The 70,101-nt window shown below is 49.8% G+C and overlaps 2 protein-coding genes across 3 annotated transcripts in view; one reads left to right on the top strand and one right to left on the bottom strand.

The window, feature by feature from the left end:
* The window catches only part of MAFK (MAF bZIP transcription factor K), a 16,423-nt gene extending 548 nt beyond the window's left edge, over positions 1-15,875 (top strand). Inside the window, exons 1-3 of one of the 2 annotated variants that reach the window (XM_060260733.1) lie at positions 2,238-2,309; positions 9,526-9,605; positions 15,025-15,875. In XM_060260733.1, the coding sequence (XP_060116716.1) occupies positions 9,570-9,605; positions 15,025-15,459 (471 nt within the window). In that variant the 5' untranslated portion in view covers positions 2,238-2,309; positions 9,526-9,569 and the 3' untranslated portion in view covers positions 15,460-15,875. Of the gene's footprint in view, positions 1-2,237; positions 2,310-9,525; positions 9,606-15,024 lie in introns of those variants that run through there. The other variant, XM_060260732.1, reaches the window with a different exon arrangement.
* A 17,370-nt stretch (positions 15,876-33,245) lies between these two features.
* On the bottom strand, positions 33,246-62,123 carry TMEM184A (transmembrane protein 184A). The gene is made up of 8 exons (XM_060260569.1): positions 61,866-62,123; positions 50,370-50,535; positions 49,272-49,362; positions 44,933-45,008; positions 43,488-43,579; positions 42,015-42,184; positions 35,102-35,299; positions 33,246-33,503 (listed from the first exon to the last, which is right to left on the bottom strand). Exons 1-8 carry the CDS (start codon positions 62,121-62,123, stop codon positions 33,253-33,255), a joined length of 1,302 nt encoding a protein of 433 aa, XP_060116552.1. The 3' UTR covers positions 33,246-33,252.
* Between the last annotated feature and the right edge of the window lie 7,978 nt (positions 62,124-70,101).

Raw genomic sequence — 70,101 nt, 5'->3', positions numbered from 1 at the left:
CTAGAGGACAAAAATAAACACTTCCCTGCTTTCCTACAACTCCGCCTGTTCTCTGGAACCCCCCTGTGCACCCCTCCCCGGCAACCTGTCTTTCTCGTTACCTATAGGTTTACCTATTCTATCAAGTCTTGGGCACATAGTTCTTCTTTGCCCCAGGGGTTGCATCTTGCAACCAAGTCTAGGTACGGCGTGGCCGCGTTTCTTGTCATTCCGTTTCCCCAGAACTCAGGTTGTAGATTTGGGGTGGGGAGAAGAGGTAGGGACCAATGTTCCCTCGAAGCTGCAGCTTAGAGGCAGTGTTTCCTCTAAGATTTTTAGCCTCCAGCTCACACGTTTATGTCTTAGCTCAGGATGGATGACCCCAGAGCACAACAATGTATGCAGGAGCTCACCATTTTCATGCCAGTAGCTCACAAAGTAGAATTTTTGCCCACAGGACTCTGCAGCTTAGAGAGAACATTGCTTAGAGGGAATACTGGTAGGGACACTCCATGGAGGTACCATGTGTGTTGATGGTTATGCTAGAACTGAACCCCTATTGCATTTTATCCTGGGTAGAATATGTGGAGCGATCTCTTGGACTGTCTGGTCCTTTCTGACCTACAACTTAACCATGTGGAGGGGGAGGTTTGCGGGGGAGGGATTATTTTGCTTCCTGTGTGTTGGATAATATTCTTGCACTGGCCTCGCAAAAGCTCACACTGGAATAAACGCTGTTCAGTCTTTAAGGCGCAATTGGACTGCTGTATCATTTGCAGGCAGACTTTTTCTGATGCAGGCTGCGTTCCAGCTCTTCTCGTGGTTTTCTCCCATCATGTTCCTCCGCTCTGGTTCTCCCTGAAACAAGCAGAGAGAGTCAAGTGCAGGATCCCGCCTGAGGCTGAGCGGCGGTTCAGAAGTCACTCGGAACTTTAAAACACACGAGAAAAGTTTTTCAGAGGAAGAAAAATGTGGCCAGAGTTCATAGCGGAGAAAGGAGGAAGTTGGACTTAATTTTTTTTTTTTTTAAAAAGAGGGGCAGGCTTTCTTAAAGGAAACCTCGCTCCAATTCCAAACTGTACCCCATTCCTTCATCTGAAGAAGTATGCATGCATACGAAAGCTTACATTCTGAATAACTTTGTTGGTCTTAAAGGTGATACTTGACTCCTACTTTGTTCTATTGCTTCAAACCAGGGGTGGCCAAACTGAGGTTCAGGATGGCTCTTTTACATATATTGTGTGGCTCTCAAAGCTCCCACTGCTCCGTCAGCTGGCTTGGAAAAGGCATTTGTCTCTTTAAATCAGTGGCTTGGAGAATGCATTTAAAGTTAAAGTTTCTTTCTTTTGGATCTCCCATCCCTACCCATCCCCCATCTATTTGCCTTCCTTCCTTGTGGCTCAAATATTTGACGTTCGTGACTTGCGGCTCTCGAACGTCTGAAGTTTATTCTACGTGGCTCTTACGTCAAGCGACTTTGGCCACCCCTGCTTCAGACCAAGACGGCTGCCCACCTGGATCTGTCTAATTCCAAACGCGCAAGGAGCCACTGATGGAAATGTACTCTGCACCTGCTCAGAGGCACCATTCTGTACTGATATGTTCCATATTTGTTTCTTTAAAGAAGTGGCAAGGACGTACATGGGTGGAGTGGACAGGGCTGAATAGGTATGACTTGATCTGAAGGGGAGAGGAACGCCCTGCTTTCTCACTTTCGATTCTGTGCCTACCTCAGTGGACCAGGTGGCCGCAAGTCGAGTAGGAAAAGCAGCTGAAGCTGAGCCAGACATCCCCCCCTCACACACACATTTTTTGCACCTTCGTCTCTCTTTCGACACCCTCTTGTGTCTCCCTTCCCCTTGGGACAATGGCCCGAAATGAATGAGTTTGTTTACCCTCCGTCCTCCTCCGTGTCTTTGCACAGAGATGACCCCCTCAAGACATCCTTCGCTTTTGGGCTTCTCTTGTTTCCATGGCTACCGTCTGGGGTTGGCTACTTTCCCAAGGTCACCATGGCAACTATCGGGAAGGAATCATGCTTGGGATGCTTTGCCTCATTTTCTCTCTCTCTCTCTCTGGTTTTCCCCCCTTTTTCATGAATGATTAGAATGTGTGATATGATGTAGACAAGTTCTTTTCGGAATGGGGCGGGGGCCGAAGAAGGTGGGAAGGAGCGCTCCGTCCAGACGGTCTCCCCTTCCCATCCCGCCCTGTCCCCGCGCGCTGCTTTCTCACCCCCCAAAAACAACTGTCCTTCATCTGCCAGCCCCAGCTGGTGTGGCTTTGGGTGCTGCTGTGATGTCACCGCTGCATTGCCCTCTTCTCCCGAGGTAGGTAGGCACGCCGGCGCGACGGCAGCAGGCGCTCCGGCGGTGTCGCCCCGCGATGCAGGTGGAAAGGCTGTGGCGTGAGGTCTAGACAGGCAGAGACCGTCTCTTCTGCACCGATCGGGAAGGGAGGGGGATTGTAGTTTCCAGGAGCAGTACCCGAGGCGAGAGCGAAGGGGTCCAAGTCTCGGTCAGTGGAAAAAGAGAGGGAGGAAAAAAAGAAAAGGCAGTTTTCTTTGGTTGTGAGCCCCCCACCCCTGCATGGCTGGGAAGAGCAGCGAAGCCCTTTCCACAGCCTTAGGGGGTGAGAAAACCGTGCCCAGCGAGAGAGCGTTTTCCATGTGTGTATAAATACGTGTGCGGTGTTTTCTCCTGCAACCTGTTTGTCATTGTTTTGGTTGTCTCGTGAGTCTTTTTCTGTGCATGTGTCTATGGCTGCCTCCTTTAAAAGGAATTGTTGCTTTTCTGAGGCTGGGGGTGGGGGGTGGGATGCACAGGTTGGGGGGATCAGGGTGGTTCAGCAGGAGCTCTTGATGGTTCACAGTCTCCGCAGGGTCAGTGGTGAAGGAGAGGGGGTGACCATCGAGGGCCCATTTTTCACGACCTTGGTATAGAGGTCTAAAATTAAAAGTTTTCCGTGGGTTTGTTTGTAAAGAACACCTCGTTCCCCGATTCTGCAACCGGGGAAATCCTGTTTTCTGTCGCTGGAATCAGTCAGTGTGAAAAATTCCACTTTGTGGGTTTCTGACCAAACAAGTGGCTACTTGTAAACGCAATCTCTGTTGCTGTTAACTTGGGATATAGCTAGGGAAAGGAAGGTCAGGGGTTCTCTTGGTTTCTGTTCTAATCGAACATTCTGGACAAACGGAGCCCGGGAAGGCAGGCAGAAGAAACAAGGAGCTCTCCTCAATTCAGAAATCCCTCTTCTTAAGCTAGGGTTTGGGGGTGGGGGGGTGTTAGGGAGTGGGGCAGATTACCATCCAGAAATTTTTAAGGCCAAGGGAGAAGTGTTCTGTCTAGGGTTGCTAGCACGATTTATCTTTGTGGCCTGGATTCTTCTTCCGCTTACAATCTTATTTAAATATTACTGTGTTTACCTGTTTATACCCTGCTTGTCTTTTCCCCAGTGGGGGAACTCAAAGCAGCTTACAACATCGTTCTGCCCTTTCCCCCTTGCCACTGGCAGCCCTGTAAGGTAGGTTTGAGCCGAGAGAGACTGGGCCAAGGTCACCCAGTGAGCTTCCGTGGCCGACTGAGGATTTGAACCCGGGTCTCCCTTATCCTAGTCCACTGCATTTGACTGACTTGGTAGGACTGCAGTGGGGGAGATGGGAGAAAAGTCTCCCCAAACCAAGTTAGGGACATTAATAGGAAAACCAGCGCAAAAACAGGCATCTGGATGCCGACTGCTGCATATTCTCATTTGCCCTTCTTCACCCCAATTTCTTACTTAATCTGCCTCGTGCTGGCGGTGTGCTGGGCTCCCTCGTGTGTTCTGGCTTGTTTCGGCTGCTGGCTGTTGCAACGGTGAGCTTCCCTTTCCCGGTGCTTGCTTTTCAGGAGCCGTGGCAGAGCCTGGAATTCTTTTCCAGGCCGGCCACTAAAAAAAACATCCTTCTCAAGTGTTTCAGGCTCTGGGGGAACAGCCCCTGCTTTGCGTGTTATTACAACAAAAGCAAAAAAGGGATATATTCTTGGCACTTCTGTGTAAGGCAAGAGGGTCCGTCCCGTCACCTGCTGCCCTTTTAAAAGCTAGAGATGCTAGGAACTGAACCTGAGACCTTCTGCGTGCCGGGCAGATGTTCTACCCCTCAGTCACAGCCTGTTCCCAAGACTTCTTGACATTCTGCTGCAGCTGTCAGGATTATGTTGTTTCCAGGCTGCTTACAACTAGGCAGCTTTTCGCTATGAAGGGACACCTGTGGATTCCCCCGGAAAGTTTCCTGGGGGCCTTTTCGCCCCAATCCCATCTTAGAACTGTTTGAACAGGTCTCATCAAACAGGTCTCAACCTTCCTTGGCATGCAGAAGGTCCCAGGTTCAATCCCCAGCATCTCCAGTTAAATCTGGTAGCAGGTGATGTGAAGGAGCATCTCCAGTTAAATCTGGATGCCCCAAAATGTGTGTTACAGTGGTGGTTGTGTGCAGGGGTAGTTTTGTAGAAAAATAAGCGGTGGAGCTCATCCAGGGATTGTTATGCAGCTGCACCTGCTACTCAATGGGCGAGGTGGGGAGGAGGAGGAGGGGGAACCCTCAGGAAGGTTCAGGAGCCTCACTCTTGTGCGCGCCTGCTGACTTCAAGGCCTGGTTGTGTGAGTCGTTAAGGATGGGGCGGGGGAATGCCCCCCTCCAGTCACACAAGGGCTATAGTGCCTTCCCTGGGAATGCCTCTTGTTGCTTTGATTCTTACTGGGGGGGGGGAGTTATTTTTCAAGAAGGTATAGCAGTGATTGCCATTGAGGCTCATATTCCCAAACTACAGGGTGGTGAGTGTGGAATATTTACTTGGAGGGGTAGGGGCGGTGGAAAGACTACGGGGTTGGCTCTCCCCTGCTTGGCCTGTGGCCTGATAAGTCAAGCGGTGCTTCAATACTTCTGTGAAGGTATCATCTGTTTGCTTCATTTGCATCCCACCCTTCTTAGGGAAAGGCAGTGGCTCAGTGAAAAAGCCTCTGCTTGGCATGCAGAAGGTCCCAGGTTCAATCCCCAGCATCTCCAGTTAAATCAAATAGCAGGTGATGTGAAGGAGCGTCTGCCCTGCATGCAGAAGGTCCCAGGTTCGATCCCCAGCATCTCCAGGTAAATTTGGTAGCAGGTGATGTGAAGGAGCATCCGCTTGGCATGCAGAAGGTCCCAGGTTCAATCCCCAGCATCTCCAGTTAAATCTGGTAGCAGGTGATGTGAAGGAGCGTCTCATGCAGAAGGTCCCAGGTTCGATCCCCAACATCTTCAGTTAAATCTGGTAGCAGGTGATGTGAAGAAAGTGTCTGCTTGGCATGCAGAAGGTCCCAGGTTCAATCCCCAGCATCTCCAGTTAAATCTGGTAGCAGGTGATGTGAAGGAGCATCCGCTTGGCATACAGAAGGTCCCAGGTTCAATCCCCAGCATCTCCAGTTAAATCTGGTAGCAGGTGATGTGAAGGTGTGTCTGCTTGGCATGCAGAAGGTCCCAGGTTCAATCCCCAGCATTTCCAGGTAAATCTGGTAGCAGGTGATGTGAAGGTGCGTCTGCTTGACATGCAGAAGGTCCCAGGTTCAATCCCCAGCATCTCCAGTTAAATCTGGTAGCAGGTGATGTGAAGGAGCATCCGCTTGGCATGCAGAAGGTCCCAGGTTCAATCCCCAGCATCTCCAGGTAAATCTGGTAGCAGGTGATGTGAAGGAGCGTCTGCTTGGCATGCAGAAGGTCCCAGGTTCGATCCCCAGCATCTCCAGTTAAATCTGGTAGCAGGTGATGTGAAGGAGTGTCTGCTTGGCATGCAGAAGGTCCCAGGTTTGACCCCCAGCATCTCCAGTTATATCTGGTAGCAGGTGATGTGAAGGAGCATCCGCTTGGCATACAGAAGGTCCCAGGTTCAATCCCCATCATCTCCAGTTAAATCTGGTAGCAGATGATGTGAAGGTGTGTCTGCTTGGCATGCAGAAGGTCCCAGGTTCGATCTCCAGTTATATCTGGTAGCAGGTGATGTGAAGGAGCATCTGCTTGGCATGCAGAAGGTCCCAGGTTCAATCCCCAGCACCTCCAGTAAAATCTGGTATCAGGTGATGTGAAGGAGTGTCTGCTTGGCATGCAGAAGGTCCCAGGTTCGATCCCCAGCATCTCCAGTTAAATCTGGTAGCAGGTGATGTGAAGGAGCATCTGCTTGACATGCAGAAGGTCCCAGGTTCAATCCCCATCATCTCCAGTTAAATCTGGTAGCAGATGATGTGAAGGTGTGTCTGCTTGGCATGCAGAAGGTCCCAGGTTCGATCTCCAGTTATATCTGGTAGCAGGTGATGTGAAGGAGCATCTGCTTGGCATGCAGAAGGTCTCAGGTTCAGTCCCCAGCATCTCCAGTAAAATCCGGTAGCAGGTGATGTGAAGGAGCATCCTCTTGGCATGCAGAAGGTCTCAGGTTCAGTCCCCAGCATCTCCAGTAAAATCTGGTAGCAGGTGATGTGAAGGACGACTAGCTGAAACCCAGGCAGCCTCTGCCCATCAGAGTAGATGAGACCTGACCTCGATAGACCAATCATCTGACTCATTAGAAGGCAGTGAGAAAGGATCTGTGGCTCAGTGGGAGAGCATCTGTTGGCATGCAGAGGGTCCCGGGTTTGATCCTCAGCATCTCCAGTTAAAAGGAACAGGTAGGATGTCATGTGAAAGACCTCTGCCTGAGACCCTGAAGAGCGGCTGCCAGTCTGAGCAGACAATACCGAGCTTGATGGACCAAGGGTCTGATTCAGTAGAAAGCACCATATAAGTATGTTCTTCCAAGAGGCTGAAGAGCTTCTTGGACCCCCCCACCCAATTTTTATTCCAGCAATAAGACTTTTAAGGGCTGGTTTGGCTAAGATGGAGACTGGTCCAAACTCAGGACAGCATCTGGGTTTTGGTCACCATGACATAGTGTTGGATTGGAGGGCCACTGGCTTGATCTAAGGAGAGCCAGTTTGGTGTAGTGGTTAAGTGTGCGGACTCTTATCTGGGAGAACCGGGTTTGATTCCCCACTCCTCCACTTGCACCTGCTGGAATGGCCTTGGGTCAGCCATAGTGGTTAAGTGAGCAGACTCTTATGTGGGAGAACCGGGTTTGATTCCCCATTCCTCCACTGCTGGCATGGCCTTGGGTCAGCCATAGTGGTTAAGTGAGCAGACTCTTATGTAGGAGAACCGGTTTTGATTCTCCACTCCTCCACTTGCACCTGCTGGAATGGCCTTGGGTCAGCCATAGCTATCGCAGGAGTTGTCCTCGAAGGGGCAGCTTCTGTGAGAGCCCCTGAGCCCCACCCACCTCACATGGTGTCTGTTGTGGGGGAAGAAGATAAAGGAGATCGTGAGCCGCTCTGCGTCTCTGATTCAGGGAGAAGGGCGGGGAATAAATCTGCAGTTCTTCTTCTTCTTCTTCTAATATGGCTTCTCTTACGTTCTCCCTCTCTCAACAAAAGTCTTGACACCCCACTCCCACATCTGTATTGCCCCACCGAATGAGCTTGAATTGGCCCTGAAGACTGGCATGCACTTGGAAGGGTGAAGGAGGAATTCTGCGGGTTTAAGAACTGGCCTGTTAAGGCAGCGGTTGCTGAACTGTCCGTGGGCCAGGATTCGGGAGTGTGTCATACTTCTCTTGCTGGCGGGTTATGAGGACAGGAAGGGGAGGAGGACAAACAGGGTGAACAAGGAGAGGAGGGTAGGGGCAGCAGAGGCTTAGGTTTGCCTCTTCAGGATGTTTGAAATACTCTGGGGTACTGCCTGTTGCTTAGGAGCGAAGTCTGTTTAGTAATCCTAAACATGCCCAAAGCCAGGGTTTTTCCAGTCGGGGGGCATTGGGGAAATGGGTGGGGACTGGGGAACATGTGGGGGGGCCCACATGTTCCCCAGAGAGCACTTTGATCAAGTTCTCAAAATCTTTTGGCTGGCCCTGGGCTAAAAGAGGGTAGGCTTAATTCCACCAGAGCAAGGGCCTTCTTGGTGGCAGGCCCAACTATCTGGAATTCCCTCCCAGAAGCCATCGGGGCCCTGCGAGACTTATCGCAGTTCCGCAGGGCCTGCAAGACTGAATTGTTTCAGGTGGCATATTTCAACGGGAGAGGGCTGCCACCTCGCTTGGATCTAGCTCGCATTAGTACCGTCTGCCTAGGATCTGACCACTTTGGGGAAAGGAAAATACTAGGATCTTGCCTGAATAGATGAAGTTGCACCGTTGTGATTTTATCTGATTGTTTTACTGTTTTAACATTGTTATCTTATGTTGTAAGCTGCCTTGAGTCTTCGTAGAATGAGCAGGATATAAATCTAACATAATAAATAATAATAATAAATAAATAATGTCCCCTCCCCCCCCCCCCAGCTCCTCCGCAGGGCTTCCTCTGGCCTCATTGCCATTTCTTTTCCCTCTAAAGACTTACTTTTTCTCCCCTCTTATCAATTTCCTGGGCTTTTAAAGGGCCAAGGAGATGGGTCTTCATTCTTTTGCAGCCGGCTTTAAAACCGGCTGTGAGAAGCAAGAAGACTGTCAAGCAAGCGGATCTCAAAGTAACCAGTCCTTGATTTGAAACAAAGTATAGGTTTATTGATAATCCATGTGCTTCTATTGAGCCAAGAATTGGAACTGATACAGAGTAATAGCAGAGTGTATACTTAAGGATGGCACATCAAAGGTTCTATCAACAAAGCTACAATTACTAAACAGTCCTGTATTCACGTGTGAAAGTTCACACAGTATTTTCTTTATCTCCCTGCGGTTATACTTCGTGGGTCCAGGCTTGGCATGGGAAAATGTCCCTGGAGGCTTTATCTTCAAAGAGCGAATACCTGTATTTGTTAGTAAAAGCGAGAGAGGCGCAGGGGGGGAGGCGCCAGCTAACTTTTCTACTTTGATGTGCCTTAGCTTTGTTTCGTGGTTAGTAACAGGTACAGTATAGCAGTTATATTCTGATAAACATAGACAGTTGTAGCAAAATGAAACATTGCTCGACAAAGACAGTGCTGCAGCCGCCTCTCACCCTCCCGTCCTACTCAGCCGGGTCGTGGACCCTTAGTTGGGGGAGGGGCTTGAGTGGAAGTCGGGGCGAAGACCCCAAGGCCCCCCTGTAGCTATGGGCCTGAGTGCAAGATGTAAACTTGTTCCTTGTTAAAATGATATACATTTGATATTGGGGAGGGGGAAAAGTAGCTTTTCCAGCGGCTGCTGAAGAGGTGCAATAAATTTAGAAGGGGGCATGGAAAGACTAGGCTCTCCCCTGCTTGGCTTGTAGCCTAAGAAGTCAAGTGGTGTTTTCAATCTGTGAAGGTATCATCAGTTTGTTCCTCCTTAGGAAGTTTGAGAACCACAACTTTCAGGAGTGTGAACATAGCCGGATTGGGGGGAAGGTTCTGACATCCGACTAGGATTGGTTTGGAATGTCTGAGGTCTGTGTTGTCTTGAGTTGGCGGTTGTGGGGGGGGGGGGACTGGAATTTGGTTTCCAAACCTGTGCAAAGTTTCAACATGCCCCCCCTTTTCTTTTTCTCCCCTTCCAGTTGCTATTTCTGAGCACTTCTGTCCAGGAGACTGCGCCCAGGTTATGACGGCTAATCCCAAACCGAACAAAACATTAAAGGTAAGAGGAGAAGAGTTCTGTCTGGTTTAATAAAAAAATCTAGGTGGATTTGAAGCAATCAGCCCTAGGTTGCCAGCCTCCAGGTGAGAGCGTTGGACTCCCCAGAAGAACCTACTTTTGCCGCAATCTGAACTGTTGTACAACATTGATCCGTCCATTAAGAGACTTGAATGCGGGTGTGGTCTGTGTGTATTTTCTGATTAATTTCACTTGATGCTATTTATTCTTGTGTATTTATAAAGCACTTAACGTTATTTGTTTAATATTTTTGAGGCTGGTTTTTCGCGGAGGTTTTTTACCTATCTCCTGCTCCAGTTTTCCGCGATTCTCTGTTGGTTAGCCAGCTTTCAGGTGAGGCCTGGAGGTCTCCCAGTTTTACAACTGATCTCCAGCTGGCAGAGAACAGGTCCCCTGGAGAAAATGGCTGCTCGGAAGGGTGGACTCCATGGCACTGGGCCATGCTGAGGCCCCATTCCTCCCCCCACCCTCTCCCGTCTCCACCCCCAAAGTCTCCAGGCATTTTCCAAAACAGACCTGGCAACCCTAAGCCTGGATAGCTAAAAAAAAATCCCTCCATGTTAAGAAGCAGTACACCTCTGAGAATCAGACGCTCTGCTGAAGTTTTCAGAGACTCCTGGTTAGCTGGCTTTGATAACCATTGGGGCTTAATAAAGCATGAGGGCAGGGCTGTAGCCAGGATTTCATGTTTGGTGAGGCCCACAGCAGGATTCGCTATGGGGGCGGAGCACCTGGTGTTGTGGTACTGGGCTCTTGGCACTGTAAGCTGCCTTGAGTTCCACAAGCTAACCTCCCTTTGCCTGGGCAGTCACAGGAGCTCCGCTCCCCAACCCCTTTCTTATGTGCCCCTCTCTCAGAGAGACAGAGACCCCTTATACCAAATTTGGGAGCTCGGAAGCCGACTGCAGGAAGGCTCTCCCCCCCTCCCTTTGACCTGCACGCTTTGTTAGGGAAGGGGAGAGAAGACAGCAAAAAGGGGAAGGCTTTGAGGAAGTGTTTTGAGCAGCGCAGCAGAGACCTGCAGCAGTGGTACTGCTTCTTCGGAGTGGCGGTGAGCAAAGGGGACAGATCGGACGCCCTCCAATGGAGAGGCCATACAGTTGGAAGGGGGGGGGTTTGAAAGGATGGGCTTTCCCCGCCCGGGCCCCACTGTAGCTACGGGCCTGCATGGGGGTCTCCTGCTCTGATGTCATAAATCGACGGTGCAGCCTCATTTGGCGTACTGTGTACAATTCTGGTCACCGCAGCTCAAAAAAGATGCTATAGCATTGGGAAAAGTGCAGAAAAGGGCGACTAGAATGATTAAAATGTTGGAACAGTTTCCCTATGAAGAAAGGTTAAAACGCTTGGGGCTCTTTAGCTGGGAGAAACGTCGACTGCGGGGCGACATGATAGAGGTTTACAAGATTATGCACGGGACAGAGAAGGTAGAGAAAGGACTTTTCTCCCTTTCTCACAATGCAAGAACTCATGAGCACTCAGTGAGATTGCTGAGCAGTCAGGTTAGAATGGATAAAAGGAAGTACTTCTTCACTCAAAGGGTGATTAACACGTGGAATTCACTGCCACAGGAAGTGGTGGCAGCTACAAGCATAGACAGTTTCAAGAGGGAATTGGATAAACATCTGGAGCAGTGGTCCATCAGTGGCTACTAGCCACAGCGTATTGTCTGGGGCAGCGATGTTCTGTATTCTTGGTGCTTGGGGGGGGGGTACAGTTGGAGGGCTTCTAGTCCCACTGATGGACCTCCTGATAGTGCTTGGTTTTTTTGGCCACTGCGTGACACAGAGTGTTGGACTAGACGGGCCATTGGCCTGATCTCAACATGGTTTCTCTTGTGCGCTTATGTTTTTATGTCAGTTATTTTAGCTGATGAGTTTCTAAATTAGCCTTCTCACAGGCTCTCGTTGAGATTTATTTATTTACTTCAGCAAGTTTCTGAGGTTAGCCATATTGTTCTGCAGCAGAACAGCTCGATTCAAGCGCTGTAGCACCGTGGAGACCAACAAGATTTTCAGCGCATGAGCTTTTGAGAGTCAACATCCCCTTTTTTCCCGATACCAAGGGAGCTTTGACTCTCAAAAGCTCATCTACAGAAAATTGTGTTGGTCTCCACGGTGTTACAGCACTTGAATCTTAAAATATATATATCCTGCATCCCACCCCACCCCACCCCAATCAACAGGATTCAGAGTAGCTTACATCAGTTTAAAAATGAGTAAATTTTACGTTGGAAGGAGAAGGCAATGATGAGCAAGCCCCACCTTCACTCGTGGGCTACCAAAGGCACAACAAAACTAATGTAGGATCAAGGACTTCATCACATCTTCTGGAAGCTGTTCCACTGCCCACTGCCAGATTATCTCACCTGGCTTCACTGAATTATCTCACTGGCTTCAAGAGGGCATTGGATAAGCATATGGAGCAGAGGTCCATCAGTGGCTATTAGCCACAGGGTATTGATGGAACTCTCTGTCTAGGGCAGTGATGCCCTGTATCGGGGTGGCCAAACTTTCTTAACGTAAGAGCCACATAGAATAAACATCAGATGTTTGAGAGCCGCAAGACATGAATAGCAGATGTTTGAGAGCCGCAAGACATGAATAGCAGATGTTTGAGAGCCGCAAGACATGAATAGCAGATGTTTGAGAGCTGCAAGATGGATGGAAGGAAAGAAGGAAGAGGGAGGGAGGGAGGTGGAAAAAAGCAACTTTAAATGCATTTTCCAAGCCACTGTCTGGCTTGGCTTGGAGAAGTGGTTCAAACAGAGAAATACCTTCTTCAGGTTGGGTGGTGGGGGCCTCGAGAGCCACACAATATGTGTGAAAGAGCCACATGTGGCTCCCGAGCCACAGTTTGGCCATCCCTGCTCTGTATTCTTGGTGCTTGGGCGGGGGGCAACAGTGGGAGGGGTTCTAGTGTCCTGGCCCCACTGATGGACCTCCTGGTGGCACCTGGTTTTTTTTGGCCATTGTGTGACACAGAGTGTTGGACTGGATGGGCCATTGGCTTGATCCAACATGGCTTCTCTTACGTTCTTCTGTTTGGGGCAGTGATGCTCTGTATTCTTGGTGCTTGGGGGGGGGGGCAACAGTGGGAGGGCTACTAGTGTCCTGGCCCCACTGATGGACCTCCTGATGGCACCTGGTTTTTTTGGCCACTGTGTGACACAGAGTGTTGGACTGGATGGGCCATTGGCCTGATCTAACATGGCTTCTCTTATGTTCTTCTGTGACACAGAGTGTTGGACTGGATGGGCCATTGGCCTGATCCAACATGGCTTCTCTTACGTTCTTCTGTTTGGGGCACTGATGCTCTGTATTCTTGGTGCTTGGGGGGGGGGGCAACAGTGGGAGGGCTACTAGTGTCCTGGTCCCACTGATGGACCTCCTGGTGGCACCTGTTTTTTTTGGCCATTGTGTGACACAGAAAGTTGGACTGGATGGGCCATTGGCATGATCCAGCATGGCTTCTCTTATGTTCTTAAGTTGTACGGCTGTACTGCGTTTCCAGGAAATAACTGGGCATTCTTTTAAAAAATGATGACTCTCTTTCTCTTCAGATTTGAACAAAATTCAGTATCTTGGCTGGAGCTCAGCTGATGCTTTATATATCATTCATGAGAATTTTCAGGAAATTGCATCTAGCTGCAGGGGAGGACTGCGTTAGAGTGCATTCTTTGAATGTGCACGGCCCTTATTGAATCCCCCGGCATCTCTGCTGAGAAGGATTTGGGGTCTCAAGGCTGGCAAATGCTTCTCAGCCACCAGGAATTGCTGGACTTAGTCCCGGATAGGTGGACGGAGGATGTGACTCAGAGCAAGGCAGCTTTTAACCTTTGGGTCCAGCGGCAGATTTCCTGACGACCTGATACGGCCAAGAATTTCTCTGCGTAGTCAGCTGAACCTCCCTTTAGAGGAAGAGGGATTTTGAGAAGCTGCTTTCAAACAAGATCCTGAGGTTGGGAAGGAAGGAAGGAAGGAAGGAAGGAAGGAAGGAAGGAAGGAAGGAAGGAAGGAAGGAAGGAAGGAAGGAAGGAAGGAAGGAAGGAAGGAACTACAAACTTCTGCAGGGCTTGGAACAGCCAAACCCTCAGGGCTCTGAAACTTTTGTACGGTCTGCAGAGGTTGACGTAAACTTGCAATATCCTTACTATGGCTTACATGGTTCTGCTGCTATTTCAAGGTCCTGCCAGCCTGGTGTTGTGCCAGGCATCCCTCACTCTACCCCAGGGGCCCCCAACGTGGTGCCCGTGGGCGCCATGGCACCCACCAGTTTTTAAAAGCCTCCTGTTAAACAGAGCTTCTGCCTAAAATGCTGAATATGCATAACCTCACTCCCTTATATTTTGTGGGTGGCTCCGCCTCTCGTGGCGGCCATTTTATCGTTGCAACCGCCACCCCATGCCAGAATTTCAAAGGTGCCCAAAAGCTCAAAAACTGGTCAGGGAACCCTCATCTGCATTGTGGGGATAATACTACAGCCCTGTATTGCATGGTTGTTTAAGGGCACCTGAGATAAAGAACTGCTTTAAACACCTGTAAAGCTGTATTCAAATTCTAGTCGTTCATGCGACTGTTGCAAAGAATCTGATAAATCTTACAGGGCCACAGAAGAATGGCCTAGGCAGAAGGACGGCATGCTGTTGGCCATGGATTGTCTTGATCCAGATCTCTTCAGTGTTTAGCAGCAGAGCAGTAAGGTTATATATATATGCAACAGTTGGCCACTGCCGTTACCTCCTTTGGAATACCGGTTGCCGGATCTCAAAAAGGACATTGCAGAGCTGGAAAAAGTACAGAGGGCAACAAAGACAATGGGGGGTGGGTTGGAGCATCTTCCCTGTGAGGAAAGACTGAAGAGTCTGGGGTTTTTCAGTTTAGAAAAGAGACGACTTAAGGAGGGAAATGGTAGAGCTTTCTAGAGTTATGCATGGGGTGGAGAGTGTTGTCAAAGAGAATTTTTTCTCTCTCTCTACCCAAAGACTGGAACTGGAGGGTATCCAGTGAATGGGCAGGAGGTTCAGGATGGACAAAAGAAAATACTTCCTAACACAGAGAGCGATTAAAATGCGGAAGTCGCTGCCAGAGGAGGTAGTGACAGCCACAGGAATAAGCAGCTTTCCAAAGGGATTAGATATGTTCATGGAGGGATAGTGCCATTTGATGGATGGCGGATAGTGACTGAGGGGACCCTCCGCATTCAGAAGCCCTGAATCCTCTGAATCCCAGAGCCAGGAGGCAACATCAGAGGAAAGCCTCTGTTGTTGGCTGTCCAAAGGAGCTGGTGGACCACTGTGTGGGTCAGGATGCTGAACTAGATGGACACAGTGGTCCATCCAGTGATCTGATCCAACAGGCCTCTTCTTACGTTCTCACCTCTGTGCTATTGATATCTGCAGGTTAAGGAGGAGTCGGGAGAGAACGGCCCGGTGCTGAGCGACGATGAACTCGTGTCGATGTCAGTGCGGGAGCTGAACCAGCACCTGAGGGGCCTCACGAAGGAGGAGGTGATCCGCCTGAAGCAGCGTCGGCGCACGCTCAAGAACCGGGGCTACGCCGCCAGCTGCCGAATCAAGCGGGTGACCCAGAAGGAAGAGCTGGAGAGGCAGCGGGTCGAGCTGCAGCAGGAGGTGGAGAAGCTGGCGCGAGAGAACAGCAGCATGAAGGTCGAGCTGGATGCCCTCCGCTCAAAGTATGAGGCACTGCAGACCTTTGCCCGCACAGTTGCCCGAGGCCCCATCACCTCCGCCAAAGTTGCTACCACCAGCGTCATCACTATTGTGAAATCGGCAGAAATCTCATCCAGTTCGGTGCCATTTTCGGCAGCCTCTTAGTGTTCGGGGTGGGCGAATCGGCCGCCTTTCAGGGACGGGAGGTTGGGATGCCGTCTGCCGCCGAAGAGCCGAGCTCCTGCGAGGGTCAGTGTCCCGGAATCCGACTTTTCCGAAACCACAGAGTGGAATATCTGCAAAGGGAAAAAAGAAAACGAACCGGCAGCTGTCCTGTGGACGTAAAATTCTGTGAACCTTTTGTGGCCAAGATTGGAATTCTGAGCTTGTCGCTACCGAGAGGTCTTGCTCAACTCTTCCATGCAGGTTCCAGCTTGCGGGGCTCCCCGACTGGGAAGCGGCACCGTTGAATGCAACTTAGCCACCAAGAAAAGAATGCCCCGGCGGACTTGCCAGATAACATAAATGAACAAAACCGACATCTGCCTCCCTTGGGAAAATATAACAATCGCTTCGTCCCATTGCAGTCACCTTTATTTCCATCTCTGGATGAGGATGCTCAGCTCCGGAGCAGCTTGCGTTGCAGAGCTCGTCGGAGTGTCGTAGGATAGGCCTGGCTTTGTCTGTCAAATTACGGAAACCCTCTGCGGGGTTGACGTCTCCCCTGGTTCCCAAGTGCTGTTGTGTTTCCTTGTGCGGTCTAGCAACAATGGGAGGGCATCTCTAAAGCAGAGCCTGCCCTCAGCTGCTTCCCCGTTAATGTGCCTGTGAAGTGGTGTCTTTTATGTAGTCTTCAACTGCTTCCAAAACAATACTTGCTCCCCCCAAGAACAGGTTTTTTTCCCCAAAAACAACAACAACAATATCCACAGTGATGCAAAGAAGAGGAAATGGGAACTTCTGAGAAGAGTAGGATGTGAGGTGAGGGTGGGTGGGTTGAGCCAAGGTGGGGTCTGAGAAAGGGGAACCATTAAGTGGGGAATTAGTGTGGTAGGAAGATGGCTTCGGACGCAGCGTGAAGGGAGGGCTGCGAAAAGTGTAGACGCGGAGGAAGCTGGAAAGTAGCAAGGATGCCACAGAAAGAACGTGAGTCTGACACATTGTTAGGACTTTGCAGGCTCACCTTACGGTGTTCTTTAACTGCGAGGGATGATCCATGGTGAAAAGCGGTAAAAACAGAAAGCGAGCATCTTCAGCCAGTTGGCCTCAGAGTAGCAGAGATCAAGGAAAACAGCCAGGGAAAGTCTTAAAAATTAAGACATATGAAAACATCTCAAGAACATGTGGGCCTCGGTCCAAGCAACATTTCTCAAATAGTTGCCAAAGCCCGAGTGCGAGAGGTGGGCTGTGATTCTGGAGCAGAGACAGGAATAACAGGAGATGTTCTCTCAGTGGCAGAGGGAAGTGCAGGAGTGAGGGTTGAAAATGGCTGCGTTTGGCATCGGCCTGAGCCAAGTTAGGCTGTCAACAGTGTAATCCTATGCAGAGTTACACTTTTCTATGCCCGTTGTCTTCAGTGAGCCAAGAGGGGTGTAGCTTTGCTTAGGATTGCACTGCCTGTGAGGATGTTTGATGTGGAGAACACTGAGCTTTGTGCAACTTAACAGAAAGGAGAGACGAAGCTGAGTGCCAAAGTTAGTTTGCGGATGAGTCTTCATGTTGAGAGCGGGGTAGCGAGGTAAACAGGATGGTCAGTGGAGGGGGAGGGGTTAAGATTAAATGAATCTCTGCAAGGCGATTTGGTGTTGTGTCTGAAAGACAAATCAGCTGTCACTTTTGGAGGTGTTTTTGAATCCCGAGGGATTCCCTGAGGACCTCCAAGTTGAAGATGAGCCCTAAAACAGCTGAGAAGGTTTCCTGCAGAGTTGTACCTTTTGCTGCGTTACTTCAGAATGGAAACAGGGGTGGGAAGGTTTGAATGCTCCATCCACATAATGTGGCCATGCACATGGAGTGCATTGGGGGGGGGGGGGAAGGATACCTGCGAACTTTTCCTTGATCTGCTGCTTTGGGGTTTTTTTTTAACGTACGGGAGCATTCAGACATTTGCCGTATGCAGCGCATAGCCCAGTAACAAATACAACCTCTGGGGGCTTCTGTTTTTTTCCTGTTTTCATGCTCGTTTGACAAGCTAGCCAACCTTTAAATGCGCATAATGCAAATTTGAGTCTCCAACTTGGAACAGAAGATGCCACTGTTTTGATACCTGACCAGCGGTAGTGTAGAGTCCCAGGTGTGCTCCCAGGTAGCTGCTGCAGATAAAAAGGGCAGCGCAGAGTTCCTCTTCCTCTTCCCGTCACCCAGTTGGGTTACATGCTGCTAAGGAAGTCAGTCGGGAGCGGTACACGTTATCTAAAACTCTGACGATACATCGTCAGTTTATTACAGAGTGGGATTAGTGGCAGCCCAGAACCCTGCTACATTGGAGTCAGTAACACAGAATGGGGTAGCACGGGCGAAAATTGTGCATGTCTCGGAGATTTGCTTTACCACCTTTAGTACGTGCGCCCCATCCTATCAGAGAAATGCCATTCCATGCATTCCAGTAGCATGGGCTATTGCTGGCAAATCATTGTCCATGTCAGATCACGTATTAATTCCCAGCAGGGGGTAAAAGCGCTTACAGCATACCTGAGAGAATGAAGACACCCCAGCAGTCCTCCAGACAAGACGAGCACGTGCCAAAAATGGGTGACATTTTAGGATTACCTCATTTTCTCGTCTGCCTTTGTGCACCCCCCCCCCCCCGCCTCTAGAAGGCAAGTTGGTTTCTTGCATCTCCTGCCTCACCCCCCACCCCATGTCATTTTTGACTCCCTCAGCAAACGTTGAGGAAGAAAGAAAAAGATATTTTCTATACATCTATATAGACATATGTTACTACTGTTTCATTTTTAACACGTTTTGGAAAATTCCCACATCTCTGTGATTTTCTTTCACGCGGAAGGAGAAGGGAACTTTGAAAGACAGATTTAGCCACTGGGAATGCTTGAATGCTTCCATTTTCTTCTCTTCCCTCCCCCGTCCAAGATTGCTTGGCTCTTGCACATGAAACCACAACTCCACCTCGGTCCGGGGCTATCTCGTAGCTGCAGCCCAGAACACGAGAGAGGGTGGAGTTAACTGTGGTTTTGTCGCAGAGAGGGAGCGCTAGAGTAGATGTACTCTTCCGACTGCGAGATGAAAGCTGCTAAATGTGGGGCGAGAGTGGGATTCCAAAATGGGCTGCTTTACCCACCTACCCTCCTGGTCTCCTCTGCCTGGAACTAGTGCCCTCTTTCCAGTTGGCACCCAATCGTCAATGCCAGAGTGCTATTGACGCGCACGCTGCTTTACTTATTTTTCAGCATTTCGAGCAGAATGGGAAAGGAAACGGGGGGCCTGCAGCACAACTCAGTCAGAACTTGGTTTCTTTTTGAAGTTAGGAGACACTCGGACGACAAGCTGTGATTCCACTGAAATCCTCTTGAGCATTTTCATAGCATTTTGCCCTTTTTGGGCAGCCATATTGTGGTGGAGCCATTGCTCAGTGGTAGTGCCAAACCCAGTCAGTCACAATACAATAACTTTTATTGGCATGATATCGAACATAACAGGAAACCAATTCATCCATCCAATGGCAATTCGCAAATTCATGAAGCGCCTCCTAGATGCTAGATATAAAAAAATTTGCAACAGTTTCAAGTACCAGTTGGTTCCGAGCTGACAACAGGAAGACAATTTTATATTTGTCGGGCTTCGCTGTTTGCTCACTCAAACGGGTCAGTACGTATGGAGCACAGGTCAGAGTAAAAAGTACAGGATGGAGGGAAGGGACGGTGGCTCAGTGGTAGAGCATCTGCTTGGTAAGCAGAAGGTCCCAGGTTCAATCCCCGGCATCTCCCAACTAAAAAGGGTCCAGGCAAATAAGGCATGATGAAAAACTTCAGCCTGAGACCCTGGAGAGTCGCTGCCAGTCTGAGTAGACAACACTGACTTCGATGGACCCGGGGGGTGGGTCTGATTTAGTAGCAGGCAGCTTCGTATTTTCATCAAGGGAGGGACGGTGGCTCAGTGGTAGAGCATGTGCTTGGTAAGCAGAAGGTCCCAGGTTCAATCCCCGGCATCTCCAAAAAAAGGTCCAGGCAAATAGGCGTGAAAAACCTCAGCTTGAGACCCTGGAGAGCCGCTGCCAGTCTGAGTAGACAAGACTGACTTTGATGGACCAAGGAGGGTCTGATTCAGTAGAAGGCAGCTTCATATGTTCATACAGTTTAAGTACACACGTCCTAAAATTTCTCTCTCTGGACATGCACAAGTGCACAGTCTGTTAGCATAGGGAGAACTCAGTCAGTTGCTGGAAGCTAACCTTGAAGCTCTTCTCTAGGGGCTGCCCGGGCCTCTCATCCAAAGCTGACCCCGTTGCCACGGCCCTGGGATTACCTTTGCACTGTCTTCTCTGTGGCTGCCTTCCTCCCAGTCTCCGTGTCCTGTATGCCCCAACATATATACTAAGCGTGCCTGAATGTTTACATGCGTACATCCTGAGAAAACTGCAGATTTTGGAAAGGTTAGGATTGTGGTGCCCTGCCACTCAACTGAGCTTGGGGGAAATTATTTGTAGACAAGGAAGTGCTATCTAATGGGGGCAGTTGTAGTCCATCTTGGGCAGCTTCCATGGAGTAAACAGTAAAAGAAAAAGAAAGATGGAATCTTTTACCTTCAGACTTCATCAGGGAGCAAGAGTAAAAAAAAAATACAAACTGTCAGTACCATAACCGTGGAAGGTAATCCATATTGGATATCAGTTTAAGGACCGCATAAAAACTATGAGAGACACACACATAAAGAAATGAATATAAATAATATATAATATATATAATAATAATAATACATAATTATATACGTTTTATCATACAGATTTTTTTGTGTGAAAGGTTATTAGATAAAAATCATACGTGCTTTGGGTGGGACGGGGAAGGGGAAACAATTTACGGGTTTTCTCGGGCAAGCTGGGGGTGGTGGTGTCAGGAGGTCACATGGGCGGTCGGAGGAAGGAGTCTGAAAGCTGTTCTATTTTTCTTCCGTCTGCTGCCATGTCCTTGGCACCTTTGCCGTCTGGCTGAAGCATCTCCTCCTGAGGGCCCGACAAACCTTACCCGCTTCCACTTTCTCAAAGAATGGAGGCTTCTAGAAGAGCAAGTTGTGTTCTGAGTCACAGAAGGACAGAGGTTTCCCATCCTTAAGACCTTTCTTCTGTGCAATTGTACCCTTTCCTTTAGGGATACTTCCCTCTTCATGCAAAAATTCTCGTATGGCGAACCACCCTGTGTAGGCCGTCACAACTGTGCCCGTACATTAGGGTTTGTGTGGGGGGGGGGGACGGACTTGTGTTCATGTGGTTAAGAAAAACAGCTCAAATGTACAGTTGAAACTTGATTGGCGCTTGACTGTGGGTTGCATCTGCAAACTCTGAACCGGCTCCTGAAGTGTCCCTTCTTGCATTCAGTTTGTCATCTTAATCCTGTTGTTTTCTTGGGTTCATTTCTCCCCCTTCGGTATTGGACAGGGATCGTTTGTTCGTTGCCACGGTGCAGTACAGCTCTTCGTTGAAAAGGGGTTTCCAGTAGACCCTGCCCCCTTGCACCTGGAGCATTGTGGGTAAGGGGTTTCATTGGACCATTCCATTAGATTGCCTGGAATGCCCCAGATTCCTTAACCCAAGCTGGCCATCTCACTCCCCTGTAAGATCACTGTTGCAGGAGATCAATGGCTGAGTTGAGGGTAAGTTGAGGACAGAGCTCACCCGCTTCCCCCCAGTGATGATCCAGTTTAGTCTCACCCTTCCTGGCTCCAGAAAGTGATACAGGCATCTCAGAAGGGCATGCACGCACTTTGGCGCACTGAGTGTTATGCCTTTGTTGGGCACACCATGCCTTCTGGAATTCCGGGGATGACTTCCTCTTTTGCCCACTGGACTTCACACCTTCAGTCTCAAATCTTTTTGAAAAAAGCAGAGTGTCGACTGCTAGTTGGACCTGCCCGTGTGTGTGTGTAGTGGCTCAGGTAAAACCAGCTGCCTTCAGCTGGCAAGCTGAAAAACAGATCTCTTTCATTCATTACTCAAAGGAAAACGATAGATTTCGGGACAGTACTGCTTTCAGACAGCAGGGGTGTATGGGCATCTTGATTTTTTAAAAGAACTTGCTGCATTGTTTGTATGCCAGAGATCCAGGGATGGAATTCTAGCAGGAGCTCCTTTGCATATTAGGCCACACCCACCTGATGTAGCCAATCCTCCAAGAGCTTACAAAAAAGAGCCTTGTAAGCTCTTGGAGGATTGGCTACATCAGGAGATGTGGTCTAATATGCAAAGGAGCTCCTGCGAGAAATTCACCGCTGCAGAGAGCTATACTTCATTCTTCTCCCTTGTATGTTGTTAGAGAAGATCCTGGAGGACTCTTGTTTTTCAAAGAAGATAGTTTCAGAGGATAGCTGTGTTGGTTTACAGCAGAAGAGCTAGATTCGAATCCAGGAGCACCTTAAAAAGACTTTCAAGATATCTAGAGTACAAGCTTCCGAGGGTCAAAGCTTCCTTGATATCTGACAAAGGGAGCATTGACTCTCGAAAGCTCAAACCCCCCGAATCTTGTTGTTCTCTAAGGTGCTACTGGACTGGAATCTAGGACCGATTTCGCACTAGGCTTGTTCCGTGTAGAGAGCCCTTTTGTTCCTGGCACTTCTCTCTGTTTTCGCACAAGCTGCCCCGGAGCTGTGAGTTGGCGCGCCGCTTTTCCGCAGCAAGCAAGATCCTCTTACAACCGGTTTCTGCTTGCCGCAGAAAAGCGGCATGCCAACTCACAGCTCCGGGGCAGCTTGTGCAAAAACCAAGAGAAGCGCCGGGGACAAAGGGACTGTCCACCCGGAACAAACCCTAGAGCAAAATCGGTCTGTCTACCTGTTTTGCAAGGAACAACATTGTAAAAAGAAAATGCTTGACTTGTGTAGAAATGGTGCCATCTCAGCCCACTTAATGCTCAGTGTAACTGTTGGATTTTGTCAGGCTCACGTGTTTGAGCATTTAGACTTGCATTGAAAGAGGAGTGCGTGAGAGAGAGAAAGATGAAATGACACTGGAAAATGAATAGCCACAGAGGTAACAGTGGTGGGCTTGTTACGGGGTGGGGTGGGGGAGGGGGGGAATTTAGGCTTCTGGTATGTTCAAGGCTAAAGAGGTAATAAGCATTTTCCCCATCAAATCACTTATATTTTTAAGATGGGTAGCCATGTCAGTCTGTTTTTAAGCAGCAGAAAAGATCAGGAGTCTCACAAAAAGTCTTAAAGTCTCACAAAATTTGTGGCGGGATGAATTTTTGTGTGTCATGAAAGCTCATATCCTGCCACAAATTTTGTTGGTCTTTAAAGCGCTACTGGACTGTTGCTCTATTCCATTACACTTTTCAGTTTTCCTCTGTTTTAAGCTAAAAAAAAAAAATGTCAACGATGTGGATTTCTTTTTCCAAATTCAGTCCTGTTGGAATGCATTTCCTTCTGATGGCAAATTTGATTGCTTTTCTCCCTTCTTCGTCCAGACCGAACCAATGATGCAAACCTGCTGTGGGAATTTTTTTTTTTATCACCTGTTCATTCTGTCTTCTGTGGTTTTACTCAAATTAATTTCATTGTAATATTTATTTCGTGCTGCTTTTTTATTATAAAATAAATTATTGGTATATCGAGTTACGTGGGGTGCCTGTTTTTGTAAGGCGTAGACACTTGGTGCGCGTGTGCGTGCGTGTCCCACCGACTTTTTTGCTCTTTGGACAAAAACCACAATGTTAATTTATTGCTGTAAATGGTATGCTGCAATGACTTCTTATTTTGTACCTTTCCAATAAAGCATTTTCTGGTTTCAGATTCGCCCTGGTCCGTGAATCTCTATGTTCCGAGCTTGTGTCGACATTATAGTTGAGTTTATTCAATGTATATCCCGCTCTCCTCACCGAAGCAGGCTCAGGGCAGCTCACTAACATAACAGAATAATAATAATAATAATAATACATTTATATCCCGCCCTCCCCGCCGAGGCAGTCTCAGGGCGGGATAATAATTAACAATTTAAAACAGGGCCATATCGAGTTGGGCCATGTGTGTACCTATTTAGCAGAGAGATACATTTTATAAAGGACACGGACAAACAAATATTTTTTAAAAAGAATGAAACCATGCTTAAAGTGTTAGCACTCATTGGTCTTAAAGATGTTTTCTTTGTATTTCTCCCATGGGATCCAGGGAAATGGGCAAAGGAAGCTCTGGCTCTTTCCTTCCTTCCCCAGGGGACGGAGGGAGGGGCAAGGAAGCCAGTAGAAGAGAGGTTTGGCTCAGTAGTTCAGCTGTGTGATGGAAAGAGCCTGTCAAAGCAAGCTATTCCCAAAGGGAGGAGCCTCAGCCAATGGAGAAAATAGAGGTTTTGCTCTGTAGCTCCTGTGCGATTGAGCAAGCCTTGCAAAGCAAGCTAAGTAGAAGGAAGGAAGATATAGGGAGAAGGAAGCAGATGGCAGCCAGTTGCTCAGGGGCCTGATAGGAGCCCTCTGGGGGCCTGATTCAGCCCCCGAACTGCATGTTTGACACCCCTGGTTTAAACAGTTCGGTGCTAATTTATGATTTAGGATGGCATTCAGTGTTCTTGGACGTCCAATCGGCTGCTTGCAGAATACCATGGGCGCCTTGATGCCTGCCGAACTTTACCTAGAGCCCACCAAGTCTTCTCAGAGAGGGGGCGGGGCTCTAGCCCAGCACAGCTTTGGATTGGCCTTTGGAAACCTGATTAGCTGCGCAGTTTGCCAGGTCCAATTCAAGAAATATCTGGGGACTTTGGGGGTGGAGCCAGGAGCAAGGTTTTGACAAGCATGATTGAACTCCAAGGGGAGTTCTGGCCATCATATTTAAAGGGACCGCACATTTTTAAAATACCTTCTCTCCATTGGAAATAATGAGTGATAGGGGTACCTTCATCTGGGGCTCATAGAATTGGACCCCCAGTAGGGTTGCCAATCCCCAGGTGGGGGCAGGGGATCCCCCGGTTTGGAGGGCCTCCCCCCGCTTCATGGTCATCAGAAAGCGGGGAGAGGGGAGGGAAATGTCTGCTGGGTACTCATGATTCCCTATGGAGATTTATTCCCATAGAAAATCATGGAGACTTGATCCGTGGGTATCTGGGGCTCTGAAGGGGCTGTTGTTTGGGTAGAGGCACCAAAATTTCAGTATAGCATCTAGTGCCTGTCCCCAAAATATCCCCCAAGTTTCAAAAAGATTGGACCAGGGGGTCCAATTCTATGAGCCCCAAAAGAAGGTGCCCCTATTCTTCGTTATTTCCTATGGAAGGAAGGAATTGAAAAGGTGTGCTGTCCCTTTAAATGCAAGGGCCAGAACTCCCTTTGGAGTTCAATTATGCTTGTCACAGCCTTGATCTTGGCTCCACCCCTAATGTCTCCTGGCTCCACCCCCAAAGTCCCCAGATATTTCTTGAATTGGACTTGGCAACCCTAACCCCCAGTCCAATCTTTTTGAAACTTGGAGGGTGTTTTGAGGAGAGGCATTGGACACTATGATGCAAATATGGTGCCTCTACCTAAAAAAACAGCTCCCCCAGAGCCCCAGATACGTGCTGATCAATTCTCCATTATCACCTACGGGAATTGGTCTCCATAGGGAATAATGGAGAGCCCAGCAGACATACCCCACCCCGCTTCCTGACGACCCTGAAGTGGGGGGAGGGCCTCCAAAGCAGGGGATCTCCTGTCCTCTCCTGGGGATTGGCAACCCTAGGTGCAGGTGAAAACACCACGGCTGCAACGGCAGCTGCCACCACCACACTAGTGTTACTCTTCCTTTTCTGTCCCAGTTTACTTTTTACACGTCCTTTCCTCTTCCCTGCACTTGCACTTTCTCTGTGTGGTTGGCTCCAGTTTCCAGGACAGCGATTTTGTGGCTGGCTCTACCTCCCGTGGCAGGCCTTTTGTGGTTACACCCTCCACCCCGAGTCAGAATTCCAAAGGTACACTCAGGCTCAAAAAGGATGCAGACCCCTGCCCTATATACCAGGGGTGGCCAACGGTAGCTCTCCAGATGTTTTTTGCCTACAACTCCCGTCAGCCCCAGACAGCATGGCCAGTGGTTGGGGCTGATGGGAGTTGTAGGCAAAAAAACACCTGGAGAGCTACTGTTGGCCACTCCTGCTATATACTCAAGAAAGCAAATTTAAAAACAGCCACTAAGCTCAAAAAGCCCTTTTGAGTGGATAGAATAATCAAGGATAGAATAAGGTATGGGTGTACCAAAGGCCTGAGGATCTTCATGAGCTGCTTGTGTTAGTGTCTGAAATACCTCGCTAAGGTATTTAAAAGTCAGCCGTCATTGTACAAAAAAGCAATGTTCTAGGAGGCCACTCATGAAGCCTGGCCTCCAAAAAGCCAAATCTACACGGATGGAATAGCCAGGGCTGACCCTAGGCTGTCTGTCACCTTAGGCACAGCTAACTACTGGCGCCACCCCTGCACTGATAATATCACTGAGTCATGTGTGTGTGTGTGGGGGGGTGCCCGATTTGTTACCCCAGATGGCCAGCGCCCTAGGCAATCACCTAGTTTGCCCAGTGCCAGGGCCAGCCCTGGGAATAGCAGCTATAGGACATGTAGGAATCTACGTTGAGGAGAGGTTTGGGGACAATAGCTCATTCTCAAGTGCCCCCACTTGCCAATCACAAGCCTAAAGTGGGAAGTGGGAGAGCCAGTTTGGTGTAGTGGTGAAGTGTGCGGACTCTTATCTGGGAGAACCGGGTTTGATTCCCCACTCCTCCACTTGCACCTGCTGCTGGAATGGCCTTGGGTCAGCCAGAGCTCTGGCAGAGGTTGTCTTTGAAAGGGCAGCTGCTCTGAGAGCCCTCTCAGCCCCACCCACCTCACAGGGTGTCTGTTGTGGGGGAGGAAGGGAAAGGAGATTGTAGGCGGCTCTGAGACTCTGTCCTTGAAAGGGCAGCTGCTGGGACAGCCCTCTCCAGCCCCACCCACCTCACAGGGTGTCTGTTGTGGGGGAGGAAGGGAAAGGAGATTGTAGGCCGCTCTGAGACTCTGTCCTTGAAAGGGCAGCTGCTGTGAGAGCCCTCTCCAGCCCCACCCACCTCACAGGGTGTCTGTTGTGGGGGAGGAAGGGAAAGGAGATTGTAGGCCGCTCTGAGACTCTGTCCTTGAAAGGGCAGCTGCTGGGACAGCCCTCTCCATCCCCACCCAACTCACAGGGTGTCTGTTGTGGGGGAGGAAGGGAAAGGAGATTGTAGGCCGCTCTGAGACTCTGTCCTTGAAAGGGCAGCTGCTGTGAGAGCCCTCTCCAGCCCCACCCACCTCACAGGGTGTCTGTTGTGGGGGAGGAAGGGAAAGGAGATTGTAGGCCGCTCTGAGACTCTGTCCTTGAAAGGGCAGCTGCTGTGAGAGCCCTCTCCAGCCCCACCCACCTCACAGGGTGTCTGTTGTGGGGGAGGAAGGGAAAGGAGATTGTAGGCCGCTCTGAGACTCTGTCCTTGAAAGGGCAGCTGCTGTGAGAGCCCTCTCCAGCCCCACCCACCTCACAGGGTGTCTGTTGTGGGGGAGGAAGGGAAAGGAGATTGTAGGCCGCTCTGAGACTCTGTCCTTGAAAGGGCAGCTGCTGGGACAGCCCTCTCCATCCCCACCCAACTCACAGGGTGTCTGTTGTGGGGGAGGAAGGGAAAGGAGATTGTAGGCCGCTCTGAGACTCTGTCCTTGAAAGGGCAGCTGCTGTGAGAGCCCTCTCCAGCCCCACCCACCTCACAGGGTGTCTGTTGTGGGGGAGGAAGGGAAAGGAGATTGTAGGCCGCTCTGAGACTCTGTCCTTGAAAGGGCAGCTGCTGTGAGAGCCCTCTCCAGCCCCACCCACCTCACAGGGTGTCTGTTGTGGGGGAGGAAGGGAAAGGAGATTGTAGGCCGCTCTGAGACTCTGTCCTTGAAATGGCAGCTGCTGTGAGAGCCCTCTCCAGCCCCACCCACCTCACAGGGTGTCTGTTGTGAGGGAGGAAGGTAAAGGAGATTGTAGGCCGCTCTGAGACTCTGTCCTTGAAAGGGCAGCTGCTGTGAGAGCCCTCTCCAGCCCCACCCACCTCACAGGGTGTCTGTTGTGGGGGAGGAAGGGAAAGGAGATTGTAGGCCGCTCTGAGACTCTGTCCTTGAAAGGGCAGCTGCTGTGAGAGCCCTCTCCAGCCCCACCCACCTCACAGGGTGTCTGTTGTGAGGGAGGAAGGTAAAGGAGATTGTAGGCCGCTCTGAGACTCTGTCCTTGAAAGGGCAGCTGCTGTGAGAGCCCTCTCCAGCCCCACCCACCTCACAGGGTGTCTGTTGTGGGGGAGGAAGGGAAAGGAGATTGTAGGCCGCTCTGAGACTCTGTCCTTGAAAGGGCAGCTGCTGGGACAGCCCTCTCCATCCCCACCCAACTCACAGGGTGTCTGTTGTGGGGGAGGAAGGGAAAGGAGATTGTAGGCCGCTCTGAGACTCTGTCCTTGAAAGGGCAGCTGCTGTGAGAGCCCTCTCCAGCCCCACCCACCTCACAGGGTGTCTGTTGTGGGGGAGGAAGGGAAAGGAGATTGTAGGCCGCTCTGAGACTCTGTCCTTAAAAGGGCAGCTGCTGTGAGAGCCTTCTCCAGCCCCACCCACCTGACAGGGTGTCTGTTGTAGGGGAGGAAGGTAAAGGAGATTGTGAGCCGCTCTGAGACTCTTCGGAGTGAAGGGCGGGATATAAATCCAATATTTTCTAAAGACTTGGGTGGGAGGAGCAAAACCAAAGGGGGGGGGGGACTTTAAGAAGCAACAGAGTTGGGAACTCAAAGGTTGGGTGAGAGAGAAAAAAATAAGCCATACGCCACCACCAAACTAATTTGGTATTCTCCCCCCCGCCCCGTTTGCTTTTTAAATTTCCTTTCCTCTTCCCTGCACTTGGACTTTCTCTGTGTGGTTGGCTCCAATTTCCAGGACAGCCATTTTGTGACTGGCTCCACCTCCCACCTCCCAGAGGAAGGATAAACCAAAATATATGCATTTATTACAAAGTGCACTAAAACCGCACTTTAAAAACATTCACACAATCCGCCCTTGAAGTGGTGAATATTTGAACTAAGAGGTCCTGAATCTATATACCCTGATAAATTTCAATATTTCTGGATTAAAAACCTTGAACCAATAAAACAGGACCAATTCTTCCATATATCTAGGTGGACAACCTTGAACTGCTTTACGCATCTCAGCCTCCAAGGGCCTTCCTCAGCGGTCAAATTTTTGTATATACATGCACACTCTAACATGAATGTGTGTTAGTGCCAAGGTAGGTTGATGAATACGGCATTCCATGTGAGGGCTGTTTTAAACTTCTAAGCAAGGAATAGTCGTTCTTTCTGACCATGGCTATCATAACAAAGTGTGCATACGTGTATCAGCCTTTAAGATGATGACGATATTGGATTTATATCCTGCCCTCCAGTCCAAATCTCAAAGCGGCTCGCAATCTCCTTTTACTGCCTCCCCCACAACTGACACCCTGTGAGGTGGGGGGGGGGGGCTGAGAGAGCTCTGACAGAAGCTGCCCTTTCGAGGACAGAGTCTCAGAGTGGCCCACAATCTCCTTTCCCTTCCTCCCCCACAACAGACACCCTGTGAGGTGGGTGGGGCTGAAGAGCTCTCACAGCAGCTGCCCTTTCAGGGACAGAGTCTCAGAGCGGCCCACAATCTCCTTTCCCTTCCTCCCCCACAACAGACACCCTGTGAGGTGGGTGGGGTTGAGAGAGCTCTCACAGCAGCTGCCCTTTCAAGGACAGAGTCTCAGAGCGGCTCACAATCTCCTTTCCCTTCCTCCCCCACAACAGACGCCCTGTGAGGTGGGTGGGGCTGAAGAGCTCTCGCAGCAGCTGCCCTTTCAGGGACAGAGTCTCAGAGTGGCCCACAATCTCCTTTCCCTTCCTCCCCCACAACAGACACCCTGTGAGGTGGGGGGGGGGCTGAGAGAGCTCTGACAGAAGCTGCCCTTTCGAGGATAGCTCCGCGAGAGCTATGACTGACCCAAGGCCGTTCCAGCAGGTGCAAGTGGAGGAGTGGGGAATCAAACCCGGTTCTCCCAGGTAAGAGTCCGCACCCTTAACCACGACACCAAACTGGCTTTAACTGACGGGAACGACAGCTGATTTCATGACCTTAAACCTGCTGTAGCTAAAATGGTTCTGTGTATACTCGTCAAGAGCATACTGCAGAAAGCCAGATGTAGGGATCAAAGAGCATCACCTCCAGAGCCGAGCAAACATCGAGGTAGCCGCTGTTCGGTATAAAGGACTTGATTTTGCGTCTCTTGTCTGATCAGTCACACCAATTCTTACCTTACTGGCAAACACAGCGTTAACTTAAGGGTACCCCCAAAGAGAATGAACACCCTGGTAAGTTTTCCATACAAGCAAGTTAAGCGCAAAGAGGTTGGATCTCACAGTTGCTAAGTAGTCTGACAATACAGAGGAAAAGGTAAGCCATGAATGCCAGCCTCTACTCTTTGGAAGAAGGGCAGGATCTGTATCTTACGGAAGAAATGGTTGGCCTGTGCGTGAGACAGGATGCTGGACTAGATGGACCCTTACTGGTCTGATCCAGCAGGGCTTTTCTGATGTTGAGGAAGGCCTCAGCCTCTAGTTCCTGTCGTTGGCTCTCCAGAGGAACTGGTTGGCCACTTTGTGAGGCAGGAGGCTGGACTAGATGGACCCTCACTGGTCTGATCCAGCAGGGCTCTTCTGATGTTCTTCTCAGAGGAAGGTATCAGCCTCTCTGCCCTGTTGTTGGCCCTCCAGAGAAACTGGTTGACCACTGTGTGGGACAGGAGGCTGGACTAGATGGACCTTCACTGGTCTGATCCAGCAGGGCTCTTCTGATGTTCTTCTCAGGGGAAGGCCGCCTAGGCGGGGAGGGCGGGATATAAATGTAAATATAAATAAATAAATAAAATAAAGGCCTCAGCCTCTCTGCCCTGTTGTTGGCCCTCCAGAGGAACTGGTTGACCACTGTGTGAGACAGGAGGCTGGACTAGATGGACCCTCACTGGTCTGATCCAGCAGGGCTCTTCTGATGTTCTCAGAGGAAGGTATCAGCCTCTCTGCCCTGTTGTTGGCCCTCCAGAGAAACTGGTTGACCGCTGTGTGAGACAGGAGGCTGGACTAGATGGACCCTCACTGGTCTGATCCAGCAGGGCTCTTCTGATGTTCTTCTCAGGGGAAGGCCTCAGCCTCTGTGCCCTGTTGTTGGCCCTCCAGAGGAATTGGTTGGCCACTGTGTGAGACGGGAGGCTGGACTAGATGGACCCTCCCTGGTCTGATCTGATGTTATGGTCCAAGTGCAATTGGTGGAATATGCAGATGCGCCAAACAGCCTTAGAAATGTTTCATTATAAAAAAACCCAAACTTTAATAAATAAGATTTTGGAAAATGTACAAGTTTTACACTTCATACTTCCTGTCAGTAGTTCTGCGTGGGAGAATAATCAATACCATTCTGAAGCTGGGAAACTGTTTTCAGTCAACTTCAAGGTCTGGTAGGGCAGACACAGAACATCCCGAATAATTGGGGGTGCTGGAGGAAGGGAGGCAGTTCCTAACCATTCCCCGCAGAATACCAAAACACCTCTGACATATTTTTTAAACGGACGAGAACCCCCCCGCGCCTCATGCTCAGATTAGAGAACGGTTGGTCTTCCATTTGGTCAACCAGTTATCTTTCAGGTCCCCAGTCACTGCTGGGCTCCACTAAAGGGAGCTGGGGAGGATGGAACAGACACAAATTGAATAGCGGGCTCCTCCCCTCTTCCAATAGCATCAGAAAAGTTGCTGGTTTTGTATGGGTAGTGGTCACTCGCACATGTGTGACTTACACCCAAGTGGGGGAAAAGAAAGGATCATGTTATATTGCTTCCAGCATAGGAAAGCTGTTCACTGACAATCCCCCCCCCAAAGACAGATTCAAGTCCAACAGCATCACTGTGCAGCCGCTTTTTGACTCCCTCCAATTTCCCCCGCAGCTTCCGAATCTCTAGAAAACCAGAGCAAGAAGCCGCAGGGGAAATTGGAGGGAGCCGTGGAACAAAATGTGCCTGTGCAGCAACTGGTGGGGAATTGATCACATAATCTGAGCAAAGCAGAAGCCCGAGGGTGGAACAACTGCTAGTGAAGAATCAGTCCTCAAGAGTCAAATTATTCAGGAGCACTGACTCTTGAAAGCTTATCCCCTGAAAGTCTTGTTGGTCACTTTAAGTGCTGCTAGCAGTGCCAGATTAAACGAGGCCCCCAGGCAGTCAAAATCTCGGGGGCCCCCTCGCAAATTATTTCAGAGTTGGAGCGCCCACCCCATTACCCACAGCCCCTGCTGCAGCCTGCCGACACCTTCTCAAAAGCCCCTTTGACAAAGTTGCAGGCGAGAGGCAGAGAGGCAAGCTTGGCGATGATGCCAGCAGCAGCTGCACCAGGCAAGTCGGGCAAAGACTGGCTCAGTTACTAGCTGTGCGTGCAGGCTGGAAGGGCTGCAAGCAGGGGGGAAACTAGGTGGGGAGTCAGCCCAGGGCCCCTAAAGGTGTAGGGGCCCCTAGGCCACTGCCTACTTGGCCTAATTGTTAACCCAGCCCTGGTTGCTAGACTTGAATATAGACACCTGAATCTGTTACGCATCGACTTCAACAGACTGAGATGGGTGTTAGGGTAGCACCACCAGTGGAAATGCGCTCCACCTCCCGGTAGGTGCAATACCTAGTGGTGTGGGGCATACAGTTGTACAAACAGATGCCCAGTCCCCACAACCAGATGGGTGGAACAGGATGAATGCACAATGCAACTGCGTTCACAGCACCAGCATCTGAGCACATGTTGGTTTTCAGCCTACACGCTTGATGCAGCCTCACGTCAGGTACAAAATTTGCAGTGACCCAGGTATGGAACGAATCCCTGCAGGGATGCATAAAATAAATGCGGGGGGGGGGGGGGGGGTTCTGCCCGTGTTCCTCAAAAGCCTTTTCTTCCCCACATGCAGACAGATGCAAGGAGGAGGACCGTGTCCAGTTGTTCAAAGCAACGGTGCCGAGTTCCCCGACCAGCGATAGATTCCGTAGGCCAGCTTCTTCCTGAAGCTGGATGCTTCTCTTTCAAAGATGCGTGAAGAAAAAAGTTTGAAGTCTTTCCTTTTGGCGTCCAAAACGGAATTGCAAGGTTGACACTTCATCCAATAGTCTGGTTGATCTTTTTTTGGGGGGGGGGGCGGTGACGGGTACTTGGTACTCCCCCCTCCCCCCAATTCCATCCTGAAATGATAGGGCCGCATTCTGCAGCCGGCATCGTACCACTGGAGGCTAAGTCCCCTTTCTACCAGCAACGGTTCAGTCACTGTTCTCCAGCTGGGGTTGCTGTTATCCATCCGATATATTTATTGTAGAAAAATTAGGTTAGATCTGGCCCATTTGCCTGTTCTTATTCTTCAGCCTCACCAGAACGAGAGTTTTTCTGTTTTCGCCCAGAGGTGGCAAAGAGAGTCCGATTCACAGTTCTCTCCCCGCAGAGCCAAAGGCCAGAGGTAAACTAAAGTTCTCTTGGTACCTCTGGAACCCAGAGAGGCTGTTTCTTCCTTTCCCGGAACAAGCAGGAGACAACATCTCTAACGCTTAGAATAGGACCAGAGACTTAAATGGACTTTCAAGTACTTGATTTTTCCTGAGCGTTAGCCGACTGAGCAAATTAGAGACACCCCGCCCCCTCAAGTTTCTCTAACTGCCGGTTCATTGGAGGAGGTCCAATTATGGAGAGAGGCAAGGTGGGGGCTCACCGAAAACCTCAGGGAGGGGGGGTGTATCTTACAGTTCATCATCTGAAAATATCAGCATCCTCTTCTCGATGTTTTTGCTCTTCTTGCCGGGGGGGCCCTCAGCTCTGGGCTCGGAGCTGCCCATCGGCGCGGGCTCCCCGCCCTCCGCTTCCCTCGTGGATTGCTGGGTGTAATGCTGGTAGGCCGGCGAGAAGTTGTGGATGGCGTCTTGGACAATATCCTGGGGGCTCATGGTCTCCTTCAGCCCACTGGAGATGCTCTGCATCGGGGCTAGGTTAGCTGGAAAGAAGAAAGGAATTGCAGCCGTGTGAACTCGATAAGGCGTCGGTTCTATAACAGGGCACTGAGGCTAGACCACAGATGCCCACAAGAATTCCTCTTTAACCTGCCTTTCTCTCCGTGGGGACTCAAGACAACTTTACAGAGGCATCAGGTAAAAGATACAATAACTAAATACTTTCAGGAGAGTAGCCGTGTTGGTCTTCAGTAGCAGAGAAGAGGAGACTGGATTTATACCCCACCCTTCACTACCCAAAGGAGTCTCAGAGCGGCTTACAATCTCCTTTCCTTCCCCTCCCCGCAACAGACAACCTGTGCGGTGGGTGGAGCTGAGAGAGCTCTGAGAGAAACTGCTTTTGAGAGGAAGAAGAAGAAGATAGAAGGAGATATTGGATTTATATCCCACCCTCCACTCCGAAGAGTCTCAGAGCGGCTCACAATCTCCTTTACCTTCCTCCCCCACAACAGACACCCTGTGAGGTAGATGAAGATATTGGATTTATATCCCGCCCTCCACTCCAAAGAGTCTCAGAGCGGCTCACAATCTCCTTTATCTCCCTACCCCACAACAGACACCCTGTGAGGTGGGTGGGGCTGGAGAGGGCTCTCACAGCAGCTGCCCTTTCAAGGACAACCTCTGCCAGAGCTATGGCTGACCCAAGGCCATGCTAGCAGGTGCAAGTGGAGGAGTGGGGAATCAAACCCGGTTCTCCCAGATAAGAGTCCGCACACTTAACCACTACACCAAACTGGCTCTCCTAGGAACAGCTCTGTGAGAACTTTTAACCGACTCAAGGTCACAACAGTCTGGTGTAGTGGTTAAGTCTGTGGTGGTTAAGTCAGAGCCAGTCTGGTGTAGGGGTTAAGTGTGTGGACTCTTCTCTGGGAGGACCAGGTTTGATTTCCCCACTCCACATACACCTGCTGATGTGACCCTGGGTCAGCCACAAGTTTTGGGGGGGGGGGGCCCAACTCGCCAGCACAGAGCAGTCTGCCAGGGGGGATCTTCACAGCCCCGTCACCACACGATGTGCCCTGCGCTATGATGTCACCTGGAAGCGATGTCATCGCACCACAGACATTCTAGGATTCGCAGTAAAACTATGGTGCCATAGAGTTTTCACCATGAATCCTAAAGTGTCGCTCTGGGGATGCCATAGAGTTTTAATGCGAATCCTAGAGTGTCTGTGGCGCGACATGCCTGGCTCGATGATGTCACTTCCAGGTGACGTCAACTCGCTGCATGCGCAAAGCACACCGGAGCAGTGGAGGGACTAGCCAATCCTGTGCATACACCAACCTGTGCCAGAGTTTCAAAAGATGCCCACAGGCTCAAAAAAGATGGGGACCCCTGAACTTAAAGAATTTTTGCACAGCTCCAGGTTCTTCTCTCTGCCCTTTCCCAGCCTTAAAAAAATGGCAGTGAAGAACAGAACAGCCTCCGGAGTTATTCTCTTTTAATGTACAAATAAACGACACTGGATGTAGAACTGGAAACATCTGGCTTTCGGAATCCTAACCATAAATTTCTATCTGCTCCTCTGAACTCAACTTTGCCTGGAAGGAATGCAAGACGGATTGAGGAACTGACAAATTACCTGTCGAGTTCTCCTTTTTCTCCCTGTACACCTGGCAGGTGAACGCATACCGGAGGGCGATGGAGGCAAACAGCATCTCGATGCAGATGATGAAGTTCTGGTAGCCAGCAGCTACTGTCCCGGCCCCCACTGGCTTCCCATCGATGATCTGGACCTCTGGGATCACACCGCACTTCTCCAGGATAGCCAGCAACATCCCTGTTTAAAAAAACATAACGTTCCCAACGTGTTACAAATATTCTGGTGCATTGCTCAGCATCCAGAGCTTCCCAGACCTGAACTAGAGAGCCAGCTTGGTGTAGTGGTTAAGTGTGCAGACTCTTATCTGGGACAACCGGGTTTGATTCCCCACTTCTCCACTTGCAGCTGCTAGAATGGCCTTGGGTCAGCCATAGCTCTCCCAGAGCGGTCCTTGAAAGGGCAGCTTCTGGGAGAGCTCTCTCAGCCCCAACCACCTGGCAGGGTGTCTGTTGTGGGGGGGGGGGGGAAGGTAAAAGAGATTGTTAGCCAGTCTGAGACTCTGAGATTCAGAGTATAGGGTAGGGTATAAATCCAAAGACCCCCGTGGCGCAGAGTGGTAAAGCTGCAGTACTGCAGTCGGAGCCCTCTGCTCACAACCTGAGTTCGATCCCAATGAAAGCTGGTTCAGGTAGCTGGCTCAAGGTTGACTCAGCCTTCCATCCTTCCAAGGTCGGTCAAATGAGTGCCTAGCTTGCTGGGGGCGGGGGAAAGTGTAACGACTGGGGAAGGCAATGGCAAACCACCCCGTAAAAAATCTGCCGTGAAAATGTTGTGAAAGCAACGTCACCCCAGAGTCAGAAACGACTGGTGCTTGCACAGGGGACCTTTCCTTTAAGGGACCCCATGGCGCAGAGTGTTAAACCTGCAGTACTGCAGTCCTAAGCTCTGCTCACGACCTGAGTTCGATCCTCGGCGGAAGCTGGGTTTTCAGGTAGCCGGCTCGAGGTTGACTCAGCCTTCCATCCTTCCGAGGTCGGTCAAATGAGTCCCCAGCTTGCTGGGGGGAAAGCGTAGATGACTGGGGAAGGCAATGGCAAACCACCCCGTAAAAAGTCTGCCGTGAAAACGTTGTGAAAGCAACGTCACCCCAGAGTCGGAAACGACCGGTGCTTGCACAGGGGACTACCTTGACCTTTATAAATCCAATATCATTATCTTCTTCTTCCACATCATTCCTGCTTAAGGAGTACCATTTTGTCCTGTTCTCTTGGCCAACGGGCAGTACCAGAACCTTCAGGAACAGCTATCAAGATCCCGTCAAGTACTGGAAGCTAAACAGGGTCAGCCCTGGTTAGTCCGTGGATGGGAGACCACCAAGGAAGCCCAGGGTTGCTCTGCAGAGGCAGGCAATGGGGAAACCACCTCTGAAGGTCTCCTGCCTTGAAAACCCCAAGAAGGTCTCCATAGTTGGCCATAACTTGATGGCAGTTTCTGCCACAATCAAGAACTACCATTATGGCTTTTTTTTTCGGTAGCAGGAACTGCTTTGCATATCAGGCCACACACCCCTGATGAAGCCAATCCTCCAAGAGCTTACAGGAGGCCCTGTGAGAAGAGCCCTGTAAGGAATTCTAGCAGGACCTCCTATGCCTATTAGGCCACACACCCCTGATGCAGCCAATCCTCCAAGAGGTTACAGTAGGCCCTGTTCTAAGAGCCCTGTAAGGAATTCTAGCAGGACCTCCTTTGCATATCAGGCCACACACCTCTGATGTAGCCAATCCTCCAAGAGGTTACAGTAGGCCCTGTTCTAAGAGCCCTGTAAGGAATTCTAGCAGGACCTCCTTTGCATATTAGGCCACACACCCCTGATGTAGCCAATCCTCCAAGAGCTTACAGGAGGCCCTGTTCTAAGAGCCCTGTAAGGAATTCTAGCAGGACCTCCTTTGCATATCAGGCCACACACCCCTGATGTAGCCAATCCTCCAAGAGCTTACAGGAGGCCCTGTTCTAAGAGCCCTGTAAGGAATTCTAGCAGGAACTGCTTTGCATATCAGGCCACACACCCCTGATGTAGCCAATCCTCCAAGAGCTTACAGGAGGCCCTGTTCTAAGAGCCCTGTAAGGAATTCTAGCAGGAACTGCTTTGCATATCAGGCCACACACCCCTGATGTAGCCAATCCTCCAAGAGCTTACAGGAGGCCCTGTTCTAAGAGCCCTGTAAGGAATTCTAGCAGGACCTCCTTTGCATATCAGGCCACACACCCCTGATGTAGCCAATCCTCCAAGAGCTTACAGGAGGCCCTGTTCTAAGAGCCCTGTAAGGAATTCTAGCAGGAACTGCTTTGCATATCAGGCCACACACCCCTGATGTAGCCAATCCTCCAAGAGCTTACAGGAGGCCCTGTTCTAAGAGCCCTGTAAGGAATTCTAGCAGGAACTGCTTTGCATATCAGGCCACACACCCCTGATGTAGCCAATCCTCCAAGAGCTTACAGGAGGCCCTGTTCTAAGAGCCCTGTAAGGAATTCTAGCAGGAACTGCTTTGTATATCAGGCCACACACCCCTGATGTAGCCAATCCTCCAAGAGCTTACAGGGCTCTTAGTACAAGACCTCCTGTAAGCTCTTGGAGGATTGGCTGCATCAGGGGTGTGTGGCCTGATATGCAAAGCAGTTCCTGCTACAAAAAAAGCCCTGGCTACTATGGGCCACCAGACAAAGATTCATTCTGGGCCTTCCCTAACTCTATCCAGTCCAAACCTCATAGGAATGCGAGTCTCCACACCCCTGGAATTTTGTCCTCTTCTTAATCTATCAGCAACCCTGGGTTTTGGCATCAATATCTTCCCTATAGAAGACAGAGGTGGGGGCGGGGGGGACTGACACAGCTAAGGAACACCAGAGGGCTAGGGTTGCCAAGTCCAATTTAAGAAATATCTGGGGACTTTGGTGGTGGAGCTAGGAGACTTTGGGGGTGGAGCCAGGAGACTGTGGGGTGGAGCCAGAAGACTGTGGGGGTGGAGCCAGGAGACTGTGGGGGATGGAGCCAGGAGACTGTGGGGTGGAGCCAGGAGACTGTGGGGGTGGAGCCAGGAGACTGTGGGGGTGCAGCCAGGAGACTGTGGGGGTGGAGCCAAGATCAAGGCTGAGACAAGCATCATGGAACTCCAAAGGGAGTTCTGGCCATCACATTTAAAGGGACGGCACACCTTTTCAACGCCTTCCTTCCATAGGAAATAATGGATAGGGGCACCTTCTTTTGGGGCTCATAGAATTGGACCCCTTGGTCCAACCTTTTCAAAACTTGGGGGGTACTTTGGGGAGAGGCACTAGGTGCTATACAGAAAATTTGGCGCCTCTACCCCAAAAAGCACCCCCCCCCAGAGCCCCAGATACCCGTGGATCAATTCTCCATGATTTTCTATGGGAATAAATCTCCCTAGGGAATAATAGAGTTCCCAGCAGACATTTCCCTCCCCCTCCCCCTGAAGAGGGGGGAGGGCCTCCAAACCAGGGGATACCCCGCCCCCACCTGGGGATTGGCAACCTTATAGAGGGCTATAAAACCATGAAGGAGGGAAATTTTCTCCTCCTGATGAGAATTTGGCATCAGCTGGTTAAGCCGATTGGCAAAACAGGCTCCGGACAGACCAAAAGACATACCTCTTTACACCGCCTAATTGACTTAAGGGATTTCGTCGTCAGCCGACAGACGGCTTTAAAGAGAAATGGAGGGACGCACTGATTCACGGTGAAAGTTAAATAACGGGGCCTGCCCGTTCATAGGCAGTCTGCCTTCGATGATCAGACGCCTGAGGACAAGGAACAGGGGAGGGCCGTTGAGATCCTGCACACCTTGTCAACTCCGTAGAAGCGTCAGGTCGCCTCTGTCGGACTACGTTTCGGTGACGTGTGCTGCCTTTCAAACCTATTCTGGGTCCCTGGGGCGGTGAACACTAAAATGTGTAATTAAAACAGTGTTTAAAATGCAAGTATATGCCCTGACCTAGATAGCCCAGGCAAGCCCAATCTCTGAAGCTGAACAGGGTCAACTCTGCCAAGTACTGGGATGAGCGACTTCCTTGGAATACCAGCAGTCGGGAGGCAGAGGCAGGTTCTCTCAAGCCCTCTCCCTGCATAGCCTCCAGGCCCTGGTCTAAAGACCAACAACAACTATTCCTCCAAATTCCCAGCAGAGGTCATCAGAGGTCACCATGACTTCCAGGTACATGCACACCAAGGTTGCCAAGTCCAATTCAAGAAATATCTGGGGAGCCAGGAGACTTTGGGGGGGGGGTGGAGCCAGGAGCAAGGGTGTGACAAGCATAATTGAACTCCAAAGGGAGTTCTGGCCATCACATTGGGGAGGGACGGTGGGGGGAGGGACGGTGGCTCAGTGGTAGAGCATCTGCTTGGGAAGCAGAAGGTCCCAGGTTCAATCCCCGGCATCACCAAAAAAGGGACCAGGCAAATAGGTGTGAAAAACCTCAGCTTGAGACCCTGGAGAGCCGCTGCCAGTCTGAGAAGACAAGACTGACTTTGATTGACCAAAGGTCTGATTCAGTATAAGGTGGCTTCATATGTTCACATTTAAAGGTACCGCACACCTTTTTAAATGCCTTCCTTCCATAGGAAATAATGAAGGATAGGGGCACCTTCTTTTGGGGATCATAGAATGGGACCCCCTAGTTCAATCTTTTTGAAACATGGAGGGTATTCTGGGAAAAGACCCTGGATGCTATGCTGAAAATGTGGTGCCTCTAACTCAAAAAACTTCCCCTCCCAGAGTCCCAGATACTCGCTGATCAATTCTCCATTACACCCTATGGGAATCAGTCTCCATAGGGAATAACGGAGTGCCCAGCAGACATTTCCCTCCCCGCTTTCTGGTGACCCTGAAGTGAGGGGAGGGCCTCCAAACCAGGAGATCCCCTGCTCCCTGCTCCCATCTGGGGACTAGCAACCCTAGCACACACACACACACAGATATAAAAAATACAAAAATGCCCCCCAAAATGCAAATATATATTTAAAATATTTTAAACAAATAAAACATACGTACGTACAGACACACAAATGGGGAGGAGGGCTCAGAAGCGTTAGCAAAGGAACGCCAACCAAAACAAAAAGTCTTTACCCAGTGGTGGAAGACGATGATAGAGGGAAACAGATCAATCTCCCTGGGGACGGGATTCCATAATTTTGGTGCCACAACCGAGAAGGCCCTTTCTTAGGAGGCCACCCGTGTCAGACGGTGGAGGGCACCGGAAACAGGGCCTCTGAAGATGAACAGAGTGGGCGGGCAGGTTCATAGCGGAGTTGGCATTCGGCAGTCGCTGCTTGTAAGCGCAGGAGCAGACAAAAGAGACTTCCAATTGCCCATCCCAACCTTCCCCACCTTTCTCGCCCTCCTGACTACAATGCCATATGCCAGGGGAGCTCCTTTGCATATTAGGCCATGCACCCCTGATGTAGCCAGTCCTCCGAGAGCTCACAAGGCTCTTTTTTGTAAGCTCTTGGAGGATTGGCTACATCAGGGGTGCGTGGCCTAATATGCAAAGGAGCTCCTGCTAGAATCCCACCCCTGGCATATGTGCTGCAGACTCTTTCGGGCCATCAAGTCAAAATGATTTCTGGCGATGCCTAGTGGGGTTTGAAGGCAAAGCGACATTCAGAAGTGGTTCTGCCATTGCCTGCCTCTGCGTCCCGACCCTGGTATTCCTTGGAGGCCGTCCTTCCAAATACTAGCCAGGGCTGGCCTGTTTAGCCTTTGAGATCGGGTTTGTCCGGGTTATGCAGGTCAGGACTACATGCTGCAAACTCTTGGACCAAAAAGGGGCATGCATGATCAAGGGCTACGGCTTCAGAGGCCGATACAGTCACAGGGAGGGTGGAAGAGCTAGCAGAAGAACAACTGTGCACACATAATCGGCTTAGCTTATCTGGATTTCTTGAAGTACAGAACGTACACAGATCTCGGCGCTTGCCAGCACCACAGCCAGTGACACGATGTTTTAAAAAGAGAAGGAGAAGTGTAATAGCGCATTAGGAGCAGGGCTCGTTTTGGGTAGGAGCAGAGCTCCGGAACCTCTAAATTTTATTATGCTCTTTCTTACTTACCACTCCCCCCCCCTTAAATTGCTTCTGAGCTCCATCGTTTAACCCCCCCCCCTCGTGAGAATTTTGCTGCACTTCAAGATTTGACAAACTTTCTAATATTTTTCCCCATCAAAAAAATGGGGAAATAACCCAGACATATCAAGCAAACAGATGGAAATCTTCGTCATGCCACTGTGGCCACATAGAAGAAAACAATTTCAAACGTGGCAGCAGTGTTCCCTCTAAGCTGAGTTAGCGTGAGCTAGCTCACAGATTTTTAGCCTCCGGCTCACACATTTTTGTCTTAGCTCAGGAAGGATGACCCCAGAGCACACTCATTTATGGAGTAGCTCACAACTTTAATGCCAGCAGCTCACAAAGTAGAACTTTTGCTCACAAGACTCTGCAGCTTAGAGGGAACATCGGATGGGAGTAAAGTTTCATTATGACTCTTATAATTCAAGAAGCATTTGAAGGTAGATACTGGGCTGGTATAATTTAGTACACTTTCCGGTGATGTCAGGGGTGTGTGGAATATGCAAATGAGTGGTGCTAATGAGCTTTGGCACCTCTTCTACAGAATGACCCCTGATTAGGAGGGCGTCAAGATGAACTGGGTTCAAAGCCCATCTGGGATCATGACAGACTTAAACTAGGAACCTACTGACCATGGGCCAGCATTACCCAACACAGAAAACTAGCATATCCAGGAGATGCTAAGACAGGAGTTTTCTCTGTCCCATGTTCCTTTTCCACGCCCAGGCATTCCCCCCCAAAGGTAGTAACATTTAAATGTGAGCCTCCTGCTCGGCCATTTTGAGATTTCCCCCACTTCCGTCTGTGCACCCACCTTGCCAAAAGGAGAGGAAGATGACCGCTTTGATGGTCAGGAACTTGAGGACGGGCTCAAAGGGGCGGAGAAGCTCCGTCGTGGCGAAGTAGAAGAGGAAAAGGGCATAGAGGGCCAGGCTGACCGAGAAGTTGTAGATGATGGTGATGTAGAGGTAGCCGCTATGGATGCTGGGAGAGAGGAAAAGAAAAGGGGCGGGGTCAGTTCACTCCCAGTCATCACTGGGAAAGGCCCCAACAACCGCCCCATGTTAACAACCAGTGTGGTGGTGTGGACAGAGTGATGGATTAGAACCCCAGGCAATGCAGGTTCAAATCCCCCACTCCTACCGTGCCAGCTCACTGGGTGACCTTGGGTCTGTCACAACCAGTGTTCCCTCTAAGCTGAGTTAGCGTGAGCTAGCTCACAGGTTTTTAGCCTCCAGCTCGCACGTTTTCGTCTCAGCTCAGGAAAAATGGCCTCAGAGCATGCTAATTTATGCAGTAGCTCACAGCTTTAATGCCCAGTAGCTCACAAAGTAGAATTTTTGCTCACAAGACTCTGCAGCTTAGAGGGAACATTCTGCCTGGCCTACTTCACAGGGTGGTTGTTGAGAGAAAACAGAGGAAAGATGTAGCCGGGGTAGAATTCTAGCAGGAGCTCCTTTGCCTATTAGGCCACAAACCCCTGATGTAGCCAATCCTCCTGGAGCTTACAAAGCTCTTTTTTTGTAAGCTCTTGGGAGGACTGGCTACATCAGGGGGCGTGGCCTAACAGGCAAAGGAGCTCCTGCTAGAATTCCACCCCTGGATGTAGCCAGAAAATTCTGGATGGTGGGGTGTTGGGAAATCCTGTGAGATGGGGAGCCAGGGAAAGAGAAAGAGATTTGGAAGCTGCTGACAGAATGGCTCTCCTGCCCCACAGGATTTTTTCTGTGGAAGCGACACTCATCCATGGGTTCATTGCCCCCAAATGTCCCCCCCCCGGTGCCTGCCGGTGTTTTATGAAGACAGAAGCACAATTGAATATTGCTTTTAGCGGGCAAAACAATGAAGAGAAACATGATGCTTTGAGAACTACAGTTGTAACACTCTCTCCCAAGCGTTTACCAGCCTGGGACTGAATTAGACGCGGCTAGTGCAGAATCAGCCCCAACAGAGAGGCGTGAGCCAAGACCTCATAGTACATCAGTGTCCTCAATGGTCCTCATTTCCACCCCCCGGAAGCTGGGAAACTGGCCAGTTTGGCTTAACATTGGTGTTGTTTCATTTTCGGTCCATTCGGCAAACGTTCCGTTCTGGAAGTTCTATCGTTGTTTAAAGCAGATCAGAGTCCGACGCTTCAAAAGTCAGTTTGTAAAGGAAAGGCCTTTGTTTTAGCAATACACTGTTCCACAGTTCGTCCCCAATGAAGCTCCCCTCAGCCAAGCGGCGAGAGCCGGTGCCCAGCCCTTAACATACACACGCAACACAGACAACCTTTCAAAATTCTCACTTGAAGTCGCCGTCGTTGTATTTCCCAAAAGCTTGCAGGATGATGGTAAGAATGGCCATCAAGGGCTTCACAATGCAAAACTGCAGCGTCGCCTGGATGAACGGAACAAAAACGGGGTTCAATGTTTTGAGCCAGGGGTATCAAACATGCAGCCCAGGGGCTGAATCGGGCCCCCCGAGGGCTCCTATCAGGTCCCCAAGCGACTGGCTGTCATCGGCTTCCTTCTCCCTCTCTCTTGCTTCCTTCTGCGTCACAGCTTGCTTTGCCAGGCTTGCTCAATGGCCAGGCCAGGCTCTATGGCCGAGGACCTGCCTACCTTAGGGACCGTCTCTCCCCGTACGAACCCCAGAGAGCACTGAGGTCAGCAGGGAAGAACCTGCTGATTATTCCTGGGCCAAAAGACGTAAAACTCCAGAGTACCCGTACTCGGGCTTTCTCCGTTATGGCTCCACAGCTGTGGAATCAGCTTCCAGAAGAAATGCGGGCCCTGCGGGACTTTGAACAGTTCCGCAGGGCCTGCAAGACCGTCCTCTTTCGAACGGCCTTCACTGATTAAACTGCTAAGTAAATGCACCATCTGAATAGCACCAACATATTAACATATTAATATTAACTTATTGTTTTTAGAATTTTAATACTTTTAATTATTCGTTGGTTTATATTGTTAGTTCTAACTCAACGTATGTATTGAATTTTTGTTGTTAGCCGCCCTGAGCCTGCCCCGGCGGGGAGGGCGGGATATAAATAAAATGTGAATGAATGAATGAATCGCACAGGAGCTACAGAGCAAAGTCTCTATTTTCTCCATCGGCTGAGGCTCCTCCCTTGGGGAGGAAGGGGGGAGAGAGAGTCTGCTTTGCCAGGCTCTCTCAATCGCACAGGAGAGCTACTGAGCCAAGCCTCTCGTCCTTCTACTGGCTGAGGCTCCTTCCCCTCCTGGTACCCCAAGGAAGGAAGGAAAGAGCCAGAGTGTCCTTTGCCCGGTTCCCTGGGTCCCATGGGAGAGAGACAAAGAAAGCACCTTTAAGATCAGTGAGTGCTAACGTTTTAAGCATGTTTTATTTTAAGTTTTTTTCAAAACACTTTAACTATGTTTGTCTGTGTCCTTGATGAAGTTTATATCTCCGCTATCTGGCATTACATTTTATGGATGCACATGCCCTTCCCGACAAGGTTTCATTTATGTCAGATCCGGCCCCCATAACAAAGGATTTTGACACCCCTGTTTGAAGCAGCGGGCTCTGCATTGCCACGCTGTGCTCCCTGCCCCCCCCCAGCCATGACGATCCCCATCGAGATGGCTGCAGAATTTGGGGGGCCCTTCATCGCACCTCTCATCTCCCCACCGCCAACCATCAGAGCACGGGCAAAACAGGACCCAGATTTGTACCCATCTCTCCCCTACCCCCACCCCAAAAAGGTGTTCTGCTCTAATGGATGTTCACCTGCTTGCAAAACCGAAGGAACCCAATGGAATAGGACATCCCTTGTAGACAACACGTCCCGTAGATGCAGCTGGACCTGGAACCAGACAGAACAGCGCAGTCAAAATTAAGAAAAGAAGAAGACGACGACTGCAGTTTTATAGCCTGCCCTTCTCTCTGAATCGGAGACTCAGAGCAGCTTACAATCTCCCATATCTTCTCCCCCCACAACAGACACCCTGTGAGGTGGGTGGGGCTGAGAGCACTCTCACAGCAGCTGCCCTTTCAAGGACAACTCTTGCGAGAGCTATGGCTGACCCAAGGCTGTTCCAGCAGCTGCAAGTGGAGGAGTGGGCAATCAAACCTGGTTCTCACAGATAAGAGTCCACGCACTTAACTACTACACCAAACTGACTCTCCTACTCTTGTAGGAGAACATAAGAGAAGCCATGCTGGATCAGGCCAGTGGCCCATGCAGTCCAACACTCTGTGTCACAAGGGGCCAAAAACCAGGGGCCATCAGGAGGTCCATCAGTGGAGCAGAAAAAGCCCAGCAGGAACTCATTTGCATATTAGGACACACTCCCTGACATCAATACTGTTTCGCGCTGGGGTTTTTTGTAGAAAAATTCCAGCAGGAACTCATTTGCATATTAGGACACATCCCCTGACATCACTACTGCTTCGCACCGGGTTTTTTTTGCAGAAAAATCCCAGCAGGAACTCATTTGCATATTAGGCCACACCCCCTGACATTGCATTGTGGTGCATTCCTGCTCAAAAAAAGCCCTGACTGGGACCATAGGAAGGATGTTTCAGTGTTTATACCCCGTATACTCTGCAATGGAAGCTTCCAAAGGTGAGTTTGCAGCTCAGTGGGAGAGCTGCTGCTTTGCACACAGAAAGTTCCAGGTTCGACCCCTGGTATCTCCATTTGCAGCTAGTCTTTAAGATTATAACAGACTAACATGGCTACCCATTTGCAACATCCAGAGACAGACACTGCGCGAAACAGGATATTGGACCAGAGGAATCACTGATCCGATCCAGCATGGTTCTTCTGTTTCAACGAGTTGCCTGTCTCTGCACCTTTCCAAGGTCCAGATACTTTCCCAGTATCTTTTGCATGCATTTATGCCTATAGCAAAGCATCAGCCTTTTTGCAAAGCAAACTGCCAGCTACAAGTTGGAGGGAACTGGGCTTTGCAACCACGAACAGATTCTCTCTCAGAGAAAGAGAGGACTGCTGGAGAAATACTAGTCCTAAGATTTCCACATAGAGTAGGGGTCTTTTTTGAGCAGTAGGCACCTTTGGAATTCTAACACACAAGGAGGTGGAGCCAATCACAAGATGGCTGCTGCAGGAAGAAGAAGAAGGAGATATTAGATTTATATCCCGCTCTCCACTCCGAAGAGTCTCAGAGCGGCTCACAATCTCCTTTCCCTTCCTCCCCACAACAGACACCCTGTGAGGTGGGTGGGGCTGGAGAGGGCTCTCACAGCAGTTGCCCTTTTAAGGACAGAGTCTCAGAGCAGCCTACAATCTCCTTTCCCTTCCTCTCCCACAACAGACACCCTGTGAGGTGGGTGGGGCTGGAGAGGGCTCTCACAGCAGTTGCCCTTTTAAGGACAGAGTCTCAGAGCAGCCTACAATCTCCTTTCCCTTCCTCCCCACAACAGACACCCTGTGAGGTGGGTGGGGCTGGAGAGGGCTCTCACAGCAGTTGCCCTTTTAAGGACAGAGTCTCAGAGCAGCCTACAATCTCCTTTCCCTTCCTCCCCCACAAAAGACACCCTGTGAGGCGGGTGGGGCTGGAGAGGGCTCTCCCAGCAGCTGCCCTTTCAAGGACAGAGTCTCAGAGCGGCCTACAATCTCCTTTACCTTCCTCCCCCACAACAGACACCCTGTGAGGTGGGTGGAGCTGGAGAGGGCTCTCACAGCAGCTGCCCTTTCAAGGACAGAGGCTCAGAGCAGCCTACAATCTCCTTTCCCTTCCTCCCCCACAACAGACACCCTGTGAGGTGGGTGGGGCTGGAGAGGGCTCTCACAGCAGCTGCCCTTTCAAGGACAACCTCTGCCAGAGCTATGGCTGACCCAAGGCCATTCCAGCAGGTGCAAGTGGAGGAGCGGAGAATCAAACCCGGTTCTCCCAGATAAGAGTCCACACACTTAACCACTACACCAAACTGGCTCCTTTGGAATTCTAACACACAAGGAGGTGGAACCAATCGCAAAATGGCTGCTGCAGGAGGTGGAGCCAATCGCAAAATGGCTGCTGCAGGAGGTGGAGCCAATAGCAAAATGGCTGCTGCAGGAGGTGGAGCCAGCCCCACAGGGAAAGCCCAACCATGGACGAGAAGAGGGGAAGTTTAAAAAATACACTGGGGAAGAGAATAAAACCAATGCTGCCGCCAAAACTTTATTTTACTCCACACAATTTATTGGCTCTCCAACAGCCGGTCAGAGCCCCCGCTGGGCAACAGCTCCGCCTGGCTCCCACCCCACCGGGAGAGGCATCGGTGGGCACCTTGGTCCCCATTTGGGCTGCTGTATCCCAGATGGGTTACAACAACAAAGAACCGCGGTTCAACAATGGTCAGCATTGGTATACTACTTCCAACCCACCGTTATCGTTTTTATAAACATCAATCTGTTCATTTATTAGTTATGGTTCTATTATTATAATTTTTTTTGTTTCCCCCCCTTTTTGGGTTTATATTTTTATTGCTGTTTATTTAGATAACTATACATTTGTATATGTAATTAACTCTTCGTTAATTAACTCGCCATAATGGACCTGAAACTTTTCACTGCGCAGAAGCTAGCTATCTCTGTATTACCCTTGTTTGAACTTCTATATTCTGACTCTGCACGTTATACCTAATTTCAATAAACTCATTATTATTAAAAAAAACAAACAAACCCAGAACAATGGTCAGTAAGAAAAGGCAAACTGTGTAGCACTATATGAGAGGTTTATAAAGGTAAAAAGGTAAAAGCTGGGGACTCATTTGACCGACCTCGGAAGGATGGAAGGCTGAGTCAACCTCGAGCCGGCTACCTGAAAACCCAGCTTCCGCCGAGGATCGAACTCAGGTCGTGAGCAGAGCTTAGGACTGCAGTACTGCAGGTTTAACACTCTGCACCACGGGGTCCCTTAAAGGAAAGGTCCCCTGTGCAAGCACCAGTCGTTTTCGACTCTGGGGTGACGTTGCTTTCACAACGTTTTCACGGCAGACTTTTTACGGGGTGGTTTGCCATTGCCTTCCCCAGTCATCTACACTTCCCCCCCAGCAAGCTGGGGACTCCTTTTACCGACCTCGGAAGGATGGAAGGCTGAATCAACCTCGGGCCGGCTACCTGAAAACCCAGCTTCTACCGGGGATCGAACTCAGGTCATGAGCAGAGCTTAGGACTGCAGTACTGCAGCTTTAACACTCTGTGCCACGGGGCTCTATTATACAGAGGAAAGGAAAGGTCCCCTGTGCAAGCATCAGTCGTTTCCGACTCTGGGGTGACGTTGCTTTCACATTTTCACGGCAGACTTTTTACGGCGTGGTTTGCCATTGCCTTCTGCAGTCATCTAAGCTTTCCTCCTAGCAAGCTGGGGACTCATTTGACCGACCTCGGAAGGATGGAAGGCTGAGTTAACCTGGAGCCGGCTACCTGAACCCAGCTTCTGCCGGAATCGAACTCAGGTCGTGAGCAGAGGGCTCCGACTGCAATACTGCAGCTTTACCACTCTGCGCCACGGGGCGCAGTGCTTATTGAGGCTTAGAGTCAATAATAATAAGGAATAAAGAATAACACATACTACATTACATTAAATATAAATCTCCATTTCTTGCTAGCACAGTTTGCCTTTTCTTACTAATCCCCAGGTGGGGGCAGGGGATCCCCTGGTTTGGAGGCCCTCCCCCCACTTTAGGGTCATCAGAAAGCTGGGGGCATGTCTGTTGGGCACTCCATTATTCCCTATGAAGATCGATTCCCATAGGGTATAATGAATTGATATGTGGGTATCTGGGGCTCCGGGAGGGGGGCTGTTTTTTAAGGTAGAGGCACCAAATTTTCAGCATAGCATCCGATGCCTCTCCTCAAAATACCCCCCAAGTTTCAAAAAGATTGGACCAGGGGATCCAATTAAATGAGCCCCCCAAAGAAGGTGCCCCTATCCTTCATTATTCCAAACGGAGGGCAGGCATTTAAAAAGAGCGCGGTCCCTTTCATTGTGACAGCCAGAACTCCCTTTGGAGTTCACTTGTGCTGGCCACACCCTTGCTCCTGGCTCCACCCCCAGAGTCCCTGATATCTCCCGAGTTGGACTTGGCAACCCGAGTGCCACATCGGCTCACTCACACGATGGGCTTCCCTCGGATTTCGGCCATGATGGTGCTCTCTCCCCCGAGGTACTCAAAGCAAAGGCTCAGGAAGCTGTAGATCACGAACGCTGCCAAGGAGAAAGGGAAGACTGCATTCATTCACCCAGAAGTACAACCTACCTGAATGCATAATCCGAAGGATGAGGTCACATGGTCGAGGGAATTCAGGGCTCCTATTCCCTGACTGCCTACTTTAGACCAGGGGTGTCAAACATGTGGCCATCTGACAGCAATGAGGATCCTGTGAACTTAGGGGGAGTGTTTATGAGTTTCCTGCATCGTGCAGGGGGTTGGACTAGATGACCCTGGAGGTCCCTTCCTGGAGGTCCCTTCCAACTCTATGATTCTAGGTCCCTTCCAGCTCTATCATTCTATGATCTTAGAACATAAGAGAAGCCATGTTACATCAGCCATGTTTGGGGAGGGACGGTGGCTCAGTGGTAGAGCATCTGCTCGGGAAGCAGAAGGTCCCAGGTTCAATCCCTGGCATCTCCAAAAAAGGGTCCAGGCAAATAGGTGTGAAAAACCTCAGCTTGAGACCCTGGAGAGCCGCTGCCAGTCTGAGAAGACAAGACTGACTTTGATGGACCAAGGGTCTGATTCAGTATAAGGCAGCTTCATATGTTCATCAGGCCAGTGACCCATCCAGTCCAACACTCTGTGTCACACAGTGGCCAAAAAAACCAAGTGCCATCAAGAGGTCCAACAGTGGAGCTAGAAGCCCTCCCACTGTGCCCCCCATCCCAAGAACAAGAATACAGAGCATCACTGCCCCAGACAGAGAGTTCCAACAATACGCTGTGGCTAATAGCCACTGATGGACCTCTGCTCCATATGCTTAGCCATTCCCCTCTTGAAGCTGTCTATGCTTGTAGCCGCCACCACCTCCTGTGGCAGTGGATTCCATGTGTTAATCGCCCTTTGGGTGAAGAAGGACTTCCTTTTATCCGTTCTAACCTGACTGCTCAGCAATTTCTAACCCGAATGCTCAGCAACCCCGGGTATTTAGGCAGTTTCATTAATGCCAAACATCCTTCTGCATACTGCGGGATTCAGAGAACAAAACCCACCTCACCTTCATAGCAGTCGCGCACAGAGTCAAAGTAAACGTAATATTGGTGACTGCCGATCAACAACAGGCTGAGCCAGGAATCGAAGGCGTAGATGGGGACGATGAAGAGGATGCGAATGATGTACCGCTGCTCGTTGGGGACGGTGTAGTTTTTCAGGTGCAAGAAGATCTAGGAGAGAGGGAGAGAAGACAGGGATAATGGATCCAAGAGATAAATGCCGGGATCTAAGGACAAGTCCACATGAGCCAGTTTTGGGGGGATGTGATAAAAGGGTTAGACAATTTACATGAGGAAAGGCCAGGACTAACCTGATTTTGTCAGGTAGATAGATAGATAGATAAATTTATTGTCATTGTTCTCAAAAAAGAAAATGAGAGCAACGAAATGAGGTGCTCTTCCACAAACATAGCAACATATCAACACCCACAAAAGGACATATACATATACATAGACCATTTAAATGCATCTAAAAACACATAACCATTCATAACCCTGCATTTAGCTTAACCACGGCACTTGGATAGAAGCTGCCCTTGAATCTATTTGTCTTTGCCTTCAACACTCTATATCGCCTACCTGACGGTAAAATCTCAAATAGCAAGTCGCCCGGATGTGAAGGGTCCCTTAAGATCATTTGTATCTTCCTTCTACATCCCTTATCTCAGAAGCTAAGCAGCGTCAGCCCTGGCTAGTAGGCCACCAAGGAAGTTCAAGCTTGCTACAGAAAGGCAGGCAGTGGCTAATCACCCCTGAACATCTCTTGACCTGAAAACCCTGCAGGGTCAATATAAGTCACCTGTGACTTGATGGCACTTTCCATGAGCATACAGTAGGCTTCCCAGTCCCCAGGTCCCAGCGGGGGGAAGCCCCACCCCACAACCAGCTGGCCAGTGGGGGGAAGCCCCGCCCCACAGTCACCATGTACCTCTAGAGCTCCGGTAGGTTTAGAAACCTGCAAACAGGTCCATTTTTAAAATGTGTGCCTTTAAAGCTGAGCAGGGAGCAGGAAACAGGAAGCGCTTCATGGGGAAGGCTCAGCAGCAGTTTTGTCACAGCACAGACCCTCTGTCTGTTTTGCTTTCGTTTTCAGAGCAAGTAAAGTCGTGGAGGAACCAAACCCAGTAAGTGTGTGTGTGTGAGAGAGGGAGGGGGCAGGGGATTCCCCAGTTTGGAGGCCCTCCCCCCGCTTTAGAAAACAGGGGAGGGAAATGTCTACTGGGCACTCTATGGAGAACGATTCCCTTAGGGAATAATGAGGAATTGATCTGCGGGTATCTGGGGCTCTAGGGGTGATGTTCTTTGAGGTAGAGGCACGAAATTTGCAGCATAGCGTTTGATGCCTTTCCTCAAAACACCCTCCAAGTTTCAAAAGGATTGGACAAGGGGGGGCAATTCTATGAGCCTCCAAAGAAGGTGCCCTCATCCTTCATTATTTCCAGTGGAGGGAAGGCATTGAAAAAGTGTGCAGTCCCTTTCAATGTGATGGCCAGAACTCCCTTTGGAGTTCAATGATGCTTGTCACAACCTTGCTCATGACTCCACCCCCAAAGTCTCCTGGCTCCACCCCCAAAGTCCCCAAATATTTCTTGAATTGGACTTGGCAACCCTGCCATAGGGCAATAGGCAGAACTGCTCTTCCTTGTATGGCTCCTGGCCAGCAGCAACCTGAAACCTGAATCTCATCAAAATATAAGAACATTAAAGGAGCCCAGCTGGATCAGACCAGGGAGGGTCCATCTAGTCCAGCCTCCTGTCCCACATGGCAGCCAACCAGTTCCTCTGGAGGGCCAACAACAGGGCAGAGAGGCCGAGGCCTTCATAAGTACATCAGAAGAGCCCTGCTGGGTCAGACCGGTGAGGGTCCATCTAGTCCAGCATCCCGTCTCACTCAGTGGCCAACCTGTTCCTCTGGAGGGCCAATCACAGGGCAGAGAGGCCGAGGCCTTCATAAGAACACCAGAAGAGCCTGCTGGATCAGACCACTGAGGGTCCATCTAGTCCAGCCTCCTGTCTCACTTGGCAGCCAACCAGTTCCTCTGGAGGGCCAACAACAGGGCAGAGAGGCCGAGGCCTTCATACCAACATCAGAAGAGCCCTGCTGGGTCAGACCAGTGAGGGTCTATCTAGTCCAGCATCCCGTCTCACTCAGTGGCCAACCTGTTCCTCTGGAGGGCCAATCACAGGGCAGAGAGGCCGAGGCCTTCATAAGAACATCAGAAGAGCCCAGCTGGATCAGATCAGTGAGGGTCCATCTAGTCCAGCATCCTGTCTCACATAGCAGCCAACTAGGCCAACAACACGGAAGAGGCTGAGAACTTCCCTTGATAGGAACATCAGAAGAGCCCTGCTGGGTCAGACCAGTGAGGGTCCATCTAGTCCAGCCTCCTGTCTCACATGGCAGCCAACCAGTTCCTCTGGAGGGCCAACAACAGGGCAGAGGGGCCAAGGCTTTCATAAGAACATCAGAAGAGCTCTGCTGGGTCAGACCGGTGAGGGTCCAGCCTCCTATCTCACACAGCAGCTAACCAGTTCCTTTGGAGAGCCAACAACAGGGCAGAGATGCCAAGACCTTCCCATGAGAAAAACTTCAGAAGAGCCCTGCTGGATCAGACCAGTGAGGGTCCATCTAGTCCAGCATCCCGTCTCACACAGTGGCCAACCTGTTCCTCTGGAGGGCCAATCACAGGGCAGAGAAGCCGAGGCCTGCCCATGATAAAAATATCAGAAGAGCCCTGCTGGATCTAGTCCAGCATCCTATTTTATACAACGGCGAACCGGTTCCTCTGGAGGGCCGACCACAGGGCACAGAGGTCAAGACTTTCCCCTCATAAGAACATCAGAAGAGCTCTGCTGGATCAGACCTGTGGCTCACCAAGGCATAGTTGCTGAGGCCTCCGTGTCACGACCCTGATAATACTTGGAGGTCTCCCATCCAAATACTAACCTGGGTCAACCCCTACTTAACTAAGATCTGGGTCTCCTGGGCTGACGAGGTCAGAGCAAGAGATCACCAGACCCCTGAAAAGACACAGCAAGAGAGAGCTGGATTGTACACACAATTGTGAATCAGTGTTCATACACACTAGGGTTGCCGATCCCCAGGTGAGGAGAAAACAAGCCAATTATAACATGATCCCAATGACTTAAAAATTTTTGTGATTGAGAAGTTTCTGTTACGGCCGCAGGGTGAAGTCGATATGCAGAAGTGGCTACTCAAGCAAGAAATGTGTTGGATTTTTAAATTAAGTTCCTCGATACCGTATGGGCTCAATAGCGATTGGGATCTTTCCTGCTTTCTTTGAATTAACATTTGCGCATATTGTTTTTTGGAACGCTGTGGTTATTACGTTGTAGCTTTAAGGATTTGTAGTAATTACCAACACCTGTCTGTAAGTATATCATCATGTAGGATGTATGGCTACGCTTTGCCGTTTGTAGTCTGCAGAATGTTTGAGCGTTGTAAAATTGTGAATGTATTTCGAAGGTATGTATGACTGCTTTTGCAATCCTTAACCATCTGATGTTTGAAATTGCTGGTGGTTTTATTATATTATTACTTTGCAGCTTGAAAAAGCCTTCGGTGAAACAGGGCAATACGTGCCTCCCTGTTGCGTTCTCGTGCTGGGCTGCCAATTGTCCCCACACCCACATGTATTGAATGAATTCTCTGAAGCATCGGACTCTCCATTCATGGCTCTGCCAACTTCTTTCCCAGATCTCCGCCGTAAAGACTATGAACTTCTATTATGAATTGAAAGGACATTGGGTTTCCGGGTAATTTTTTGCACCTTTGCTTAAATTGTTTGATAAACTTTGAAGAAGATATTGGATTTATATCCCGCCCTCCACTCCGAAGAGTCTCAGAGCGGCTCACAATCTCCTTTCCCTTCCTCCCCCACAACAGACACCCTGTGAGGTGGGTGGGGCTGGAGAGGGCTCTCACAGCAGCTGCCCTTTCAAGGACCACCTCTGCCAGAGCTATGGCTGACCCGAGGCCATGCCAGCAGGTGCAAGTGGAGGAGTGGGGAATCAAACCCGGTTCTCCCAGATAAGAGTCCGCACGCTTAACCACTACACCAAACTGGCTCTCCAGTTTATATTTCAATCATTGAGGCTGGTTTTTCGTGGATGCCTTAAGGCAGGGGTGGCCAACGATAGCTCTCCAGATGTTTTTTGCCTACAACTCCAGCAATGGCTGGGGCTGACGGGAGTTGTAGGCAAAAAACATCTGGAGAGCTACCGTTGGCCTCCCCTGCCTTAGGGCTTGTTTTCTCTTTTCCTTTCCATGTTACTCTTTGTGTTGCTAAAATCCCCAGGTGGGGGCAGGGGATCCCCTAGTATGGAGGGCCCCCCCCACTTCAGGGTCATCAGAATGCAGTGGGGGGGGGGGGAAGGGGAAGAAAATGTCTGCAGGGCATTCCACTATTCCCTATGGAGACCAATTCCCATAGGGTATAATAGAGAATTGATCCACAGGTATCTGGGGCTCTGAGGGGATGTTTTTTTTGAGGTAAAGGCATCAAAGTTTCAGCATAGGATCTGTTGGTTCTCCTCAAAATACCCTCCATGTTTCAAAAGGATTGGACCAGGGGGTCCAGCCCTATGAGCCCCCAAAGAAGGGTGCCCCTATCTTTCATTATTTGCAATAGAGGGAAGGCATTTAAAAGGTGTGTAAGTCCCTTTAAATGTGATGGCCAGAACTCCTTTTGGAGTTCAGTTATGCTGGTCACAACTTACTCCTGGCTCCACCCTCAAAGTCTCCTGGCTCCACCCCCAAGGTCCCCAGATATTTCTTGAATTGGACTTGGCAACCTTAACGCACACTGAACGATGCACTTTCAATCCACTTCCAATGCATTTGGTAACTGGATTTTGCTGCGTGAAATAGCAAAACCCACTTGCAAACGATCGCTGAAGTGCGCTGAAAGTGGAATGGAAGTGCATTCTTCATGGTGTGGAAGTGCCCTTCTAAAGCCATTTCCCCGGCCCTCGTCTTCATTTCAAATCCTTCGTCTTTCTTTTTGCTTCTGTGCTTGACGTTTTCTTTGCAGTCGTGAGCACTAAAAGCATGCTATTTTTACAAACAAACTGAAAACGGGCCTTTGCAAGAGTCTAATGGAGCAGATTCCCAATAGGGTTGCCAGGTCCAATTCAAGAAATCTTTGGGGGTGGAGCCAGGAAGAAGACCATAGAGTCTCAGACCTGCTCGCAATCTCCTTTATCTTCTTCTCCCACAACAGACATTCTGTGAAGTAGGTGGGGCTGAGAGAGCTCTGACAGAAGCTGCCCTTTCAAGGACAGCTCTGCGAGAGCTATGACTGACCCAAGGCCATTCCAGCAGGTGCAAGTGGAGGAGTGGAGAATCAAACCTGGTTCTCCCAGATAAGAGTCCACACACTCAACCACTACACCAAACTGGCTTTGGGGGTGGAGCCAGGAGCAAGGTTGTGACAAGCATAACTGAGCTCCAAAGAGAGTTCTGGCCATCACATTTAAAGGGACCGCACACCTTTTAAATGCCTTCTCCCCATTGGAGATGATGGACAGGGGCACATTCTTTTGGTGCTCTTTTGGTGCTTCTTTTGAGAGTCAGTTTGGTGTATAATGTGCGGACTCTTATCTGGGAGAACTGGGTTTGATTCCCCACTCCTCCACTTGCAGCTGCTGGAATGGCCTTGGGTCAGCCATCGCTCTCTTATCTGGGAGAACCGGGTTGGATTCCCCCCGCCTCCACTTGCAGCTGCTGGAATGGCCTTGGGTCAGCCATAGCTCTCTTATCTGGGAGAACCGGGTTTGATTCCCCACTCCTCCACTTGCAGCTGCTGAGATGGCCTTGGGTCAGCCAGAGCTCTCTTATCTGAGAGAACAGGGTTTGATTCCCCCCTCCTCCACTTGCAGCTGCTGGAATGGCCTTGGGTCAGCCATCGCTCTCTTATCTGGGAGAACCGGGTTTGATTCCCCACTCCTCCACTTGCAGCTGCTGGAATGGCCTTGGGTCAGCCATCGCTCTCTTATCTGGGAGAACCGGGTTTGATTCCCCACTCCTCCACTTGCAGCTGATGGAATGGCCTTGGGTCAGCCATAGCTCTGGCAAAGGTTGTCCTTGAAAGGGCAGCTTCTGGGAGAGCCCTCTCAGCCCCACCCACCTCACAGGGTGTCTGTTGTGGGGGAGGAAGATAAAGGAGATTGTGAGCCGCTCTGAGACTCTGAGATTCGGAATGTAGGGTGGGATATAAATCCAATATCTTCTTAATCTTCTTCTTCTCATAGAAAAGGACCCCCTGGTCCAATCTTTTTGAAACCTGGAGGATTTTTTGAGAAAAAGCACCAGATGTTATGTTGCAAATTTGGCGCACCTGCCTTGAAAAACAGCACCCCCCCCCCCGAGCCCTAGATATCCATGGATGGATTCTCCATTATACGCTATAGGGACTAGTACATTTCCCTCCCCCCCTCGCTTTCTGATTACGCTGATGTGGGGGGATGGCCTCCAAACTAGGGGATCCCCTGCCCCCACCTGGGGATTAAGTAACCCAATATGAATAGAGAATCACAGATAAATGACTAGCAAGGGAGCCCCTAAGGGTTCTGTGACTAAGCCAGCCTCCAATATAATCAACAAATTTTCATTGAAATTTATAAAGGAAACATAAACAACCACTTCAAGCAGTGAAATGTACATAAGGTGAGGTCATACAGTATACACGGTCCTTTATAAGGACAAAATTAGGTGAAGTTATACAATACGCACAGTCTTCCGTGGGACCAAAAGGCCTCCAAATGGTTTCAGCCAAGAACTGGCAAAGTGGAGTCTTCTTCACAAGTCAAACTGCTGTAGAAAAAAAAGCCAACAGTAGCAGACAGCTATGAATGGAAATCAATCCTTCAAGTGCAATGAAAGTTATATTTATAATGTGGTGCTCCAGCGACCATTCATTGCACTTGAAGGACTGATTTCCATTATCGACTTTGTAATCTTTTGCATTAAGCCTCTGGAAGCTTCAGGGAAACGGAGGCAGAGAGGCGCTGCCTTCGTAGCTGTCTGCTACAGCTGGCTTTTTTTCTACAGCAGTTTGACTTGTAAAGAAGACTCTACTTTGCCAGTTCTTGCCTGAAACCATTTGGAGGCCTTTTGGTCCCAAGAAAGACTGTGCATATTATATAACTTCACCTTTGTAGGAGAGCCAGTTTGGTGTAGTGGTGAAGTGTGCGGACTCTTATCTGGGAGAACCGGGTTTGATTCCCCACTCCTCCACTTGCACCTGCTGGCATGGCCTTGGGTCAGCCATAGCTCTGGCAGAGGTTGTCCTTGAAAGGGCAGCTGCTGTGAGAGCCCTCTCCAGCCCCACCCACCTCACAGGGTGTCTGTTGTGAGGGAGGGAGATAAAGGAGATTGTGAGCCTCTCTGAGACTCTTCGGAGTGGAGGGTGGGATATAAATCCAATATCTTCTTCTTCTACCTAATTTTGTCCTTATAAAGGACTGTGTATACTGTATGACCTCACCTTATGTACATTTCACTGCTTTAAGTGGCTGTTTATGTTTCCTTTATCACTTTCTATGAAAATTTGTTGATTATATTGGAGGCTGGTTTAGTCACAGGACCCTTAGGGGCTCCCTTGCTACCCACCTGGGGATTGGCAACTCTCATTCCCACAAAGGCCAAGTTTCAAATTGTCCTTCTTTTTTATTAACTTGCTTTTACCGCTCATGACTGCAAAGAAAGCCAGGCTGATGGGAAGTCTAAACCAGGGGTGTCAAACGTGCAGCACAGGGGCCAGAGCAGGCCTCCAGAGGGCTCCTATCAGGCCTGCAAGGGTGTGTGTGTGTGTTGTTGGCTTATGTCAGGGCTTTCCGTGTTCAAATGGGTTTTGTCTCTCCCTTTTCTCTGTATTCATGCCTTCATAGTCGAGTCTCTTTCAGTAGGAAAGCAATGGGAATTATTTAGATGAGGAATGACAACAATCCAGTGAGGCGGATGATGCTGAGAGTGTTGTGTCCAGACCAAGTTCACCCAGCACATTTCCTTTGTAGAGTACGGATTTTAACCTAGACTTCCCATGTAAGTAGGCAGATACTGACCACTATACATTGTTGTCTCCATATTCTTGCACTGCCTCATAGGAGTTGTAATTATTTCTCCGAGTAAGACTATAGTTTTGTAGACAGACACATAGCCCTCAGTCTGTGTCATGGTGCCTTCACATGTTCTTTGTGTTTTAACAATTTATTGATAACATATGGTTACAAAACTTAATTATAAATTTCCTGTACTAACCCATATGATATTTCAATCCCCCCTCCCTCCCTTGTTTGACTTCCCCGAAGTTATATATTTAAGTTCTATACTAAAGGTACCACTAACTGATCAAAGTTCAATATTTTTTTTCCCTCATCAATACTAAAAAATTGTCCAATGTCTTTTTACATTCCACTCTTTCTGCATATATCCTTTAAATTTCTTCCACTCCTTTTTGAATATATCTAGATCATAGTCTCTTAGATTTCTAGTTAGTTTGTCCATCTCACTCCACAATAAAACTTTCATAAGCCAGTCCCATTTCTCTGGTATTTTTTCTTGTTTTCACAGCTGCGCATACAATGTCTTAGCAGCTGAGAGCAAGTACCAAATTAATGTCCTGTCTTCCTTTGGAAATTTTTCTAATTGTAATCCAAGCAAAAAAGTCTCTGCAGTTTTTTTAAAGTCATAACCCAAAATTTCTTGCTGTATCATCATCCAAAATTCTTTCGCTTTTTCACAAGTCCACCACATGTGAAAAAAGAACCTTCATGTTTTTTACATTTCCAACATCTATCCGACATTTTCTTACTCATTCTAGCCAGTTTTTTCAGAGTCATATACCACCTATACATCATCTTAAAACAGTTCTCTTTGATACTCTGACAAGTTGAGATCTTCATCGAGTTCTTCCAAAGGTGCTCCCACGTATCCATTTGTATTTCTCTATTCACATTGATTGCCCAATATTTGAGACTTTACTACTTCTTCTCCTGTAGACCATTTCAATAATAATTTAGTGCCTTCACATGTTCTTGACCAGCACAAGAAGCAACTTATGTACAAAACCTCACAATGCCCAGCCATTTCATGTTTTCCTCTGGGTCTTAGGCTCAAAGCACTGACCATGAGATTTCTGTAATGAATGTTAAATAAACCAGATATTGCAAGAGTGCTGATCTTTTAAGCATGATTTAAATTTAAAAAAAAAAATCTTTGTGTTTATCTGTGTCCTTTATAAAGTTTATATCTCTGCTACCCGGAATTACATTTTATGACACACATAGCCTGGCCAGACAAGATCTCATTTATGTCAGATCTGGCCCTCATAACTAATGAGTTCGACACCCCTGGACCATCAGAAGGGCCCACTGCAGTCAACCCAGACTACAGCAATATGGGAGCTCATGGCAAGGTCGTTCCCAGACCAATCACATCAAAGTATCTACATGCAATGTACAACTGCACAAGCAACGAGATGCATGTTGCTCACGATCTCCTGAGGGATGTGGCATTTCTCCTTGGGAGGGGAAAAATCCTCCTAGAGACACACACAGCAAGAGGGCAAGGTCCATCCTGATAAACGCCTGCCAGCTGGCTCACGGCAACGCCGTTTCACAGAAAGCCAGGATCAGAAAATGCCGAACCGGCTGTCTTCCACCCTCTTACTCAGAAGTAATTCCACCATGCTCCACAGAGCTGGCTTGCATGAAAACCTACAGAATTGGCTTCCATCCAAGACATTCTAGCTCAGGGGTGTCAAACCCCTGTTTGTTATGAGGGCCAGATCTGACATAAATGGGACCTGGTTGGGCTGGACCATGTCGGGCTGGGCCGTATGTGAACATAACAGAAGAACATAAGAGAAGCCATGTTGGATCAGGCCAATGGCCCATCCAGTCCACCACTGTGTCACATAAGAACATAAGAGAAGCCATGTTGGATCAGGCCAATGGCCCCTCCAGTCCACCACTCTGTGTCACATAAGAACATAAGAGAAGCCATGTTGGATCAGGCCAATGGCCCCTCCAGTCCAACACTGTGTGTCACATAAGAACATGAGAGGCCATGTTGGATTAGGCCAATGGCCCCTCCAGTCCAACACTCTGTGTCACAGAAGAACATAAGAGAAGCCATGTTGGATCAGGCCAATGGCCCATCCAGTCCAACACTCTGTGTCACATAAGAACATAAGAGAAGCCATGTAGGATCAGGCAAACGGCCCCTCCAGTCCAACACTCTGTGTCACATAAGAACATAAGAGAAGCCCTGTTGGATCAGGCCAATGGCCCATCCAGTCCAACACTCTGTGTCACATAAGAACATAAGAGAAGCCATGTTGGATCAGGCCAATGGCCCCTCCAGTCCAACACTCTGTGTCACATAAGAACATAAGAGAAGCCATGTTGGATCAGGCCAATGGCCCCTCCAGTCCAACACTCTGTGTCACATAAGAACATAAGAGAAGCCATGCTGGATCAGGCCAATGACCCATCCAGCCCAACACTCTGTGCCACACAGTGGCCAAAAAAACCAGGTGCCATCAGGAGGTCCATAAGTGGGGCCAGGACATTAGAAGTCCTCCCACTGTGCCCCCTAAGCACCAAGAATACAGAGCATCACTGCCCCAGAGAGAGAGTTCCAATAATACGCTGTGGCTAATAGCCACTGATGGACCTCTACTTCATATGCTTATCCAACATATGCTTATTCTAAGCTTGTAGAAGCTTAGAGTGAAACAGGGCATCACGTACAACCCTGTCGCATTGGATTTTGCCGCGCTGCATCAGATATCTCTTCTGCTACATTGGAAAGGAAGATATGAAGTGTTGGACTCAGCGCAAGACACCATTTCTACACCACAGCCTGGACCCCCAATCCTTGAAATTTTGGCATTGACTGCTATGTGTAAGACTTTGGGGCACAGGTGTGGTCAGCGTTCTCACTGTTTCTGTGTGATTCATTTCAATATGAGTTTGCATTTTTCGACTATTGTATAAATTTTTTATAAGTACTTTGTATTTTTTGAGGCTGCTTTTTCACGGAAGCTCATGCGCCTTTTATCCAGTTTATGAGAGCCAGTTTGGTGTAGTGGTTAAGTGTCCAGACTCTTATCTGGGAGAACCGGGTTTGATTCCCCACTCCTCCACTTGCAGCTGCTGGAATGGCCTTGGGTCAGCCACAGCTATACGCAGAGGTTGTCCTCAAAAGGGCAGCTGCTGTGAGAGCCCTCTCAGCCCCACCACCTCACAGGGTGTCTGTTGTGGGGGGAGAAGCCATAGGGGATTGTAAGCCGCTCTGAGTCTCTGATTCAGGGAGAAGGGCAGGGTATAAATCTGCAATTCTTCTTCTTCTATCCCTCCGCCACTTGGGGATTGGCAACCCTACAGTAGCCCAAGGTGGAATCCAAGTATCATCCTTGTGCCCCCAGCCCTGTCAACGTATGAATTCCCTCTGGTTGCCGCGGGAGTCCTCTTACCTGGTAAGAAGTGATCAGCAGAGCAGACCAGACAAAGAGACTCGAGATCACTCGGGCTGTCGAAGTGGTCAAGAAGAGATCCTGGCTGTCGTGGGAGAGGTTGCGGTCAGCCCTCAGCTGGGAGCCGTCGCCCACAACCAAATGGCTGGCATCCAAAGGGAAGAGGCCCAGCCCCATTGTCGTTGGCACCAGGCTGGTGGCTTCTCTCCCCGTCTCGGTGGGAGAGGAGGACTCGAGAGCGTCCGCGGTGTTATTCATCTGCCAGAGCAAAGGTGACGCAGATCAGGGGCGGAGAGTCAGAGAAGCAAACAGTAAGAAAATGTAGGACAGTCTATAAAACAAAGGAAGCGCCTAGTGATGCCAATCTCCAGGTGGGGCAGGGAAACAGGTAAAAAAAAAACCTCCGCGAAAACCAGCCTCCAAAGGCGATAATGCACACAAAATATTTGAATAGATATCAAAAGAGTTTGTTACAATACAAATTCAAAGAATGCTACATAAGGAGCCCACAAACCCACACCCTAAGTCACTCTGAAACAAATGAATGTCCAAACATATTAGGAAAGAGGTGCAGGGAGTAGTTCCACAAGTAAACTAATGCTTGGCCAGCAGACTTCCCTGCGGCACCCGCTTATATGTGGAGTGCCGCAGGGAGCTATTCTCTCGCCTACATTATTCAACATCTATATGCGCCCCCTTGCCCAGATTGTCCGAGGTTTTGGACTGGGCTGCCACCAGTATGCTGATGACACCCAGCTCTATCTGTTGATGGACGGCAGACTGTCTTCCGCCCCTGAACAGCTGTCGGAGGCGTTAGAAGCCGTGGCTGGATGGCTACAGCAGAGTCGACTGAAGTTACATCCAACTAAGACGGAGGTTCTGTACCTGAATCGAGGGTGGGGGGTTCGTGCATCCAGCTCCCAGCCCTGGGCAGTGCCGCCCTGGTACTGGTCCAGCAGGTGAAGAGTCTGGGAGTGATTCTGGATGCCTCCCTCTCCATGGAGGTCCAGGTCACAACAGCTGCGCGGTCTGCCTTCTTCCATCTACGGCAGATCAGATGCCATACCTATCCTCCCGAGATCTGGCTACAGCGATCCATGCAATGGTCACTTCGAGGCTGGACTAGTGTAACTCGCTCTACGCTGGCTTGCCCCTGAAATTGATCCGGAAACTGCAGCGGGTGGAGAACGCGGCAGCTCGCCTGCTGACTGCATCACCTGTACGGGTGAGCATGCGGCCGGCGCTCCGTGACCTGCACTGGCCGCCTAAAGAGTACCGGATCCGTTTCAAGGTGTTAGTTTTGACTTTTAAAGTCTTACGCGGCCTGGGACCAACATACCTACGGGACCATCTCCTTCCCTATACGCCCCAGAGGTTGCTTCGTTCGGCCTCCCAGGATCTTCCGGCAGTCCCCGGCTCAAGGGATGCCCGTCTTGCTTCTACCTGGGCCAGGGTCGTGGCTCCGATCTGGTGGAATCAGCTCCCTATGGAGTTCTGGGCCCTACCTGGCTTGCTGGCCTTTCGTAGGGTCTGTAAAACGGAGCTGTTCCGCCAGGTCTTTGGGTGAGGCAGTGGGCATCTATCTGTCTATTAGATCGGTTGGCGTCCCCCTACGCCCTCACGGCCCTCACTTGCCGAACGGGCCTGTTGCACTTTACTGAATGTTGAAGTTGATTTCATTATGATTTCATTGTGATTTTAATTCAAATTGTTGTACTCCACTCTGAGCCCTCCAAAAGGGGGAAGGGGCGGAATAGAGATAAGCTAATTATAATAATACAAATTTTCCACCGAGAGCAACTCTCCAAGACTTTTACCGTTTTCGCACACAGCTAACCTCGCAGTCACAATCCTGTTCCCTCCGCAGCGTCTGGTCGGATTTCCCACCATCTGCGCCGGAGTTACAGGAAGTGCCGCGGCTTTTGCGTAGCAAACGTAAACTGGGTTTTAGCAGTTTACGTTTGCTACGCAAAAGCTGCGGCACTTCCTGTAACTCCGACGCAGATGGTGGGAAATCCGACCAGACGCTGCGGAGGGAACAGGATTGTGACTGCGAGGTAAGCTGTGCGTGAAAATGGTCTTTTTCTTCCGCACAGCACAATAAAAAGAACGCGACGTGGTAGTACTTGATCCCACGTTTCGTAAAGGCTTCTACGAGCTTACAGAGAGTCCTATACAGTTTACATGCTGATCCTAGCAATCGCTTGTATCCAATATGGTTACAGATGTTACCCTCCGGTATGGTCAATTTCTCACTGCATTCTTTTTATTGTGCCTTGCTGTACGGAAGAAAAATTCTTGGAGCTCTGCTCTCCGTGGACAACTTTACTAATGGAACTACTCCCTGCACCTCTTCCCTAAAATGTTTAAACATACATTTGTTTCAGAGTGACTTAGGGTGTGGGCTTGTGGGCGCCTTATGTAGCATTCTTTGAATTTGTATTGTAACAAACTCTTTTGATATCCAACTATATTGTGTGCATTATTGCCTTTGGAGGCTGGTTTTCGCAGAGGTTTTTTTGACCTGTTTCCCTGCTCCATTATCCGCGTCGCTCTTTGTTGGGGCCTGGAGAGCTGGAAATCCAGGAAGAGGGTACGGTTGCCAATCCCCAGGTGGGGGCAGGGGATCCCCCGGTTTGGAGGCCCTCTCCCCACTTCAGGGTCATCAGAAAACGGGGGGAGGGGAGGGAAATGTCTGCTGGGAACTCTATTATTCCCAATGGAGATGGATCCCCATAGGAAATAATGGAGAATTGATCCACGGGTATCTGGGGCAGGCTGCTTTTTGAGGCAGAGCAACCAAATTTGCAGCGTAGCATCTAGCGCCTCCCCCCAAAATACCTGCCAAGTTTCAAAAAGATTGGACCAGGGGGTCCAATTCTCTGAGCCCCCAAAAGGAGGTGCCCCTGTCCTTCATTATTTCCAACGGAGGGAAGGCATTGAAAAGGTGTGCCGTCCCTTGAAATGTGATGGCCAGAACTCCCTTGAGAGTTCAATCATGCTTCTCACAACCTTGTTTCTGGCTCCACCCCCAATGTCTCCCGGCTCCACCCCCAAAGTCCCCAGATATTTCCTGAACTGGACTTGGCAACTCTAGAAGGGAGGGGTCTTACTGAGGGCTTTTTTTGTAGCAGGGAGTCCTTTGCATATTAGGTCACACACCCCTGATGTAGCCAATCCTCCAAGAGCTTACAGGGCTCTTCGTACAGGGCCTGCTGCAAGCTCCAGGAGGATTGGCTACATCCAGGGTCTGTGGCCTAATATGCAGAGGAGCTCTGCTGCAAAAAAAGCCCTGGTCCTACTAGGTTGTTTGATTGTGAAGATGGCGATTGGAAGCAGTTGAGTAGCTCCTGGGAAAGGCAGCTGGTGAGGAACCCGGGTGGGGGGGAGAAATTCTAGCATTTACAGGCTGAAGTTCAGTGCCCTGTGGAAGAACATACGGTAAGAACATAAGAGAAGCCGTGTTAGATCAGGCCAAAGGCCCATCCAGTCCAACACTCTGTGTCACATAAGAACATAAGAGAAGCCCTGTTGGATCAGGCCAATGGCCCATCCAGTCCAACACTGGGGAGGGACGGTGGCTCAGTGGTAGAGCATCTGCTTGGGAAGCAGAAGGTCCCAGGTTCAATCCCTGGCATCTCCAAAAAAGGGTCCAGGCAAATAGGTGTGAAAACCTCAGCTTGAGACCCTGGAGAGCCGCTGCCAGTCTGAGAAGACAATACTGACTTTGATGGACCAAGGGTCTGATTCAGTATAAGGCAGCTTCATACGTTCATATGTTCAACACTCTGTGTCACATAAGAGAAGCCATGTTGGATCAGGCCAGTGGCTCATCCAGTCCAACACTCTGTGTCACACAGTGGCGAAAAAAAAATTATATATATACTGTATATACACACTGTGGCTAATAGCCACTGATGGACCTCTGCTCCATATATTTATCTAACCCCCTCTTGAAGCTGGCTATGCTTGCAGAACAAGTGTGATGACATCACTTCCGGTGGGAGCTTGGCAGCCCTCTCCCCTCTAGCCACACTGAAAGAGGGAGGGAGGGGGTGTAGGGTTGCCAGCTCCAGGATAGGAAACTCCTGGAAATCTCTGGATGGAACCTAGGGAGACCAGGGACCTCAGCGGAGTACAATACCACAGAGTCCCCTCTCCAAAACATTTGTTTTCTCCAGAGGAACTCTTCTCTGTAGTCTGGAGGTGACCTGTAATTCTGCGGGAGGCTGGCATCTCAACAGGGGTATTTTTTTTAAAGAGGAGGGAGAGACAAAACAGAACCAAGGGTGAACATATGAAGCTGCCTTCTACTGAATCAGACTCTGGGTCCGTCAAAGTCAGTATTGTCTACTCAGACTGGCAGCAGCTCTCCAGGGTCTCAAGCTGAGGTTTTTCACGCCTACTTGCCTGGACCCTTTTCAGTTGGAGATGCCGGGGATTGAACCTGGGACCTTCTGCTTACCAAGCAGATGCTCTACCACTGAGCCACTGTCCTTCCCCTATGCTCATATGAACATATGAAGCTGCCTTCTACTGAATCAGACCCTGGGTCCGTCAAAGTCAGTATTGTCTACTCAGACTGGCAGCAGCTCTCCAGGGTCTCAAGCTGAGGTTTTTCACACCTACTTGCCTGGACCCTTTTCAGTTGGAGAGGCTAGGGATTGAACCTGGGACCTTCTGCTTACCAAGCAGATGCTCTACCAGTGAGCCACCGTCCCTCCCCTAACTGGCAGCAGCTCTCCAGGGTCTCAAGCTGAGGTTTTTCACACCTACTTGCCTGGACCCTTTTCAGTTGGAGATGCCAGGGATTGAACCTGGGACCTTCTGCTTCCCAAGCAGATGCTCTACCACTGAGCCACTGTCCCTCCCCTAACTGGCAGCAGCTCTCCAGGGTCTCAAGCGGAGGTTTTTCACACCTATTTGCCTGGACCCTTTTTAGTTGGAGATGCCGGGGATTGAACCTGGGACCTTCTGCTTCCCAAGCAGATGCTCTACCACTGAGCCACCGTCCCTCCCTAAAGGGTGTGATGGCCACTGCCACCATAGCGTCATTCTATTAATCTGCTCAGTCCTTCAGAACTCCAGGGGTCAATCAGACGTCTTACTGGAAAGGAGTCCCGCTCGCTTTCTAAAAGCACTTGCAATACCAGGAAAGAATGTCCACCCACATGGTGCCCACAGGCTCCATGCTGGGGACCCCGGCTTAAAGTTCCAACTCCCTAAATTCTAGGGTTGCCAATCCCCAGGTGGGGGCAGGGGATCCCCTGGTTTGAAGGCCCTCCCCCCACTTCAGGGTCACCAGAAAGGGGGGGGGGATGTCTGCCTGGCATTCCATGATTCTCTATGGAGACCGATTCCCATAGGGTATAATGGAGAATTAATCTGTGGGTATCTGGGGCTCTGGAGGGGCTGTTTTTTGAGGCAGAGGCTCCAAATCTTCAGAATAGCATCCAATGTCTCTTCTCAAAACACCCTTCAAGTTTCAAAAGGATTGGACCAGGGGGTCCAATTCTGTGAGCCCCAAAAGAAGGTGCCCCTATCCATTATTTCTAAAGGAGAGAAGGTATTTAAAAGGTGTGCGGTCCCTTTAAATGTGACGGCCAGAACTCCCTTTGGAGTTCAATTCTGCTTGTCACACCCTTGCTCCTGGCTCCACCCCCCAATGTCTTCTGACTCCACCCCCAAAGCCCGTAGATATTTCTTGAATTGGACTTGGTAACCCTACTAAATTCGGATCCAGAACGTGTAAAGAATTAAAGGAATAGGCTTCCAGACACTTCGGGGATTTATCCAAGCGCTCCTCTTGCTAAAGTGTTAGGAAGCAGATATAACACGGAACAATGTGCAATCCCGCCCCCTCGTGCTCCAAAACGTCTGCCATTAAAAGAGCAACAGCAACGCCCACCCAACGTATTCCCGACATCTCATGCCCAGCGTCAGCCTAATAATACACTTTTATTTTTAGGCTGATCTCTCAACCAAAGGTCTGGAGACGACGTTTCCATCTTTAGAGGTTCATTCCTGAGTTTTATCTGTGCTGGGTCACACAGGCAGCCTCCAAATCGGAGCCTTTTTTGTTTCCAAGAAAGGCAAAGTTTGCAAAGAACGGACTTTCTTCTACAGCAGGAAAGAGCTGCCGCTGGTCTGCAAACTGAAGTGATCCGTGGATCAGTTTAAGAAGAAGACTGCAGATTTATACCCCGCCCTTCTCTCTGAATCAGAGTCTCAGAGCAGCTTACAATCTCCTGTATCTTCCTCCACCACAACAAACACCCTGTGAGGTGGGTGGGGCTGAGAGGGCTCTCACAGCTGCTGCCCTTTCAAGGACAGAGTCTCAGAGCGGCCTCCAATCTCTTTTCCCTTCCTCCCCCACAATAGATACCCTGTGAGGTGGGTGGGGCTGAGAGGGCTCTCACAGCAGCTGCCATTTCAAGGACAGAGTCTCAGAGCGGCTCACAATCTCCTTTCCCTTCCTCCCCCAGAACAAATACCCTGTGAGGTGGGTGGGGCTGGAGAGGGCTCTCACAGCAGCTGCCCTTTCAAGGACAGAGTCTCAGAGCAGCTCACAATCTCCTTTCCCTTCCTCCCCCACAACAGACACCCTGTGAGGTGGGTGGGGCTGGAGAGGGCTCTCACAGCAGCTGCCCTTTCAAGGACAACTCCTGCAAGAGCTGACCCAAGGCCATTCCAGCAGCTGCAAATGAAGAAGTGGAGAATCAAACCCGGTTCTCTCAGATAAGAGTCCTTTCAGTTAACCACTACACCAAACTGGCTCTCTCCGCTCCCTGTTCAGGTTTTAATCATAGCACAAAAAGTTTTCATCACTTTCTCTATGTATATTTCATATTGAAAGGTATTAACTTCATTTATAGCCCCACCCTCCTCTCCAGTGGGCAGCCAAAGCTGCTTACAGCATTCTCCTCTGCTCCATTTTATCCTCACGACACCCCTGCAAGGTAGATAAGGCTGAGAGTACTCAACTGGCCAAAGGCAGGGGTGGGATTCTAGCAGGAGCTCCTTTGAATATAAGGCCACATGCCCCTGCTTTAGCCAATCCTCCAAGAGCTTACAAAAAAGAGCCTTGTCAGCTGCTGGAGGATTGGCTACATCAGGGGGCTGTTGGCTAATATGCAAAGGAGCTCCTGCTAGAATTCCACCCCTGGCCAGAGGTACCAAGCTTCTCCAGCAGAGTGGGGATTCAAACAGGGGTCTAGTCCAGGGGTGGCCAAACCTACTTAACGTAAGAGCCACACAGAATAAAAGTCAGATGTTTGAGGGAGGAAAGGAAGCAAGGAAAATAGATGGAGGGAGAGAAGAGGGGAGAGAGGTGGAAAGAAAGCAACTTTAAATGCATTCTCTAAGCCCGCAACTGGCCTGGCTTGGAGAAGTGATTTAAAGAGAGAACTGCCTTCTCCGAGCCGGGTGGGGGCTTCAAGAGCCACACAATATGTGTGAAAGAGCCACATGTGGCTCCTGAGCCACAGTTTGGCCACCCCTGCGCTAGTCCGACATGCTAACCGCAATAGCAAGTAGTGATGTAGAAGTTTCATATTTCACTGTCAAACTGCCTCTTCAGGCATACACCAACTCTAGCTCTTCTTTCTGCATTTACTGATAGCATACTGAAGGGTCGTTCATCTCTTATGTTTCTGCCCAGGAATTAAGATTATCCCATCAATCAAAGAAGCTTGTTTGGCAGGTACACGAGACAGGGCCTTTTCAGTGGCAGCCCCACAATTCTGGAGCAACCTCCCCAGAAAGGTGCGCCTGGCCCCCTCAACGTTTGATCTTCAGGACGCGGCTGAAGACGGTTTTATTTAGGACCTCGTTTGGTACATTTTAGTAGCAATCCTGAATTGTGATTTTAAAATCTTGGCTTTATGTTTTTAATATATACTAAGAGCCCCGTGGCGCAGAGTGGTAAAGCTGCAGTACTGCAGTCCTAAGCTCTGCTCACGACCTGAGTTCGATCCTGGTGGAAGCTGGGTTCAGGTAGCCGCCTCAAGGTTGACTCAGCCTTCCATCCCTCTGAGGTCGGCCAAATGAGTCCCCAGCTTGCTGGGGGGAAGTGTAGATGACTGGGGAAGGCAAGGGCAAACCACCCCGTCAAAAGTCTGCTGTGAAAACGTTGCGATGCGACGTCACCCCGGAGTCGGAAACGACTGGTGCTTGCGCAGGGGACTACTTTGACCTTTGGTACAATATAGTAGCAATCCTGAATTGTGATTTTAAA

Source organism: Heteronotia binoei, chromosome 20, assembly GCF_032191835.1.
Source record: "Heteronotia binoei isolate CCM8104 ecotype False Entrance Well chromosome 20, APGP_CSIRO_Hbin_v1, whole genome shotgun sequence".
Lineage (NCBI taxonomy): Eukaryota > Metazoa > Chordata > Lepidosauria > Squamata > Gekkonidae > Heteronotia > Heteronotia binoei.
The sequence above is the reverse complement of the archived record's forward strand: the minus strand, read 5'-3'. Positions and strand labels throughout refer to the sequence as shown.

Bases quoted from the DNA above. Each gene is read 5' to 3' on its own strand.
- TMEM184A (XM_060260569.1), bottom strand. From the start codon at position 62,123: ATGAATAACACCGCGGACGCTCTCGAGTCCTCCTCTCCCACCGAGACG. The intron at 50,536-61,865 runs GTAAGAGGACTC...CCTCTCTCCTAG, and splicing joins TGCTGATCACTTCTTACCAG to ATCTTCTTGCACCTGAAAAA. The intron at 49,363-50,369 runs GTGAGGTGGGTT...TCTCCTTGGCAG, and splicing joins TGTGCGCGACTGCTATGAAG to CGTTCGTGATCTACAGCTTC.